Source organism: Protopterus annectens, chromosome 13.part0, assembly GCF_019279795.1.
Source record: "Protopterus annectens isolate FY-2018-M chromosome 13.part0, PAN1.0, whole genome shotgun sequence".
Lineage (NCBI taxonomy): Eukaryota > Metazoa > Chordata > Ceratodontiformes > Protopteridae > Protopterus > Protopterus annectens.
This window is the reverse complement of record NC_056747.1, coordinates 285,822,587-285,894,675: the sequence shown is the minus strand read 5'-3', so window position 1 is coordinate 285,894,675 and position 72,089 is coordinate 285,822,587.

Genomic DNA, 72,089 nt, shown 5'->3' with positions numbered 1-72,089 from the left:
TGGAATAACAATCCCGGGACTAAATCATAACAAGCATGCTGTACCAAAACATATGAAGTCTCTTTCTCTGCCCAATCAGAAACCTTTTAGAGAATTGTGGAGGCGATATACCCATTCTTTGCCACCTCCCCTATCAGCTGGTTGGGTATTTAGCATGTCAGATTAACTTGTATTTTGTTTTTGCAGTATAGATATTTTTATTGATTTTTTTTTAATTTCTCTGCTGCAAAAACAGGACCAATGACACACCCCTTGCACCTCCCATAACCCCACCCATTTACTCCCATCTCCTGCCCTCTTTTTCTATTCCTGATGTCTTCATTCTGCCGATTTACTATACTTTTCTGTTAAAAAAAAAAAAAAAAAAAGCATAGTAAATCAGTCAATTTAACAAACTCCAATAGTCTGTTTCTTTTTTGAAAATGAATACCAGAGTTTACACAGTGTTTTCTAGACTACCGGAGAATAGGTTTGATTTCTGGATAGTCCAGAAAAAACAGTGTAGGTTCTTGCAATTAGCAAGTGTTTTGGCTGACTTCTCACTACCCAGTCAAGGACAGCCAAAGGGACAGCTGTACAATGCCCAGGTCTGCTCTAAGTGATGCATATTGAATTAAGTGCTGTACAGATCAATTCCTTTTGGCATCCACTGTGATGGGCAGTATCCTCAGTCTAGATAGGAGAACATGGATCATAAACTGTATGCCATGTCATGGCTAGACACTCAATGGTATAAAAATTGTCTCTAGCTGATTTGGTCATGTTGATTACTGTTGCTTAAAAGGGACATACCTATCTTGCCATTGATAAGTGATTTGAGGACCTGACCTTTTCTGTCCTATGCCAGGGAGCTATGCTAATCATATGCGGGATCTGTGTCTCTGTTGGCCAGTGTGTGGTACCCTAAAGCCCAGCAGCCTGGGTCAGTAAGCTATTTGCCAACCAGTGTCCAGTTCCTCTGCTTGGGTTTCCAGGAATAGCTTTGTTGAGCAAATAATCAATGTACAACTAGTCAACATGTTAAGCATGAACTTAGGATTGCTGCACTCGGTAAAGATTCACTGATAGGAGGCAGCTTGGAAGTGGATGATATTATGGTAATGAGGAGATCGAACATCCTCTTTATCCATGAGAGAAGATAGAAGGGCAGTGTGACAAAGTCACTTGGTTTGGAGTCCAGGGTCTACTATTCAGGGGTAAGACAGACTAGAAATGGTGTGGGAATTGTAGTGAGAGGGGGTCTCCAGAAGATTGTAAGGAATGTCATCATAACTGGAGAAAAACTCAATGCATTCAGACTTCAGTGTAAAGATAGGGCAATATTAATAATCTCAGGGTTCTGATAATAAGGAACGGAGTGCATTCAAGAAGCAGTTGCAGGACCTACTAGATAAAGCAGTACAACATGAGCTGGCACTGATAATGGGTGACATAAATGTTATCAGGACAGACAGAACAGGATAGGAGAACTACCTGGGCCTAAAAAAAGTCAGAGAGGCCAGTCTAGACTTCTGTCTGACAATTGGTGTGATGGTGGCCAATACATGGTTAAGCGAGATAGACAGTCGCAAGATCACATACAAGAGTGTCAAACATGCAGATCAAGGTAGACTTCCTTCTAGTAAGGAATGGGCACTGGGGAAGAGACAAAAACTGCAAAATCATACGTGGTGAAATAGTTGTCACACAGCATAAACCACTGGTGACCACAACTAGCTGTAAGCAGTAGTCAGAGAAGGCTATAAGGTCAACAGAGACTAAGCTGAAGGCCTGGAAGTTGATTGGAGAGAGGACACGAGTGTTCAAAGAAACACTCTGGGCTCTAGCACCTCAGGAAGAACATAAAATAAATGGAGGTGAAGAAGGATGGCAGTATCTCAAAAACATGTGTCAGGACTATAGAAGAGATATATGGCTGAGCCAGGTGTGGACATAAGGTAAATAAGGAAAACTGGAGGTGGAAGGCAGACCTCTAGGAAGTTATCAAAAGAAAGGAGGAGTGCAGGAAAAACTGGGGGAGAGAAAAGATGGATCAGTCTAAAAAGGAATACTGATTGACTAACAAAGAGACTAAGAGAGCAGTCATAATAGCAAAGAACAAAGCATCAGAGGCACACCACCAGCCTCTGGTAAGTTACTCAGCAGATCGTCATGATCATCAACTCCCCCCACCTTTCCCCATTTCCTACATTGGGTCAAGGTGTTGGGTCAACTATCGCCATCTCTTTCAGTTCAATGCCACTCTCCAGTTGTCTTAGTCATGTCTGACTTTATGGATCTTCACACCATCCATCCATCTCTTTGCTGGATGCACTTATTTCCTCTTGTCTTCCTCCTGCCTGCCCCAAATCTTCTTCACCAGATTCTCTTCTGCATTCCTGCATGTGCCTGAACCACAGTATTCTGTTCTCTGTGACCTTCTCTGCAACTAAAACTACTTGGGCTTCTGCATGGATGTCCTTATTTCTTCATCTGTCACACAGTGTGAATTCTGCCACCTGTGTCAGGCACTTAATCTCCATCACCTCTAGCTTCCACAACTGCTCTGTCCTCACTGCCCACGTTTCTATATCATACAGTAAAGCATCTTGTGATACATGTGTCAGGACTAAAAATGTTGGTCAACAAAAAACTCATGTTTTAAAATATACAAGTCGAAACAAAGATGACACTTCTATGAATTTAATAAAAAGTAGCTAAGAAGCAAGATGAAAGAAATTCACAGGCAATACCTTGCTTTTCTGAACAATATATTGCAGTGAATGTACTGACAAAAGTTTTCCATGTGAGAGGAACAGAAACCTGTAAACAAGATGCTGCAGAAAGAACAGGTAATGATGCTAAGAAAGGTTAACCATAAGTGCTGCATACGGTCAAGTGTTCAGAAAACAAAAATAGTTAAGATACAGTGTGTGTGTCTGTCTGTCTGTCTGTGTGTGCAGAATTCTATTAGAAAGAAAAAACACTTGTACAATTAGTAAAAAAAATAGCTGCTTTTATGCACCTATATGCATTATGGCTAAAATAAGAAAATTTATTATAGGAAAGATATTGGTTTTAGTCAAAGCAGCAACTGAAGGTGTCCACAAGCAGAAATGCCTTTCATTTTTGTAAATTACCACGCAAGGCTCTCCAGTTCAGGGAGGTAGTGTAGTTCCAGTGTGTCAAGCTGAATGTGATTGAAGTCCACAGACAGGGGTGGATAACAACAATGCAAGAAGCAGAGCATTTAAAGCTAGAAAGCAGATGTTGCCCCCCCCCCCCCAGCAGAAGTATTTGGCTGAATGGTAAGGGGCATTTGAAACACCAAAAGAAATGAATGCAATAAAATACAGACTTAGACTGTTATGACAAGTCCATCATCCCAAAGTTCTTAGCCCATGGAAGGAGGCACAAATCTCTGCAGTGAGTGTAGCTGGACAGATTGGTAAGCCTGGTAGCAAAGATAATTGTTACAGTCATAATTTATGTAGAGAGCAGACTATCTAAGCCACTGAAACAAAAAGGGAAGTTTCTGTTATGGAGCAGGAAAGTGTTTGCAGAACTAACTTACGTGACAAATCTAAGTCTGTTCCAAGATCAAAGGTTATGTCAATACTTTACAGAATCCCAGAGCCCTGCAGAAAAAAGTGGAGCAGTGGCTTAAGTCTGTATATAATAGGGGTCATAAATGAACCTAGCAACCCCTTACTGGCAAACCTGAAACATATGAAAACAAATGGGGGGAGGGTTACAGTAGTGATGATAGGAAGTAACACTGCTGTTAATGTGAGCAGCAGCCCAGATAATCAGTGAAAGGAACTAATCAAAGTTGGAGAAGGCAAGTGTTTACATTTCACCAAAGAGGATTCAGGCATCTGAAGAGGCAGAACGTCATTTGGCCTGACTAAACCCAGCACAGAGGAGGACTGTCTTGTGCATATCGGCCATCCAATGCCATGAAATCAATGGTTTCTGGGTGGGGTGGTGGGGGTCACAGTTGTAATATATCATGGGTGTGCTCACCTGTGAGATGTATAGAAGTGACCCAAAACTATGGTCATGTGTGCATAGCAGTTTTGCAAATGGTAGATTTAGATCTTGCTTCAGTTTACATATTTCATATTTCATTTGTGTATATCTTCTTATGTTGTGCATAATGAATGTATCTTGATGTTCTCACTGTGCATCTAGTCTCCTGTGCTGAACCTGCAAAGGGTCTGCTATGAGCACTGTTCTATTCTTGTTCAGAAATCTAAATAAGTAAACAAATGCTCCTAGATACCCCACTATATGAGTATGTATCCCCCACAGCCATTGCTTGCAGTTCCAAAGTTCTAAGGATTACAGTTGCAGTCCTAGGAATTTCAACATGCACCATCTGTAAAGGTGCATTTCTGCAACCATGAGGCCAACTTCCACTATATGTCAAAGAAGTGTTCTGGAGCTGCAAAAGGGCTCTCCCCTTTCCACTGGGCACTGTCAACTGATTGCTACCATCTTACAAGACATTACATAGAACTCAAAGTTTTGCTTTGTGCATTTCTGAGTGGCCAGGCTGAAACAATGGTACTTATTGTGACGCCCGTGCCCTGGCCCAGCAATCAAGGAGCCTCAATCCTCACCATTAACACCAGTGAGGGGCATCTCATATAGGAGGAAAGGATAATAAATACACACAGTAAAGTACAATTTCCCTTAAGAGCACACAGAGATCACAGTCAGTCTGGGGCTGGTCGCTCCCTTGCTCTCCAGGTCCCCAATAAGACTCCCCACTGGCACAGCTATAGGATCCAGATCTCAGCCTAGTGGGCAAGCTAAAACCTCCAGCACCCTCTCTGTCCAACCAGTGCTTAGTGTCCCTGCCCAAGTAACACACACACACACACACACACACACACACACACACACTGAAAAGAGTTTATACAACCACACAGACACTCCTGGGGAATGCTGGCACAGGTCCTCTAGCTGTGCCCCTTTCTCCCCAGATTATACTGTAGTACCAGCTGCCACCACCCACTAATATTTATCAGCTACTCAAAGGCCCTTAAAAGGGTGTCCAATTATTACTGTGTAATATTATTATCCAATTGGTAGTATAGTCCAGGGCTAAAGCTATTAGAGTGGCTTTGTACAATTTTACCAAAGGCATGCAAGTACTCTAAAGAGCTTAAATTATCTCTACAAAAACAGCCACAGTTGAAAGGGTTTTAAAATAATTTAATAACAAATAGTCAAAACACAAGACAATACTTTTTACTACACCGTGCTAGTCAAGAGTTCAGAGATCACAGAGAAATACTTAAAATAATTCAGTAGTCCAGTTCTAACATCACAGAAAAACACTTAGTCTAATCTTTCTAGTTTCTAGCTATTTCTAAGAGAAAACACAAGTCTAAGATAAACTTACATATAGAGCAAGACAGTGCTGATGAGTTGGATGGCCAAGACAAAAATGTTTAATGCTCTCTGATTATATCTGTTTTTACAATCACATTCCTAGTTCACATTACATCATTCTTCACACTTCCCTCGGTTCCCAGGCTAACAGAAACTACATTTACATTCTTCACCTCTGGGCAGAAACCAGAGCAATAAAGTACATTTATGCATGCAAATTCTGGCCATTAACTCTGGCCTTAAAACATTAGCAAGAATTCCTTCACCTAGACAGGCCAGAGCCGACTTTAGATCAAAGGGTCACAACATGCTTTACTTGGTCAGCAGAGTGCACTGTTGCTACATTTTTGTAACAGCATTTTTTCCATTTAAGACAACAAGCCTGTGGCTTACATTAATATTTACAAATGACAGAATTATCTATAAAATTCTTTCTAGCTAGGCTGCAGCCTTCACCTATCTTCACCCAATCTTCACACTAGGGTGTACTTTACATCATATTACCCTCCCAAACAGTAAAGACAGTGCAAGTTTTGGCTTGTAGCAGCTGTCAGGTTAAAGATCTGAACTGTGTGAGCACCAGAAAAGAACTAGCAGGAATGAAGGATTAGGCAAACATTCCTAGTGTGGTGCATGATCTTACAACGTATGCTGGAAGAAAGCATGCATGCCCAAAGCATTGGAGGCTCAGAGGAAATTCGCCTAACTGAAGAGGAAATGGAGGGATAACCCAGTGGTTAACCCTCCAAGGAAATCCCCCAAAATGTATCTCCCTTTTCTTGAAACCATTGCAGAAAGCTTTATGAATTTCTTCCATATATTTTGATTTTGTTTGCAAATGCACATAATTTTATTTTAATACCAGCAGCCATTTTGATTTTCTTAGGTAGATGTCCTTACCCTTAAACAGCTGTAAAGGTTAAGAAACTGACTTTTCTTAATTTTCTGCATAAAGTCTTTTACATTGTTTCTACTGCTCACCAGTGATTACTGCTAAAGATATCTACACTTAAAAGGATATCTTGTGAAGATATGCAGTCTATACCAGCAGCAGAAAGTATAAAAAACAAATAAACAAAAAATAGCTGTTGAAGGCACAAACCCCAAATGATGTTCTGTTGTTTAAGAATGTCTTTATTAAGCGCTTTTCATCCAGATAGTGCTTGAACTTCATCAGATATATGTATGTATATAAGTACCTGTAATACATTTCTGACAAACATTCCTATATAATTCCACTTTGCTATGCTGAAGATTGGGTATTTAGCTAATATGTCATTTGGCCCGGATGAATAAAAGTAAAGCTTTACATGTCTGAGCACCTGCTGTTTAGCAGCCATGTGAGATAACACTGCCAGCACAGACAGTAACATTCTGTCAGGTTGCTTGAGTTTAGCTGCCCTAGACCTATTTTCCTTTAATTCATACCTGTCCTGATTTAGTTTTAAATCCACTTCAGTTTATGTTTATTGTATGTCTGCTGAATGCATTCCAAATTCTACAACTCTTTTTATTTAAAAAAAAAAAGGGGGGGGTCCTATTTTTACACATTAAACAAAGCCCTCGACACACTGCACATCATAGTATGATTTCAATCGCTATAATTCTAATCCTACTTTTTACTTAAGAGACATATTCAGTTTATTGTACGTTTGGTATAAAATGAGTGGGTATACATTATATGGCATAGTGGTTAATGCTCCTGCTTCACAGCTTTAGGGATTTGAGTTTGATCCTGTCCTCTGACTGATGCCTCTGTGGAGTTTGCATGTTCTACCCACATCCAGATGTATTTCTTCTGGTAGTCTGGTTTCCTCCCAGATGCATGCTACTTAGACTGATTGACTATTCTAAACAGTTTTAACATAAATCAATTGTCCTCAAGGCACATATCATGGCTGTAAAAGGTACAGAAGGATCGGTACATTTACTGGTTAGGAAGTAATCAAAGAAATAAAATTATGATAATTTCAGACACCAGTTGGAATAATGGTTAAGGTCTTCACCTTCCATGCACAAGGTACAAGATTCAATCCTGACTTCAAGCCAATGTCTATTTGGAGTTTGCATGTTCTCCTTGTGTCTCGATGAGGTTCTTCTAACCTCCGAAAAACATGCTGAGTGTTTCCATCACAAACTCACCAATGAATGGAGCTGTGGGCAGCAGCACAGATTCTACATGGTGCCCTATAGGGGCATCTACCATGGTGCGCAGCATCCTCAAGATAGGAAAATGTGGATCATAGATTGCATGCCATGGCAGGGCTATCCACTTGACGGTGTAAAACATGGTTCAAGGTGATTCGGTCATGTTGACTTTGCCCAGCCTGAATTACCTCTAGAGGAAAACAGTTTTTAGTATGTAATAAATAAGCACCTATCCAGGTATGTCTAAGGGTCTGCTCCTGGTGTTTTCTCCTGTCTACCTGATGAATCTGGGCATCTTGGGGCAATGCAGCAAATGCCTCATGTACACAGACAAATCTCTCCTCCTACCACCCAACACTACAACCTGTGAGAGATGCACTTATATAGCCAAACTGGAAGCAAAACTCTCTTCACCCAAGACTGGACTAGACAGTCAAGAGGAGAAGGTACTTGAAGGAACTTGCTCCACACCACACTCATCACATCATCCTTCAAAACCTACACCACCAAAACACACACATAGCAACACAAAACACACACCTACATTCAAGGAGGCTCTCAATAAAAATCTACTCAAGCAACAGAGACCTCCAAAGCAGAAACGCAAGCAACCTCCACCCCCTAACACAACCCAAATGACACATAGCCCACAAACTCATTGTGCCACTCAACCACAGCCCATAAGGTATAACAATGTACCCAACAATCTAGTCATAGATGACTCTGTAGTCAGGCACACTGATGTTCTACTCACCAGGCTAAACAAGGAGAAAGTTACTGTCAGTTGCCTGTCGGGTGCCAGGATCCACCACATAATGCACGCACTCAGGTCACTCCACAACAAGTACAAATATGACTCTGTCATTGTCCATGTTAGTGTGAATGACCTGAGATGTACCTCCCTGGACTACATGAAAAGAGACATGGAGGAGCTCTCCGATCTGGTAGTCCAGGCAGGTATGACCCTAACCCTGAGTAGCATCCTGCCATCACACAGAATGATACCACAGTACAAGGACAAAATGATTGACTTCAACAATTGGCTAAGCATCTGGTGTCATTCTAAGGGGATCCAGTATCTGTCTGCCTGGGATGACATGATCGACAGACCACAATGCTTTGCCAGAGATGGCCTGCACCTGTCACCCTTGGGATTTTGGATACTGGCTAAGGCTCTTGCCACCCCTATAGTGCCTTTTTTAGGCAAGATTCAAATGACAAATTCACCACCATAACAGGTACAAGCAAGCAAAATCTGAGGGTAATGCTACTCAATGCTAGAAGTCTAAACCTCAAAATGCATTCACTCGAGGCACTCCTTAAAATGGAGAACATAGATATCTGTGCAGTGACAGAGACCTGGTTCAAAGCTCCAGAGAGCACCCCTGCATTACCAGGCTATAATTCATACCACACCTTTTGGCCACCTAACCTGGACCAAAATACTAAAGGCAGAAGCGTGTCCATATTCATTAAGGATAGCCACACCTCCAGGCTAGTTGCTCAGCATGATGCATCTGAAATTATCCAAGTGCAACTAACTCTGGGCAAGACTGCAATCCAAATTATAACTTGCTACAGATCCTCCAACATTCCCTGGATTCCCACTCCTCATTTCTTGATACACTGGAAAATATTAGGGTACAACCCAACACCCTAATAATGGGCCATTTCAACTACCCCACCATTAACAGAGAAAACTACTTGTGTACCAACTCTTTTGCTCAACATTTTCTGGAATTCATAAATTCCAATGCCTTGGACCAACTTATCCACACCCCAACAAGGAGCAGCAATATCCTAGACCTGGTCATTACCAACATGGGCGACTAGTGTTCCATTCCTCGTTGGTAAGATCTGACCACAAGCTAATCAGCCGAGACATCCTGCCCTCATTCCCCATTAGAGAAACCACCATAAAAAATGTTTCCAAAGCCAACTTCACGCTTCTTAAGACAGAAGTGGCAAACATCACGACACCCATGCAGATGGACAATAGAGATATGACTGCTGAATCCTACACAAATGCACTTTATAAGCACTTACACAAGTGCATGGATCATACTATCCCTAACAGAACCAAGATGCTATCCTCCAAAAAAAGGAAGCCAATTTGGTGGTCCCCTGCCATAAACAAACTCTACAACAGAAGAAAGAAACTGTTGCAAAAAAGAGTAAAATCCCATGATTAGAGGAACTCCCTGGTCAGCCTCAGTAGGAAGCTGAGATCCCTCATAAAATCCTCCAATGCTAGTTACGAAAACAAAATCACCACTCATTCTAAAGACAACCATAAAGCATTCTATAGCTATGTCAAGAATCTCAGTGGCAACACTCAGATCTACTCTGAGTTACAGCACAATGGCACTAAATATACAGAACCAACTGATATTGCCAACATCCTGGCAGATAGGTTCAGTGCTAACTTTACCCCCCTCTCATCCCCTAAAGGGCCCATCTCTATATCGGAAGAATGCAAAGTTCCTGTAATCACGGCTGTACAGGTAAAAAACACACTCTCCAAAGCCAAGAACACGGCATCCATAGGACCTGACAACATCCCAGGCTGTGTTCTACATGAGCTACACAATGAACTGGCACCTCACCTAAGCACAATGTTCAATCATAGCCTCACCTCAGGCTTTGTGCCCACTGAATGGCGCACAGCGTTGGTGATCCCACTCCACAAAGGGGGAGCCACCATGGACCCCGGGAACTACTGCCCCATTAGCCTAATGAGCCTGGTCTGCAAGGCCATGGAACGTATCATCATGAAATTTATAAACAAAGACATTGGTAATCTCCAAACTCTGGACCCCACCCAGTTTGGGTTTGTAAAAGGCAGATAATGTCTCCTAAACCTGATACACTTCTTTGATGCGGTCACCAAAGCTGTAAACGAGGGTAAGGTGGTTCACACAGCCTATCTAGATCTCGCCAAGGTTTTTGACACCATCCCCCACTCTGGAATTATAGATAAACTCACTAAACTAGGTATAAATCCCTATGTCACAAGATGGGTTGCAAAGTGGCTCACTGACAGAACCCACACTGTAAAAGTAGCAGACTCCAAATCCGACTTCAGACCAGTGACAAGTGGAGTACCACAGGGTTCGGTCCTGGGTCCTCTCCTGTTTGGTCTACTTTTCTGAAGTACAGGCTAACACAGGTCTTTGGCTAATGAAGTTCGCAGATGACTGCAAACTAGGAGCTATAATTGAAGCCCCTAACAATGTGGACATCCTACAAAACGGCTTCACTGAGACAGATGCCTGGTGTCAAAGCCATGGCCTCAAGCTCAATGCCGAAAAGTGCATTGTCATCCCCTTTGGTACAAACTCTGTACCCATGAGCTACCACATAGGTGGTAGTCTACTTAACACCAAAAGTGTGATAAGAGACCTTGGGACACAGGTGGACAGTAGTCTCTCCTTTGATAATCACATCACCGCAGTAGTCAGGAAATCCTTCTACATGGCACATCTCATCACAAAAGGTTTCTCATCCAGGAAAAAAGAGGTCATTGTTCCCCTCTACTTGTCATTCATTAGACCCATTATAGAGTACAGCGCCCCTTTTGGTATGTACCTCACAAGACATCTACAACAACTGGAAAAGCCACAGAAATACCTCACAAAGAGGATTACCAGCCTCAAAGAGATGCCCTACGCAGACCATCTAAAAAAAACTCCAGCTTTACTCCATCTCATATCACCAACTCAGAGGTGATCTCTGCCTAACATACAAAGCTATGTCAAACCCAGAGCTGTTGGGCATGCTCCACTTAAAGAAATCCCAATCCCTCCAAGCTACACGTTCTAGGGACCTAAACCTTGTCACCACAATAAACAGAACATGTTGGAGGGATAGTTTCCTGTCGCAGAGACTTCCCATACTCTGGAACAAACTACCTATCTATATCAAACAAAGCTCCAAATTAGCACTCTTGAAGAAAAATCTTGATGATTGGATGGGAAATAGGAAATTCACCCCGGGGATCACCTCTATGGCTCACCTGTGGGGCACAGGAAAATTATTTTCTTGGGTGGCAAAAGTCAGGGTACCTTTTTGTCTAGGCTTGTATAGGCCTTAGGGCTGATAGCCTAGTACCTACCTATGAAACTGGGTGAGCTCTGCTGACTGAAAACTGGACATAAAACCAATCAACCTGCCAAATATGAACTAAGAATTGCTACTCTCATTGTAGGTTCACAGACAGGACACATCTTGGAAGTGAATGACATGATGGTACAGAAGAGGCTGGACATCCTGTGTATCGAAGAGACAAGATGGAAGGGTGGTGCCACAAAGACACTTGGCTTGGAATCCAGAGTCTACTACTCAGGCTAGAAATGGTGTGGGAATTGTGGTAAGAGAGAGAGTTCAGAAGGCAGTGAGGCATATCATCAGAACTAGTGACAGACATCAGCCAAATGATAGGGCAGTATTCATAACCTCAGCCTATGCCCTACAGCGATAGTGAGCAAAAGTGTGTATTCATGCAGCAGTTGCAGGACCTTCTAGATAAGCGGGGCAACATGAATTGGTGTTGATAATGGGCAACCTAAATGCACATATAGGGATAGGCAGAACAGTATATGAGGACTGCCTTGGTCCACATGGGTGGAGAGAGGCCATTGTAGACTTCTGTCTGGCAAATGGCTTGAGAGTAGCCAACATATAGCTCAGAAAGAGAGATGGTCACAAGATCACATACAAGAGTAGCCAAAAGTGGTCAACTCAGGTAGACTTCCTACTAATAAGGAAAGGGCACTGTCGTAGAATCTGTGATTGCAAAGTCATCCCCAGTGAAACTGTTGTCCCAAAGCATAAACCACTGGTAATCACATGGGTCTATATTATATTAGTGAACGGTGTAGAATCGACCCAAATACGTCAGAAAAACAAAAGGACGAACACACGGAACAGCGATTTTTTTTCCCAGGGAGAAAAATTGCTGCTCAGTAAAAAAAAAAAAACAAACACAAAATAAAGTGGGGGGGAGGCTTTGCACACACACACCTACTTAAATATACCAACTCCAAGATTGCACCACAGTGGAGGAAATGTCAAAGTCCCGAAAACGGCCCAGTGATTTTTTTTCCCCTGGGAAAAAAATCGCTGTTCCATGCTTTTGGGATTTTACCATTTCAAATAAAAATGGCCGATTAAAGAGCATTCAATTAACCAACTACTCCACCCAGGACAATCCACTACTCCAAATCCTGTAAATTCAGAACACAAAACACCAGTAATCATAGCCAATGACTTTAACAACTTTTTTACAGATGCTATACAAACATTAGCCAGTCAACTATCTCCTAACAACTTCACTCTACCTTCCAAACAACCAACCTTACCCCCTACTTTTCATTTACAACCTGTCCCAACATCATATATTCTAACCCTTCTACAGAAACTAAAACCCTGCCCCCCCTCAGCAGACCAAATACCTGCTGAATTCTTACAACAATCAGCCAAAGCTATTGCCTATCCAATTTCTATCCTAATCAATAGGACTATTACTGAAAGTTTTATTCCCAGTTTATGGAAAATATCCCATATAAACCCTCTCCACAAAGGAGGACAATCCACAGACCTCTCCAACTACCGCCCCTTTTCCCTTCTCTCACCTCTGGCAAAGATCATGGAAAAATGCATCCACAAACAATTACTTGATCATCTAATGCTTAATAACCTACTAGCCAATTGTCAACATGGTTTTAGACCCTCACATAGCACTACAACTGCCCTTCTTTCCTTCACAGACTGTATTAACAATAACCGCAACCATAACAAACTCTCTTCTGCCCTTTTCATTGACCTGTCTAAAGCATTTGACATGGTAAAGCACCAAATTCTCATCACAATACTAAAATCCCTGTCACTAGATACATTCTCTATTAAGTGGTTCCAGTCCTACCTGGATAAAAGACAACAGGCCGTATTATGGCACAAGTCTCTATCTATTCATCTCCCTGTCAACCTCTGGGTCCACCAGGGTTCCATCCTTGGACCTCTACTTTTTTCCATATTCATCAACGATCTTCACCTTGCCATCCCCCAAGCTACATCCATACAATATGCAGATGACTCTACACTGATTTGCTCAGCCCCCTCCTCTTGTGAACTACTCTATCTGACCCAACAAGTATTCAATACAGTTGAGCAATGGTTCACACATAGATGCCTTCTCCTAAACCCCAAAAAGACTAAACTCCTCCTCTTCTCTCCTACCAAGAAATCCCCTCCATTGGATTTTTCAATAAACTCTATCAATAATACCATTATATCTCCAGACCCATCCACAAAACTATTAGGAGTCACCATTGACAATAATCTGAACTTTGACATCCATATTAACAATACTATAAAAACAGTCAATAAAAAGCTAGGCTCTCTCTATAGGATAAAATCCTTTCAGCTCAAACCACAATAGCACACACTCATCTAATCTCTTCTCTACTCTATGCGTCACCCACTTTTACTACCCTTTCAAAAAATAATCTCAACAAATTGGAAATGTCCTACAATAATATAGCTAGATTTGCAACTGGTAATCCTTTTAGAACCCATCACTGCCTTAATTTAAAACAGCTAGGTTGGCTTGAAATTCAAAATCTAATTAAATTCCATCAGCTAACTATAGCCCATAACACTCTTTACAAACCTTCTAAAACACCTATTCTCTCGACACTAATCACCCCCTATAAAAACCTAGCATCCTTAAGGTCTTCTCAGAAACTTCTAGTACATACCACTAAAACATACAACAAAGCTGGCGACTCCCTTTTCTCTAATATAGTTGGGAAAGCCTGGAACCTCCTTCCAAACGAACTCTCCATACTTTCCTCATTATCTTCTTTCAAAAACAAATTGAACGTATTCCTGAAAACACACTGGTTATGTCAATGCTCTAAACCTGACTAGTCAAAAACAAATTGAACGTATTCCTGAAAACACACTGGTTATGTCAATGCTCTAAACCTGACTAGTCAAAGTGTCTCTACATATTCTACTCTGCCTAACCCATCTACTCATTAAGCAACTCTATTTTCCTTTTTAAACTATGTTGCATATTTCTCTTGACTACTCTGATTGTATTTACATCCCTTTATTATTCTTGTATCATGCATTGTACATTTTACTGTGATAACCTGTTTATGCATACTATTAATACTTTATATTTGCTCATGTATCCTTATACTTTATTGTATTAATTTTATTGTCCTAACTTGGAGCTTAACTCCTCGGGCCTCTACTGAAAATGGACATGTATCCAGTTAGACTAGCCCGGTTAACAAATGTAAAATAAAATAAAATAAAATAAAATTCACTAAGTTAAGCATTCATTGATTTAATAGGAACCCTAATCATATAAAGGGAATGGTCAAGCAATGGTCTGAGAAGGCTGTAAGGTCAACAGAGGGAAGTTGATTTAGGAGAAAGCACAACAGTGGAGATGAAGAAGAATGGCAGCACCTCAAAACACCATGTGTGAGAACTAGAGAACAGATATGTGGCCTAGACAAGTATGGAAATAAGGTGCATAAGGAAAGCTGGTGGTGGAATGCAGAAGTCCAGGAACCCATCAAAAGAAAGGAGGAGTGCAGGAAAAAGTGGGAGATAGAAATGAAGGACTATTCTAGGAAGGAATACTGATTGGCTAACAAGGAAGTTAAGAAAGGAGTTGCAGTAGCAAAGAACAGGGCATCTGAAGCACTCTAGCAGCTTCTGAAAAATGACTTAGTAGGTGGCAGAAAGAAAATATATCAGGTTATAAGACAATGACAGCTAGATAAAGAAGATGGTCAGACACCCTTCATAAGGGATGTCAGCAACAAACGGCTCACCAGTCCATAGGCCATCAAAGGCAGATGGAAGGATTACTTCCAGCAGCTTCTAAATGAAGAAAACCGCATAGAAGCTGTACTACCCCAGACACAGCCTTTGATGGGAGAAGAAGAGGAGACCATCCTAGAAGAAGTAAGAATAGCACTAAGGAAAATGAAGACAGAGAAAGCAGCAGGCTCAGATGACGTTGCAGTAGATGTGATAAAGATGCTGGGTGAGATAGGGGAGAAATAGTTTCTGAGGGTACTCATGGCAGTGTGGATAGAAAGGCATATCTCAGATAACTGTAGAATTAGCATACTCGTGCCAGTGTACAAGAACAAAGGGGACATCTACAAGTGTGAGCATTACAGAGGTATCAGGGTCCTGTCACATTTCATCAAAGTTCTGGAGATGGTGATTGATAAACAGATATGCAGAGTAGTAAAAGTACGATGGGAAATGAGCAGTTCAGATTCAGATCAGGATGCAGCACAACTGACCCAATGTTTGCAGTGAGACAGATAGTTGAGAAGAAGCTACAGATGAGGAAAGAGTCTAATTGGGCATTCCTAGACTTGGAGCAAGTGTATGACAAGGTTCCAGTAAAGCTAATTTGGGCAGTACTGTGGTAGTGTGAAGTCCCAGAAACACTGGCAGAATTAGTGCAGGCTATGTACAAGGACCGAATGACTCAAGTTCAGACAGTTTTCAGTCTCACAGGAGGGTTCCCAGTGGGAGTGGGTGTGCACCAGGGTTTAACTCTGTGCTCACTGCTGTTCATACTGGTGATGGACTACATTAGCAAACAGGTTGGAGGGAGAAGATCAACAAAGTTGCTGTATGTAGACTCTCAGCAAGAACTTCAGCAAAGGGTAGGTGAATGGAATGCAAAACTGAAGGCACATGGGATGAAACTAAGCACAGATAAGACAGTGGTAAAGTATGAAAATTGGGGAAATCAGAAAAAGCTGAGAACTGAGATAAAAGGGAAGATAGTGAAACAGGTAAATAGCTTCATAGGTTCATAGGTAGGTACTAGGCTATCTGCCCGAAGGCATTTATAAGCCTAGCCAGAGTGTGCCGGCTTTCACCACCCCATTGATTAACTGATCCTCTGTCAAGCAGAGCCAATGAAGTGATCCCAAGGGATCAAGTATCTGGAAGGGGTAGTTGAGGAGAAGGAAATTCTGAATGACGAGGTCAAAGCTAAAATCAGAGGTGCTGCAGCCAACTGGCTTTGAGTGTCAGGTGCAGTATATGACAGAAGATTGCCAAAGAAATTAACAAGTAAGATGTATGCAACAGTGGTGCGACCAGTACTACTGTATGGTACAGAAACCTGGGCAGTACAAGCAGAGGAGACGAGAAAGCTAGAGGTGATGGAAATGAAGCCTGAGAAGGGTGGTAGGATGCACATTGTGGGACAGATGAAGAAATGAGGATATAAGAGCAGAAGCCAAAGTAACTCCAACTGCAGTAAAGATCAAAGAGAACAGATTACGGTGGTATGAGCATATGTGCAGAAAAGCAGAAGACAATCTGGTGAAGATTTTGGACAGACAGGAAGAAAGTACGAGGAAACGAGGATGTCCAGCAAAGAGGTGTATGGATTGTGTGAGAGAATATCTGTGACAGTCAGGCATGAGTGTCAAAGAAGGCAGGAGTGTGGCACTGAATCGAGAGAGATGGTGACAATTAACATGACACGCCAACCCCATATGGGAAGAAGGGGCTTGAGGATGACACTGACAGTGATGATGATTTCAGTCACCTTTCTCTGAACCTTCCCTTCCATACCAGTCTTTTAAAGTGCATATGGTCCCTAAAACTACACACAGTATTTGAAATGAGATATAAACAACAGAATATAAAAAGGTGACATCACTTCCCTATCCCTAAACACTATCACCACAATCTTAGCTATGTTAAATGTAGCACTATTTCTACTTCTTGGCTGGGTGCTCAATCGAAAGTTTTACTTGTGTTTGTAGTGTCAGTTGCCTAGTACAGTATACAGCCTACAATTCTAAACATGTTACAGTCATGTCTCTATCTGTATTATTCAATGTCAGACATAGGAAAAGCAAAAGTAATTTCCCTGTACCCTTTCAGAAATATCCTTCCCCCTCAAAAATGCCCTTAACTGCATTCCAACATATAATTATCCAAGAGACAGTAATGCAGTGGAAACAGCAACCCTTTATTTACCACATTGAGGAAAGCACCTTAGAGTTAATTATTAGATTCCTCATCGCTCAGTAATTCCATCTCTGATGTACAGACTGCATGTGCATTAGTGTATTCTCAGTCAGTCTATTTTTTTTTCTTTGTAATAACATTTCTATGTGCCCTTGGTAGTGGCTCTGTTCCCATTTTCCAACCAGAAACTGTCTGCTTCTCATAAGCGTCCATGCTTCTATGGCAAAGTGAAGAGATGATACAGACTATTTATTGTTTTAATATCACAGACCACATGACATTCCTTTCCATTATTCTGAAGCCCTGCCTGAGCTATGGGACAGATGCTCTACATTGCAAATGATAATTAAGGTGCAGAGCTGCTTTTAATCTGTTTTGCATTTATGTTGCTAGTAAGACAGTGCATGCTTTCTAAAAGACTGCAGTCAGCCTGCAAATTCCCAGACAGTTTCCCAAATAGTCTCCTGCCTTTCCCTGAATCTGGCTGATGGTTCGACACTGACATCACTTGTGACCCTGGTGCCTGAGCCTCTCACATTGAGGAGTTAGATAATAAGTTTGCCTTTACTGCATTAGGTAACCATGGCTATAATAGACGTAAGAGCTTTGTTACTAGTGAATGATTAGCTGTGATGAGATTTAAATTAACATCATTTCCCCTCACTCATTTTTTTTAACAGCATTGTACTTTCTCACAACAGTTCTTCTGTAGATGCTCTGCACATCTTAAAAATGCACACACTGTTCAGTTAAACCATCATTTTGTATTCTTACTTCTGCATTCACGTGTGAAACTAAATTTAATGATGCATCTGCTACGGGGATTTCTTGAGCCTAATATATCCTGGTAAATTCAGTCATTTCTGAGACCGTGTTATGTGTTTATGATTCTGCACTTAACTAGCACATTTACATTTTTTCTTCTGTTTACGGAAATTTTAGCCATTGGGTCTGCATGGCTTATAGAAACATTTTGCCTCATAGGTTGCTAATTTTTGTGATACAGATGTCACTATTACAGCGTTTATCATGCATGACAATATTTCACAATATTTCTTCATTTAAATTTTTTGTGGGGGGGGTAAGTCCTTTAAGTTTCAGTTCATTTTGGAATAACAGATGTCAGTTTTTCTTTTAGATACAGTGCGAATAATTAGATATTTTTAAAGCCAATACCAATGATCATCATTTTCTATTTTCAACGCACACATGGAACTTCTTACCTTGTCTTCGTAACCATCCTTTTTTTCTGTTTTTCATCCTTCTGACTTAGGAGACTACCTAAATTATCCTTCTACCAGAATTAATAAAGAACCTAGCTTCTCTAACGATGGTCAGGCTTCTTTCTATGCAAGTCTTAATGGCTAGTAACTGCTTGCCTACTGAGTTATTCACACACACACACACACACACAACGGTATCTTGATGACCTCCCTGGCACTGTTGGCAGATGCTGTTATTTATGTGTAAATGTAAACCATGTAAGCTTTTAAACTAAGTCACTGCCACCATGGGGTCTACATTACTTCACTGAAGTTTTATTTCTGCGAATACCTAATCAGTGACCCCTTTACATCAAACATCCATTCATTGAATGATAAAATCAGCAAATGATTTTCATAGGGAAGGGAATTACTTGTCTACTACAGCGATTGTCATACACACTACATTATTTCAAACCCACAAAGGTTTGGGGACTGTGCCACCCACAGCCCCTACTTATATATAAGCTCCAAGATCACAATACAGTGGGGAAAAGGGCAAATTTCTAATGAGGGCCAACTAACTCTCTTCCCTATGAAAACTGATGTGAACATTCGATTAGTGGATGTTCAATGTAAAGGGGTCGATAATTAGGTATTCGCGGAAAAAAACTTCAATGAAGTAATATAGACCCGCCACCATGACCTTGTAAATTTTTACATTCCTGTTGATTTGTCTCTAGAGAGGTTTTTGCCTTTAAATGTAACTTGGAGTGCTAGCAGAGTAACTGCAACCATTATCATTGTGACATGAAGTCAGAACAATGCTAGGAAATTAAGACCTGTGCATTGTTGGAGGTGGAATGCTGAAGTCACCATGGTCTTTCGAACTGAGGTATGCAAGCAGCATTTACAAGTAAAGTAACATCATCACATCTGCTATGTCTAAAACCCCTTTCAGGAATGAAGCTGGGTCACCAGGGGTCAGATACTTGTAGATGAACCCCCCCCCCCAGTAGGTTCTGTTCTGTCCTCACATTGTAAACTTTCCATGATTTCTTACTCTACGTTTTTAGTCATATTGTAGTTTTGCCCCAACTCTTGGTTGAAAGTCCTCAGACCAGACCCTTTATGTGATTAACTCACACAAATACATACGCAAAAATTCAGCTTGCCTTATTTGTGAGGTAAATGCATTTCTTTTTCAGTTTCCCTCCCAGACTGACCATATTACCAGAGAAATGGAACTGTAAAAGACTGGGGTTTGTGATAGGTCTGGGTACTGATGGTATACTGCATATTCTGCATGTTCTCATAAGCCTGCAGTTCCAAAAGATTGACCACCTAAGAGACACAGGCAGCAATGAACTGTGGCTAGATGAGGTGTGTATTTTGCAATATTTACTCACAAATCAAAGAATTAGACTGCAAATGTGAAGTCCTTGCAGTCTTAACAAAAGCAGCATTGAGTAAGCATGTCACAGTCTGCTCCTTCAGTGATGAATATTTAGTTCCTTATCCAGAATTTTTTTTTAGTTTTAATTTGTTTTCTGTGTCCCATTCTGTGGTTTGCACATGAATGTTTTTTTTAAAATATTTCCTTGTAGTCTAAGTGTTATAAAAGTGTTGTGATCAAGGCTTGGGAGCAGCCTCTTAACAAGCAGATTTCTTCTACTTTTATATCATTTTCACTGTCTTTATTAAATACTTCTGCTGCACCAAACGCTTATCTACTATCACTGACTTGGATACCCGCAGCACTACATCCTGTGGCTTTCAACAGCACGATTAAATTGTCTGACTAATGCAGCTCCTAGCAATGCTTTTTTGATGTCAACATTACGTGGCTGAACAAGTAGATCAGTAACTGTAACTGAAATAGTCTTTTGTAAGAGTCAATTAACTGATGCATCCTCATGATAATTTTAAATAGCAATTATCTATCAAGTTCTGCTAGACACTGGTTCACAGTGAAATGTGGAGTATAAAAAATGTGCATGCTTGCAAATACTGTACTGGCTTTGGCATACCTCTCAACCTCATAGTGCAAGAAATCTGGACAAAGGCTCAAAAACAGGGACAATTTTTAAATATTGCTGTTACAAACTTAGAAACTTGATAGAATGACAGGTTTTGCATTAGCATGTATTTTCTGAAGGGTATGAAGTCTGAAACTTGAATATCTGTCATTTTCAAACTTCAATCTTTAATTATTTGCCACTAATTTGTCAGGAAAGCCACAATTTTATGAAAAATGGGCCAAAAATACAAGGCAAAAATCTGGACATTCTGTGAAAATCTGTACAGTTGAGAAGTATATGGGTTGCATTAGCAAAAGCTTTTGCCTAAGATGTACTCTGTACCATTCAAACTTATTTTAAAACTGAGAAGGAAAGGGACTTCTGTATGTGTTTTGCATAAAATGAAACCTGGTATCAGAGATCTGAATGAGGCTTATGACGGAGCATTTCAGATTATTATATTAAACTACTGTCAGGGTGCTGGGGTTGATTCAGTGATTGCAAAGTCAACCCCAGTGAAACAATCGGGCAACAGCATAAACCACTGGTTGCCACAATCAGTTGCAAGCAGTGGTCAGAGAAGGCTCTAATGTTAGCAGAGACCAGGGTGAAGACCTGAAAGTAGAGTGGAGAAAAAGCCCTAGAGTACAAGGAATTACTCAGGACTCTAGCACCTTAAGAGGGAAATAGGTGGAGTTGATGAAGGATGGCAGTACCTCTGAATAGCATGTCTGAGGACTACAGAACAGATATGTGTCTAAGCCAGGTATGGAAATAAGGTATGTAAGGAAAGCTGGTGGTGGAATGCAGAAGTCCAGGAATGGACCGGGCTATGAAGGAAGGAATACTGGCTGTCTAACAAAGAGGTTAAGAAAGGAGTTGCAATTGGAAAGAGCAAGGCACCAGAGGCACTCTAACAGCTTCTGGAAAGTGACTCAGTAGATGGCACAAAGAAACTGTAGCAGGTTGCAAGGCAAAGACAAAAGATATACAAGATGAAGACAGTCAGACACCTTTCATAAGGGATGCCAGCAACAATCTGCTCACTAGTCCGCAGCATATCAAAGGCAGATGGAAGGAGTACTTCCAGCACCTTATGAATGAAGAAAACCTCATAGAAGCAGTATTGCTCCAGACAAAGCCTACGATGAGCGACAAGGAGGAGCCCACCAACAAAGAAGTAGGAACACCACTAAGGAAAATGAAGTAAGGGAAAGCAGCAGGCTCAGGTGAGGTCATATCAGTCTTGTTAATGTTGCTGGGTAAGGTAGGAGAGAAATGTCAGCAGTGTGTAGAGAAAGTCATGTCCCAGATGACTGCAGAATAAGAATACTAGTGCCAGTGTTCAAGAACAAAGGGCACATTCACAATTGTGGGCAGTACGAGGTACTAGTGCCAGTGTTCAAGAACAAAGGGCACATTCACAATTGTGGGCAGTACGAGGTACTAGTGCCAGTGTTCAAGAACAAAGGGTACATTCACAATTGTGGGCAGTACGAGGTATCAAACGCCTGTCACATTGCATGAAAGTTTTGGAGAGGGAGATGGATAAGCCAATATGCAGAGTAGTAGAACGTAAGATGGGAAATGAGCAGTTCGGGTTCAGGCCAGGATGCAGTACAACTGACCAGATGCTTGCAGTGAGACAGATGTTTGAGAAGAAGCTAGAGATGAGGAAAGAGTCCAACTGGGCACTCCTAGACTTGGAGAAAGCATATGATAGGGTTCCAAGAAAGCTGATTTGAGCAGTCCTGTTGTGGTTCAAAGTCCTGGAAACATTGCTGGAATTAGTGCAAGCTATGTCCAAGGACCCAATGACTCAAATACAAACAATGTTTGGTCTCACAGAGGGGTCCCCAGTGGGAATAAGTGTGCATCAGGGTTCAGTTCTGAGCCCACTGCTGTTCATATGGGTGATGGACTACATTAGCGAATGAGTCAGAAGGGACGGATCAACAAAGTCACTATATGCAAATAATGTGGCATTACAGGCAGACTCTGAGCAAGGACCTCAGCAAAGGATAGAGGAGTGCAATGGAAAAGTGAAGGCACATGGAATGAAACTGAGTACAGCTAAGACAGTGGTAATGGCAGCAAATAAGGGAAATCAGAAGAGGCTTAGAAATGAGATAGCAGGGAAAATAGTGCAACAGGTTAACAGCTTCAGGTACCTGGGAGGGATGGTTGAAGATATGGGAAGTCCGAATGATGACATGAATGCTAGAATCAGAGGGGCTGCAGCCAACTGGCACAAAGTGTGAGGTGTAGTAGATGACAGAAAAATGAAAAAGAAGCTAAGAAGTGAGGTGTACAAAACAGTGGTGTGAGCGGTACTACTATATGGTACAGAAACCTGGGCAGTAAAGGCAGAGCAGTTGAAGAAGTTAGAGGTGATGGAGATGACGTGCCTGAGACAGGTGGCAGGCTGCACATTGTGGGACAGATGAAGAAATTAATATATAAGAGCAGAAGCCAAAGTAGCTCCAAAGGTCAAAGAGAACAGATTACAGTTGCTCAGGTACACGTGCGGAAAAATAGAATGCAATCTGATGAAGAAGATTTGGGACAGACAGAAAGAAGGTAAGAGGAACCAAGGGTGCCCAGCAAAGAAGAGGATGGATTGTGAGAGAGAAGATCTGCAAAGTCTGGCATGAGTGTTAGAGAAGGCAAGAGAGTGGCACTGAACATTGATAGATGGCGAGAGTTGGCATGACACCTGACTGCTTGTAAAAATGTTGGATGATGATGATGATGATGATGATATTAAACTGCTTTCACTTGTGATTTCCCTGTAACCAGACTTTTCTCTAATCTATTACTTTGGCAGGGCTGCACTTAAGTCACCCATCCCACTCATTTGTCCTTTGGGTCATTACCTCTTTCCATTCTTTTTAAGGCACAGACTTGGTGAAGATGAAGTTTGGACATGAAGTGCAGGTTGATTGGCGCTGAAGGTCCATCAATCAGGTAACAGTATAGTTTACAAAGACTGCTTTGTGGAATTACTGCCCCCCCCTTCCCCACGCACACCCATAAACATTCTGCTCAACTATGCACATGCAGACTTCTAGTACTAAAGCATTTTGCCTGTTGCCATTCACTCAGTGTCCATCAAATCTCTTAACTATCAACATTTTTGCAAAATGTCCATATTTTTAAGTCATATTTTTGGTCTGTCCCTCTTAAAATGTTTTTTCCGGCAAATCAGTGAGGATTACACTCACTAAATAATGACAGCTATTTGAGTTTCAGACTTCATATCCTTCAGAACGTGCATGTTAATGCAAAACCTGTAAACCTAGCAACCTTATAACTTTTTAAGAGCAATATTTAAAACTCTTTCCCTGTTTTTGAGTCTTTGTCCCTCCATTATTTTGGCTTTGTCCAGAATTCTTGTGTCTGATCACCACATTGTCACTGTCATCAGGAGGTCCTTCTATGTGTCACATCTCATTACTAAGGGTTTTGCATCCAGGAAGAAAGAGGTAATTGTCTCCCTCTACTCTTCCCTCATTAGGCCAATCATCGAGTACAAGGCCCTATTTGGCATGTACCTCACTAGACACCTGCAGCAAGTGGAGAGGCCGCAAATGTACCTCACAAAGAGGATCCTAGGCCTTAAACACTTGTCCTATATGGACAGACTCAAAAAACTCCAATTATTCTCCGTCTCATATCACCTACTTAGAGGCGATTTCTGCTTGACTTACAAAGCCATGTCTGACCCAGCTCTGTTAGAAATGCTACATCTAAAGAAATCCCAATCCCTCCGCACCACACGCTCCAGAGACCTCAACCTCATTACCACAATTAACAGAACATGCTGGAGGGACAGGTTCATAACCCAAAGACTGGCCATGCTATTAAACGGACTTCCCATACATGTCAAGCAGACACCTTGCTGACCCTCTTCAAGAGAAATCTTGATGAGTGGATGGGAAATAGAAAGTTCACCCCAGGGATCACTCGAGTGGCTCTGGTTGATAGATACACTGGGAACTAACAGCGGGCGGCATGATGCCAGGGCACTTCTATGGGCTAGGCTTGTAAAGGCCTCAATGCCATTAGCCTAGTACACATCTATGAACCTATAAGAGGTCAAGAGTTATGATCACCATGTATCTGAATCTTTACAACACAAAACTCCTCTGACAAGCAGGTCATGCACAGACAGTGCACGGTTTTACATGTTTTACTTTTCTTGGGCAAGAAAGAAATTACCAAGAGCAGGAATTTTCATGTTTTCAATCCTATTCCTGTTAATTTCTTCTCCAAATCCCAATTTGAAGACTTACAAGAGATGCACGTTTACTGTTTTTTAACATTTACTGTTTTAGTATCATGGGTATCTGCAAAAAATGAAATTAGCAAGGACAGTGAAGTGCATATTCTTTGTTACTCATGACAGTGTTTAAAAGGGAAAAAAATCTAACTATACCCGTGTTTCTCCTTCCAAAAAGCACTTGGGGCATTCACCAGGATACAAGACTATTACTATATTTTAAGTAGTATTACAAAGGCACTGCGGGCAGGGAGTTAAGCAAGTGTGACTGTATCTGTCTAATATCTAACCTATTTTATACACATTTTACTACAAAAATATTTTCAAGAGATGTTCTTTGACTGCAGCCCTCAATCCTAAAAATTACTTTGTGTTGATTTGTATTTTTGTATACAATCTTGCTTTTGTCTTTAACTAACCTATGTTTTATGTACAGAGTTCTCCCTTCTTTTGAAGTTCCAGTGTTTACATTTGTTGTCCTAGTTCAAAATCTACCAACATTGATAAATGCATTTTCCTGGTCACTGAATGGATCATTTGTCACTGACAAACGCCAGAAGTCATAGCACATGTGCTTCATTGTCATTGTTAGTGGATTACAAGGAATGAGAAATGTTAATAAATGTAGATGGTGGATTTTGAATCTCAACAAGGTGCCCGTATAGCTAAGCTCACCTAGGTCATTCTTTGTTGGCATCAGCAAACTAATCCAAACACTAATCAAGAACCAAAAGCTCAGAAAACCAATATAGAGACAAAAATCTTCAAAAGAAAGGGCATATGCTATTATTTTTTTCTTTCTGTTTTCTGTCCTTTACTAGCCTGATCATCAAAAGCAACCCACTGGCCCGTTTGTTCCCTATTTCATCAAGCAGTAGTATGTTGATCGCTCTCTCTCTTTTTTTTTCCATCTGTCTCCAGGTCTTTACCAACCCAACCATCTAAGTTTTGCAACATCAGGTTGGTCCATTTTCTCCCTGTTCCACCTGGAGTTAACATACCACATCAGTTGTCAGGAACAAGTGCCATATAGTGAGGTGGCAGGGAGAGTCAAGTATGACTATCTGTCCATACACAGCTCATCCCCAGTTTTGTCCTCTAGTAACAAAGTGCACATACTGGAAATACAGTCCAAAACAGAGCAGTATATAGCCAGCGGCAGGATTAGTAAAATAGTAAAATGGACTTTATTACCCCAAGCCAGCAGTGAGATTAGTAAAAGTTAAAATGGAATGTATTACCCCAAAGCAAGTACAAATGAAGTCTGGATTAATAAAGTTAATTTTTCTGTTTTGCTGATCTTAGATTAATAAAGTTAATTTTTTCTGTTTTGCTGATCTTAATGTCTGCTGTGTGTTGCTCTATTCTGAATTGTGTATGTTGACATATATGATTAATCAGATTTCAATTGTATAAAAATGTTTTTCATCCTCCCAGTGGTCCCATCTTTTCTAATTGTGGCATTGTCTTAATGTTGGACATTATATTAATAGCTATTTATTTAAACATGTGACCTTTTTTTATATTAGGGATTCTACTGCCTTAATACTGAAACTGCATGATGTCAGTAACATAAAAGACATAACTTTGTGCATACTTTAACACATTTCTACATAGTATATGCAAATATGGTAGAAAAGTAGGAATGAACTTCGAACCCAATTTTAAAATAAAAAAGACCGCTTCTAGTAAAGTACAACCAGAAATATTAATTACTTGAGACTCAGTGAAATCATCCAAACTAATCTGTTAAAACTCTCTCTTCCTCTGCTGGTAGAAAAATAATTATTTATGGGTACAGACTCAGCATTCTTGTGCTGTTTAGGACACCATAATAACCAATGCATAAGATGCTTCTGTTCAAGAGCGTAATGAACTATCTGATACACACAAGCCAGGAGGACGTATGTCAGGAGCATTCTCCAACATTTGGTGCAAATACGTTTCTTAACATGTTTCCAGAAAAATGCTTCACTTTGTTTATAGTCATTAATATCCTGCTGGATTTTAACTTAAAGAAGAAGTTGAAGACTGTCATGAAGTTGGTATAGTGACAGGAATAGCATCTGTCAAAAACCACTGAAGGAGTGGTGTTGGAAGAAGGCAAAAGGCTGAGTACTGGAACAAATGTTTGTTTTTATATTAATCATGAAAGGAGTAAGATTCTGCTCTTTTTAAGAGGTAGGGGAAGTTACTAAATAACTTCTTCTCAGTGAGCAGGACAAAAGACCTTCACCTTCGTGGCCAATAAGGGTGGAGAGCTGAGCAAGTCAGATTTCTCCATACAATACATAATAAGATAGGTCTTAAATAAACACTCCCAAGAGCAATACAGTATTGAGCAGATGCCTAGGCTGTCAATTTGTTTGGTGCTGACATAGGTCAGCATAGGTAAGGTGACATAGGTGACATAGGTAAGTGGCAACAGCCTGCTTCATTACTCCTTTAAAAAGACTAACTTCCTATCTCTCTTACTATCCAGCATTTCCAGCAGACAAAATAAGAGGATTAAAAAATGCAAAATGAATTACACTGCTTTGCTGCTAAGTCTGACACATTTATGTTGTGACATAAAACCTTGCTCCCACCCCCAAGCTTATGGACATCATTACACCTAATATTCACCTGCTGATATACAGACATACAGTGAGCAAGCCCTTAATTAGTGCTAAGGGTTGCCTGACATCTCATTCTGCCAGTGCACATGCAGGATTCAGGTTCAGAGTAATTGTCTGACTAACTTCACATGACAAGCATCATAGAATGATAAAATTGTTTAGCAGCAATATAACTGGTGAAGTGCACCGAGTGCAATGAAGTTGCATTTGACATCAGAAAACAGTCATTGCTTTTCGTACTGTATCCTGCTGAGGATAGCCAAACATCCAGCCAGCATACCAAAGCCTTTACACCTTCTAGGTGCCATACATCACATGTATGTCTTATGTACAAGCCATAAGGTACATATGTGACTTATGATTGCTTAATCCTTACATCACATGTATGTCTTATGTACAAGCCATAAGGTACATATGTGACTTATGACTGCTTAATCCTTAGAACTACTTTTCTAACTGTCTGAATGCAGCCTTTGAATTTGGTCTGCAAGTCATTTACAGAGATAGTTCAACTACCAAGCATTCTAAAGATAAGTGCCCTGTTGGGGTCTCTTCCTTCCTTGCTTTCTTTTTCCTTTTACTTTTGTTTATATTTCACCCAGGAAGGGAAAATGTAAGTGTGAGAGGCAGATTCCCCATATAGACCCAAAAAGTGCCTTTTTTGTTTGGGTGTCACACACAACCATACACTGTGTGAAATTTGTCAGGTATTTGTCCAAAGACACTTTGCTGTCTGTTGTCTCTTTCCATTTATTTGAAGGTTGAAGCTTTTGGCCCTGGGTACCATGGCCAATTCTGCCCAACCAAATGTTCCACCACTGCTTAAGACGAAAGCCAAAAAGGTGCGTACTGTTCCTGCTGCCGTTCAGCCTTCACTGGATATCTCTGTCAGGTTGGATGAAGAGCCCAAAGACCATCCGATGCCAACATTAGCTCCCTCTGAAACATCCTAGTTGGAGGCCAACACAGAGCTGTCTACCCACGCATCCACTGAAGCTGTGCCTTTATCTGGTGCAGATATGGAGGGGGGAAGCATGGATATCTCAGAGGGGCCTAGGTGGATTTCCAAAACACTTGTTAGGGAAGAGGTGCCTGATACCCTCATTGAATCTAAGCAGAGGTCAAAACCTCCTAGATTTGTTAAAGTTGACGTTCCTTTAAAAAAGAAGCAGAAGGCTAGGCATGTGACCCCTGTGGCTAAGGATCCCCACAAAGAATGGCAGGATTTTACTCAGGGGATTTTCAATCCTCATGTGGCTCTTAAGCCCCCTCAAGGATTATCTGATGTTCTAGCACATTACTGTTGCAGTATTCATAACGTGAAATCTCCTGCTAAGGATAGCCCAACATCTGGCCACTATACCAAAGCCTTTACATTCTGCTAGCATTGTTCTTTAATATGTTAGTATTAATAAAGTTCTTTAATACACTAAAGGAATTTTCTCTCACTCTCTGTCCTGTGGTTTTGCTGGTTCTCCTAGCATTGTACATCAGACGTATGCTCCCTGTGTAGGCATAAGGCATAAAGGTGATGTACAAATGCTCCACAGTCAGAACAACTTTGCTGTCAGTCCAAATGCCACAGTTGAAAGTCTGTCTGAACACCCTTTACTAAGCTGGTTTCTACTGAATTGCACTGGTGGATTCAGCAGATCTCTGTCAATCCAGGACTGCCTTTTCAGACTCCTAGACCTACTCAGGGGCTATTCACAGACACTTCCAGTCTAAAGTGGGGAGCCCATTCCAACAATCTGAGGGTTCAGGGTTTATGACCCTTCATAACAGATCAGACTACATCGACATAAAAGAAATGAGGTTGTTCATTCTTGCTCTTCAGGGCTTCCATTCACTTTGGTCTCCAGACCTTTCAAGGTCTTTATAGACAACACCACTGTCATGTGGTACATCAACAAACATGGAAGCACAAAGCCTTATCTTCTTTGCAGATTAGCCCTTCAGTCCTGGGATTTGGCTATCCACCATCAGATAACCCTTTAGGTGGTCTATATCCCTTCAGAAAACAATTTAGTGGCAGAAATCCTGAGCAGATCTAGAACACAACCTCATGAATGGATGCTTTACATAGAGGTGTTTCTGGACAAAGTGGATCTTTTTGCCTTCCCTCTGAACAGGCAACTTTCTTACTTCCAGAGTCCCAACTCTTCTGAGTTGGAAGGTGGACACCATGCTCTTTTCTTGGAAGGGGATATTCCTGTCTGCTTATCCTCCTCTCTCTCTCTCTCTTCTTCCCAGGGTCTTGCACAAGGTCATGAAGGACTCCCCAAGAATCTTGCTGGTTACTGCCTTTTGGCCCAGATAGCATTGCTTCCCCACCCCTTCATTTGACCGGGGGCAATCATCACAAGTTACCTCATCAGATGGATCTTCTTACACAAGACAAGGGGTCTCTCATTCACCCTCACTTGTCCACACTTCAACTGACATTTTGGGTAATAGGATTGTAATCACATTTAGACATCACATTTCTGAGGACATGCTTATGGATTCTGCAGGAGACTAGGAAACCCACTGCTAGAAAAATCATATATGGTTAAATGGAAAATATTTTCTGTTTGGTGTCCCAGTCATCACCAGGATCCCTTCCCAGTGGGGTGTCCCTTTGGTTCTTTCTTAACTGAGTGACCTGCTCCATGCTGGCTTAGTATATTCTTCTGTTAAAGCACACTTGTCACAATCTTTGCTTGTCTGCTCTTGACTTGAATTCACCTTTAGCTTCTTGTTTTGAGGCCTTAAATGCATCCTTCATATCAGGTCTCCAAGAAAACCTATTCCTACCTCTTGGGACCTTAATTTTGTCCTTGAAAAACTGATTCTGCCTCTTTTTTACCCCAGCTTTTCTTCTTCTTTGCAACACTGCCCCCTGCAAGGCTGTTTTGTTTGTTGCCCTTACTTCAATGAAGAGTTTCTGAACTTCAGGCTTTAATGGTTGTTCCTCCCTTTTTACTTTTTCACAGGAGCAGGGTGTCTCTGTGTACCTAATCCTTCATTTATCTCCCCGTTTGACGATACGTTGCATCTTAGTCAGTCTATTTAACTTCCTTCACCCTTTTTTCTTTCTCCACAATCTGCTAGTGAGATTCTTCACACCTTGGATCTTCGTAGATAGCTGAGGTATAATGTGGATAAAAAAAAGTTTATCTACATATCTGATCAGCTTTTTTGTTTCCTTTCATACCAGGACATTTGGGTTGATAGTTTCTAAGCAAACCATCTCCTCTTGGATTTCTAAGGCCATTTCTTTTTTTATTCATTTCATGGAAAACAGCTATCTGCTTCAGTTGGGGCTCGTTCTATAAGTGCAGTGGTCTCTTTTTTAGCTTTATTCAAGTGTTTGGATACTAGATCCAGCCTTGACGTTGCCACTTGGTCCTCTGTCCACACTTTTACTAAACATTACAAGTCGTATATTTATTTTCTTAGCCAGGGCTATCCTGCAGGACTTTGTGGAAGGCTCCTCTGTGCCTTCCTTCTTCCATCCTTTTCAGTAGCTTTGGTAAACTCTCACTGCAACAGTGACATGGAAAGACTAAGAACAGTTGTGGAAAATCTTACCATAACAGCCGAGGTCCTTATTTTCACTGTTGCAGTATTCAGTGTCTCACTCCTACCCCCTTTGTTCTCTGTCTTCTGTAGGGAACTCTGCTGGCTGTGGGATCTTTGACTGTCTTCTCTTTCTTTTACCCCCCTGGATGTGCTTGTTCTCCTTTCTCTTGGGGTGGTTCTATTTCTCCTGGGGCACTTCAGTTCTGAGAATGAAGATTTCATACATCACCTTTATGCCCTGCATGGGGAGTATACACCTGATGTACGATGCTAGGAGGATGTAAAGGCTTTGATATATTGGCCGGATGTCGGGCTATCCTTGGCAGGAGAACCCACATATTATGAATACTGTAAGAGTGGAAAAAAGGGTATCTACTGTTATAAGATTTTACACAGCTGTACCTCTGCTTCTGTTCTCTAGCCTTCAACTCCTTCCAAACATTCTAGGGACTCATTGGCTTAATCTTCTTAGATACAGTCCCCTACGGAAGAGTTGTCCTTTTTGGATAGGGTGGCTTGTATGATGGAACATTTTAACTAGGGCTGTTACCACGTTTCTGATGTTCAAAAAAGGTACTATGAATTCTTACAAATAGATTCTCCATGGCCTTCTACATTCCTTCCAGTGCTGGATGCCCTTTTGGATATTTTCACGGCAGCCTCTGAGTCTATTTATTCTCGACCCCCTTCCCTAAGAAACCAAACAGTTTTTATAATGTTCCTGAAGCTCAAACATTTTTGTATAAAAAGCCCTTCCTCTGATCCTACTGTAGCCACTGATAAACCATCCAATTTGCTGTCCTCTTCTAAACGTTTACCTTTTGGTAAGGACAGCTGTGTCATAGACAGGTGTAAAAAATAAGTATATTCTTCTGTTACCTTAGCTTTCAGGGCTATTAATTACCAAACCCATATGACTATGTACATCCTGACTCTTCTCTCCAAACTTGGAGGTATTCTTGCTGAGGTGCCTGATTTGGAAGGTAAGACTTCTGCAGTTTCTCTTTTGAGATCTGCTTTTCAGGTGACTTGCCATTCTATTAAATGCAGTGATGATGCAGTTGATGCCTCCTCTATGGCAACTGTATCTGGATCTGTAATGATGAGTTATTCTTGGTTGCACTTCCAAATTCTGCCTGAAGACATCAAGGCCAAATTATTAGACTCCCCCTTAGACAACCAGAATCTCTTTGGCACTGCTGTTAATGATAATGAATTAAGACCCTTTGGGATAAGGGTAAAGTTATGAGGATTTGAAAGAAATCTTTGTATCACATGTTGCTAAGTTTCAGAGACAGTATCCGTCTAAGCCTTCCCTTGCTTGTAGGTAGTCTAAACAGCCTTCTAGGGGCAAGAGGTCTTCCATAAGAGTTTTTCTGATCAAGCGTTTTCAGGATTCTAAGGTTCAGAAGCCTCATTTTGCTGCAAAATATGCTTCTATTTGACATTCATTCACTCCCAGCCTTCTGCCAGATTTGTCTGCCCTCAGGTTGACACTTTTTTTTCCTGTTTGGCAACAGATAACCACAGACTATTTGGTGATTTCCATTATCTAAAATGATTGTTTTATGGTCTGGAAGTCCCTTCCTCCATTCTCTGGCCTTCTTTAGCCTCCTCCTTGTCAGCTCCCACATTTTCCTTTGGCTCTTTGGGATCTGGTGGTACAGGGAAACATCTAGCCTGACCTTTTTGTCTTGGCAGGGAACAGGTTTTTATTCCAAGAGTTTCTGATTCCTAGGAAAAAGGAGTCATGGAGGCCCAATCTGTATCTGTCCTTTCTCAACACCTTTCTCAAGGCTTCCTCTTTCAGGATGTTGTCTCTTCAGGCACTTTTTTTCCTCTTTTGTTTCCTCAAGCTTTTGTGGAATCCCAGGATTTGAAGGACACTTACCTTCACATTTCTATTCACCCTGTCTTCATGAAGTTTTTTTTACATTTCTCTCTTTCTTCCTCTCATCAGTTCTCTGCTTTGCCTTTTGGACTTTCCACAGCTCTGAAAGATTTTTCCAAATATCTGGCCCCTGTGGTAGACTTCTGCAGACCTCAGGGAATTCAAATATCCCCTTACTTGGATGACCTTTAGATTCAAGCTCCCTCTCAACAGCTCCTGACTCGGGATCTTTCCTTTACTGTGCTTGTTTGCAGTGTGGGGTTCACCTACAATCTCAAAAAGTCTGTGTTGACTACCTTTCAGGACCAAGTCATCCTAGGTTGCAGGATTCAGACCATTCCAATGATGGCTTGCCAGCCAAGGTTCTCTCTTTGACTGCTTATTTCCAGTCTCTTCTAACTCTTCCAGTCCTTTATGCATGGGAATTTTCTGAGCTCTGGGTACATGGCATCCACCATTCCCATGGTTCCCTTTGACAAACTCTATTCGAGGAAATTTCAGTGGTATCTCAAGACTGTTTGACTCCAGCACTGCCACCCTCTGGAGTATCTGGTTCCTCTCTTGTCTCGTCTCAAGCTTGAGTTTCGCTGGTGGATTCACCAGATTTCCTGAATCCAGGTCTGCTTTTTCAGGTTCCAGTCCCTACTCAGGAACTGTACACAGATGGGGCCAATCAAAGTTGGGGAGCTTCCTCCAAGTCCAGGATCTTTGGTTTTATCAAAAACTGGCAGACATTATCAACATCAAGAGATATGGTCCTATCAGCAATTGGCAAATGTTAACAACATCAAGAGATGAAGGCTCTAATTCTAGCTCTTCAGACCTTTCAATCCCTTTAGGTTTTGGTCCTGTAAAGGTTTTTACAGACAATACTATAGTAATGTGGGTATATCAACAAACAAGGAGGCACAAAATCTTACCTTCTTTGCAGGCTGGCTCTATTGTCTTAAGATTTTGCACTCTGCAATCACTTGGTTCTTCAGGCAGTTTACATTCCTTCAGAACACAATCTTGTGGCAGATTCTTTGAACAAGTCCAGGAAAAATTCCCACAAATGGATGCTTCACAGGGAGGTGTTTTTAGACAATGTATATTGGTGAGGTATTCCTGAAGTAGATTATTTTGCATCCACACTGAACAGACAACTTCTCTAGTTCTGTTAGAGTGACAAGTCCCCTGGCTTGGAACGTGGACGCCATGTCTTTTTCTTGGAAGGGGATATTTCTGTATGACTATCCCCTTCTTCCTCTGCTATGAAAGGTCCTACATAAGATCATGTAGGACAGAGCCAAAATGTTGCTGATGACTCCCTTTTGACCCAAACAGCACTGGTTCAGTCTCATGTTTCATCTGGTCAGGGGCAGCTATCACAAGTTACCTCACTGGATCGATCTTCTCACACAAGACAAAGGATTTCTTATTCAGCCTCACTTGCCCACCCTTCACTTGACACTGGATGATAGGGTTTTGATTCCTTTTAGACAGCAATTTTCTGAGGATGAGCTTCGAGTTTTTCAGGAGGCCAGAAAACCCACTAGTAGAAAATCCTATGTGATTAAATGGAAGAGATTTTCTTTTTTTTTTTTTGGTGTTTCAAACATGACCTGGGCCCATATTTGTGGGTATTCCTTTGGTCTTTCCTATTTGTGAATTGCTCAATTCTGGCTTGGCATATTCATCTGTTAAAGTTCATTTGTCAGTCATGTCCTCTTGTCTGCCTCTGAATCCTCTTCTGGCTTCTAGTTTTGAAGTCAAACAATTTCTGAAAGGTGTACTTCATATTCAGTCTCTAAGAAAGGCCTACCCCTCCTTCTTGGGACCTTAACTTTCTTGTTGAGAAATTGATGCAGTCCCCTTTTGAATCTGCAGCTTCTTCTTCCCTGCAACATTGTACTTAGAAGACTATTATTGGTGGTTCTTCCTTCTGCCAAGAGGGTCTCTGAACTTCAAGCACTCATGTCAATTCCACCTTTATGTTTTGTTTGTTCACAAGGACAGAGTTTCTCTTTATACCATTCATTTCCCTTCTTTTTCCCTTCTCCACAGATTCCTAGTGAGAGGGTTCCTCACATCTTGGATTTACATAGACCGCTCAGATATAATCTAGAGAAGACAAAACATATCAGGAAATATGAGCAGCTTTTTGTTTTCTTTCATGCCAAGAAATTGAGTCTGGCAGTGGCTATGTAAACCATCTCCTCCTAGATTTTTAGGGCTGTTTCTTTTTGCTATTCTTTTAATGGCAAGCAGCTTTCTTCTTCTTCTTCTTTTCATGCTCATTCAACCAGGGCAGTAGCCTCTTCTGGTGCTTTTTTCAAGGGTCTGAATGCTAGAGCCATCTTGGAAGCTGCTATTTGATCTTCTGTTCACATTTTACCAAACATTACGAGTTAGATGTCACTTCTAGGGCCAGTGTGGGTTTTGCCAGGGTCATCCTTCATGAGTTTTTGCAGGACTCTTCTGTGACTTCTTCCTCCCATATTTTCCAGTAGTTTTTGTATTTTCTCAAGAGAGAAGGCTATTGCAACAGTGATAAGGAAGGACACAGTACAGTTGTGTAAGATCTTACCATAACAGTAAATGTCCTATTTCTTACTGTTGCAGTATTCTGTCCCTCCCTCCTATCCTCTGTTATCTTCTGTTGCCTTCTTTCTGGCCAAGTAGTCTTTCTCATATCCTTTTGTCCTCCTTCCCTTCCTGGATGTACATAGGTTCACAGATTAGTACTAGGCTAGCTGCTCTTCTGGATCATTTTAAGCCTAGCCAATTACCCCATGTGAGAATCAAACCCTCACTTTGTGCCTGTAAGGTATGCACCTTAACCATTATACCAACCTCCCATAAATGTTCTCTGTAATGTCAAGCAACAGCTCCCACACAGTTGACTGCAGTGAGAACAGAGCCCCTACCTATCTCAGTACACAGACTACAGAACCCAGTAATTTATACAAGTGCCACAGCTCAAGTTATGATACTGTTTTCCTCTGGGGTTGCTCTAGTTCTTCTGGAGCACTTCATTTCTGAGGATTAGGTGCTCATATGTCACCTACGTACCTTATATCTTGCACATAGGACATACATCTGACATACAGTGCTTGGAAGGTGTAAAGGTTTTGGTTTACTGACTGGATGTTCGTCCATCCTTGGCAGGATATCCCAAGAGTGAAGAATACTGAAACAATGAGAAGTAGAGCATTGTTGTTATGGTAAGATCTTATAAAACTATACTTTCTTAGACATAAGAAAAGCATATGTTTTTTTAAACACAGTTCAACAGATAATCCAAACCGTATCTATTCTGAATCAGAAATTATTACCCAACATGAAATTAACTATATAACTGACTTCATTTGCTTTGGTAACACAAAACATCACATGAAACACATTTGAAGTGTTGTACTGAAACCTATAAAGTTTCAGCTTTAAGTCAAAATCTATGGTATTTCATGGCCTAGCAATATAGTCAAAAAGGTAACCAGAAAACATAACATCACGTGTGCATCTTTCCTTCTTATTTCGATCCCTTACAGTGTTTGCTTCAGAGTCTTCAATTACTTTGAAATAATTAGGTTATGGAAACTGGGTGTGATAAGTAGATAAAATAGCAAAGAAACCTTAGTACACATGCAGTGAAGTAAGGGTTTAACTCCCCAAAGTAGTGGTTGCACAACTACATTTTAGAGATCAGCATAACTGTATCAACTCTACCATGGCAAGATGATGTCATCTGCTTGCCTAACCCTCTTGTTCCATTTCTATTTATCTTGTTTCTTTTGCATTGCTTTTGCCAATTCCCTATTGTATTTTTTTCTGCTATATTTTATTGTTCACTTCTCACTGGTCATGTGCCTGCTGAGTCTAAATTGATAATACGTTTTCCATTTTTTCTTTGTCGTATTTTTTTTTTTGTATTCTCCCTCTCCAAAGAACCTGGCCTAATAGCTCCCCTACCTTACTCAATTGTCCAATTCATTATATGGTAGAGGGAATGAGGTATCCCTGAGCTAGTGGGGAGCCCTACAGTCCCATTCATTCCTGTCAGCAATCTCAAATCACCTCATCTGATCCACAGCGTGAGCTGGGTGGTAGGGAGATGACCAATCTGTTGGTCCTGTATACTGATCTATACTGTCTCCTAGTAGAATATCCTCTCCAACCTTGTGGAGTCTCTTCCATGCTCTGCTATGTGCTGTCATCTGAGGGTCCTCCACATGCTGAATTCCATTTGGCTTGCTGTGCAATTGCACTTGACAGTACCAGCTTGCTAAGTCTGAGCTCCATGGGGTGCAGTATTTATGTTTTCTCTGTTCTTGTACTCCACATACATTCTGCAGTCACTGTGGCCATCTGGGTGCCACAGCTGTGGTAATATCTTTCAACTGTCCCTGAACTTGTTTCACATTTTAGCTGTATCCTGTTAATACCTCCTAAAATGGATGACTTTTGGGGAAAAGGTTGTGAATTACTCTTAATAACCAATGACAATAATTAGAGGTATAGACTTCATTTACTTCAGAAAATGTATATTAATTCATATTCTCTTGCTCTGTTAATGACTCAAATTAATAGTATTAATACTTTAAAAGTGTCCTTGACTGTCCTTCATTATTTCTAGATTTGTCCCTGATTTGTTGAGAGCTATGGCTGTCTCACTTTTGGATACATTTGTCCTTGGATGACCTACAATAAAAAGGAACAAAAAGAAATAATTGTACTCCGAGTTCCTTGGCCAACTATGTAATTTGCTTTGGCAGGATGCCTTCAGTGTGCTTCCAAATCCATGTCATTTCTTGGCTCTGTTGGGTACAGTTGACAAATCATTTTTTTCCATCCTGTGTGGTAAACCATGGGTCACAGTGCTTGGTTGCCTTGTAAATCTGCAAGGCACATGCCTGTTTGCCTTTGAAACTGTGACTTGCTTATTTGCCTAGTCTGTTGTGACTTTGGAATTTTTTAAATCTGTTAATTCATCTTCACCCCAGGCTATGTTGTTTTGGCCCTGATGTAGCATTTTGTGGCAGCCACCTGCAACGGTGGAATAGGTTAAGGTCTCTGTGTATTGAAACAGATCAAGCCCATTCGCATGGTACATTTTATTCATGAATATTACAAACAGAAAGGGTCCTTGTATAGATTCCTGTGGCACACCTAAATCTAGGTTGTAGTGTGAGAAGACTTAAGTTTGGATATGCAGCTGTTTGAGTGCAACAAAAGTAAAAGCAAATAATCCAGGTTAGCACATGCTGCCTAAACCCCAAATATAGATGTGCACCAGGGAGTGCATATTCAACCATACTAAATGTTTTTAAAAAAGTACAGAAATGAAAGCAGTATGCAGGCCTTTATCCCAGCATGTGATAATGTAATACACAAGTTTAGTAACTGCTGTACTAGTGCTGTGTCCATGCTGAATCCATCCTGGCTCTGTTAGAATAATACAAGCATCTAAAAAAATACTGACATTTGCTGAAGTGACACTGTTAACCAATTTTCTGCTTCATGGATCTTGATATCCTGTTTAAGCTGTTTGTTCATAGGTTCATAGGTTGGTACTAGGCTATCAGCCCTAGGGCCTATACAAGCCTAGCCATAACAATTCCCTGGCTATTTCTTCCCACACTATTTACTTCCCTGGACCCCTGTCTAGCAGGGAGACTGACGTGATCCCCGGGGTGAATTTCCTTTCTCCCATCCAATCGTCAAGGTTCCTTTTGAAGAGGACCAAAGAGGCACTCTGCTTGACATGTATGGGCAATGTATTCCAGAGTCTGGGGAGTCTCTGGGTCAGGAACCTATCCCTCCAGCATGTTTTGTTTATTGTGATGACAAGGTTTAGATCCCTGGAGCGTGTGGCTCTGAGGGATTGGGATTTCTTTAAGTGTAGCATGTCCAAGAGCCTCTGGGTTTGACATGGCCTTGTATGTAAAGCAAAGATCGCCTCTGAGTAGACGATATGCGACATAGTATAGCTGGAGTTTTTTAAGGCGGTCAGTGTAGGGCATCTGCTTTAGGCCTGTGATTTTTTAGTGAGGTATTTCTGTGGCCTTTCCAGTTGTTGCAGATGTCTTGAGAGGTACATACCAAATGGGGCATTGTATTCTATAATGGGCCTAATGAGAGATGAGTACAGTGGGACAATGACCTCCATTTTTCTGGATGAAAAGCCCTTAGTGATGAGGTGTGCAAGTTCAAAAGGCTTAATTTACTTATGATGTCCAGACAATCTAAAAGACATCAAATGACTTAATGTGGTGTTGGCTCGCTGTTGGCTGGACTGGTCTCTTTAGCTGGAGTGCACTGAATATATTTTATATACTGCACTTATAAAAATGGGTGTTAATAAGGTAGAGGGCTAAATATTTATTTATTTCAGCCATGAAATATTTTATTAATAAACACTTCATAAATAAACTTTTAACATACTCTGCCGTCCTCATGCATGCATAGTTTAGATAAGTAAAATCTCCAGAGGCTGATCATTCTATTAATTATAACAATAAAACGAACATCCTAATATCACAAATGATCCTTCTCCATCTTGGGGGTTACAAAATAACATGACAAGATTGACAACGCTCCTTAAATGTATATAAAAAAAAATTCATTTTCCCTCTGTCAGTAGCACCATTGAAAGATTGAACATAATATATTTTCTAATAACATGCCAATTGGAATTTAAATACTCTTACAACAAAGAGTAGTAGTAGCTCATGCAAATGTTGGCAATAGGTAACCAAAGCGCAAAATCATGAACAAACTACGCCAACAATGTCAGAAGGACAAACAAGAACACTTTAATCTCTAGGTCTAAATCACAGAGAGTTCAGGTTATCTCAAGCCTTCCTCAATGTGTAATAGAACAACCCTTTCAATACAAATTTAAATCTCATTCAAAAGACACAGCCAGCCAATCAAAACCACTTTCCAATTAATCCATTACATAAATGTTCAGATTTAAAGAACAAATAAAACATGTACATAACATAGATAATTCAAGTAACACAACCAATTCCATATTTCTTCAATTATGTTATACATATATAAATAAAAAGTCATTCATAAAACAAAATAAAAACAAAAGATCTAACAGTTAGATATGGCTGAATATAGATGGATACTTAAAATGAATGCTGATAAACCACCGGGTCTGAATGCAGCTAAAAGTTTTGCACTATGTGCACAACTTCATCATTTTTTAAGATAAGTTTTAAACTAATAGCTCCATTCAGACCTGGTGGTTCATCCTCGGAGGATGAATCTCTTACCTAATCCTCTTAGATTGCATCTCCTCTGGGGTATGTTTCCACTGAGGAGGAGTCCAATGGAGCACACTCCCCTGGGGAAGATATTACTTTTGGGGAGACCATCACTCAAATGAAAGACCATTTCATATGGGATTGCAGTCAGGTATCTGAGACACAAAAGAGGTATTATGACCTTCTGCAGATGGAGCCTCCTAACTCTTCTGCAATCCTCCCTGTCCAGCATGACTTTTTGTATGCCTTTTTGGTTGCCTCTAAATCCCCAGACTCCCACCCGCTTGCACCTAAATGCCCTGACAGATTCTACAGTGCCTGAGGATGCTAAGTTCCTGTTTAAGGCCCCATCAGCTGACCCAGCTATCATTTCTATGGCTGCTGAAAAAAATTCCAAATTGCTACTCCCACTTCCTTGCTCCCCTCTGATAAGGAAAGTAAGATTATGGAGAGGTTGGGCAAAAATATTTATACTTCTGCCACCTTGGCTGTTAGGGTCATCAACTATCAGACCCATATGGCAAAATATGCATTGGCTGTGTTGACAGATGCCATCAAGCAATTTAGAGAATTAACAGACTGCCCCAACAAGTCCAAAATAGCTAAACTTCTAAAATCTTGCAGCCAAGTTACCAGACACTCCATAAAATGTAGTTATGATGCAGTGGAGGCCTCTGCTAGGGCAGCTGCATCAGGGTCAGTCCTAAGAATGTATTCTTGGCTCAGGCTGCAGTCTTTGCTGGATGATATCAAAGCAAAACTTATGGATGCACCCTTGGATAACAAAGCAGCTGCTGAGCTCTTCAAGGCCTTTCAGGAAAAGGGCAAATCACTTCAAGACCTTAGGAACATCTTTGTGTCCCCTGTTTCCCACTTCCAGAGGAACTACCCTGCCAAGATTTACTTTGTTAGGAAGCCCTCTAAACACCTCTCTTCCAAAGGGAGAAAGGACTCCAAAAAGCAGACCCTTTCCAGATCCTCTCCTTCTGCACTTGCACAAAAGCAGCCCTTTTAGGCAAAACCTGGTAGTCTGTGACTACCAGGCCCAAAACCCATCTACTCCTCTCTCTCTTTATCTATCTCTGTCCCTCCCAGCTTGGAAACAGATTACCCAGGACTCTTGGGTCCTTACCATTATCAAACAAGATTGCTTTATGACCTGGGAATCCAGAACATCCTTTTGAGGTATTCCCCAACCACCACTTTCCTATAGTCCTGCATTCCCTATTATCCCAGGGCACCATTCATTAGGTGCCTTCAGACCTAAGGGGAAAAGGATTCTATTCCAGAATGTTTATAGTCTCCAGGAAAGAAGGTCCTTGGAGGCCTGTCTTAGACCTATCTCATCTAAACACCTTTCTCAAGGTGCCTTTCTTTCGCATGCTGACTCTTCCTACACTCCTCCCCCTGATTCTCCCTCAGGCTTACATGGTGTCCTTGGACATAAAAGATGCTTACTTGCACATAGCATTCCACCCACTCTTCAGGAAATTCCTTTGATTCTCTGTGGGTTATTGGCATTTTCAGTTCTGTGCTTTGCCATTTGGTCTCTCTATGGCCCCCAGAGTATTCACAAAATGCTTTGCCACAGTCAGAGCCTTCTGCAGAATGCAAAGCATTCAGATCTTTCCTTTCTTGGACGACCTCCTCATTCAGGCTTTATCCACAGGGTTGGTAAAATATCATCTAGACTACACCATAACCCTGCTAAAGGGTTTGGGATTCACCATAAATCAACAGAAATCTTCCCTGACCTCATCCCAGGAACATGTGTTCCTCAGTTGCAGGATATTCACAGACCAAATGATGGCCTGCCTATCCACAGACAAAATTCTGACCCTCACTACTTACTTTCAGGGACTAATTCCACTACAATCTCTGTCTGACAGGGGGCTCATGTGACTCCTGGGATTCATGGCTTCCACCATCCCCATGGTTCCCGTGGCAAGGCTACACATGAGAAAATTTCAGTGGTTTCTGAGAACAGTTTGGAAACATCATCCATATCCTCTAGAGTTTGTGGTCCCCCTCATTCCCTGCTTAACAAAAGAACAAACGTGGTGGATTTCTCAGATTTCAAAAAACCCAGGCCTTCCTCTCCAACCCCTTCCTCCAACCAGGATCTATACACAGATGTGTCAGACATGGGCTGGGGGGCAATCCTAGGGAACTGGAGAGTGAGAGATGTATGGTCCCCTTCCAGTCAAGGAAGCATATCAACATCATGATAATGAAATGAGTGCCTTGATTTTTGCCCTACAAATATTCAAGCCCCAACTGTTACCAGGAGTGCTAAGGTGGTACACAGACAATACCACGGTCCTCTGGTACATCAGTAAGCAGGGGGGACATGATCCTACATCCTTTGCAGATTGGCTCTCTATGTGTGGGAGATTGCTCAGCACAGCCAGGTTTCTCTCCTGGCAGTCTACATCCCCTCAGCTTAAAATGTGATGGCAGACTCACAAGCAGGTCTATGCCTCAATCCCATGAATGGATGTTACACAGAGATGTGCTCTTGGAGTTTGTCCATCGATGGGGTATTCCTCAGGTAGACATGTTTTCCTCCCCCATGAACAGACAGCTTCCCACATACTGCACCAGGATACACACCCCTGGGATGTGGAAGCCGGATGCTCTTTCCTTAACTTGGAAGGGGATGTTTGCATATGCATTTCCCCCTTCCATCTTCTTCTGAAAGTTCTATTGAAAATTCAGAGAGAACAACCAAAAATTTTGTTGGTGACCCCCTTTTGGCCAAGACAGCACTGGTTCCTCCTTCTGTATCATCTAGCCAAGGGCAATCACCACAAATTACCCCTTATGATTGACCTAATCACACAGGAAAAGGGAACACTCATACACCCTCAGATATCCAACCTGAACTTAACCCTGTGGGTGATATGACTTTGATTCCCTTTAGACACCTTTACACTGAAGACATGCTACAAGTACTGCTGGAGGCCAGAAAACCCACTACCAGGAAATCCTATTTATCCAAATAGAAGAAATTTTCTGTTTGGTGTCTAAACCATAGCTTACAACCACTGTCTGCCAGTGGTCATGTCTTACCTGTGTAAATTGATGAAAAGTGTCTTGTCGTACTCTTCCATCAAGGCACATTTATCTGCCATCTCAGCATGTTTACCTTTGACTCCTCCCCTGGTATCCAGGTTGGAAGTCAAGCTTTTCCTGAGAGGGTTCCTACACATTAGTCCCCCTTGGAAACCTATACCTACCCCTTGTGATCTTAATTTTGTGATAGAAAAGCTTACTCTAGTCCCCTTTGAGCCAGCTAAGGAGTCTTCCCTACAATACTGCACATGGAAAACTGTCCTCCTGGTTGCTATCACCTCAGCCATTGGGGTCTCTGAACTTCAGGCCCTAATGGCATTTCTCCCTTAATAGTTTTCCATAGGGACAGGGTTTACCTTCATACCAACCCAACCTTTATGCCAAAGGTAATGAATGAGCTGTCCTTGAATCAGTCCATCAGTCTCCCTACCTTCTCTTTCCTTCACCACTATCTCCTAGTGGAAGGATTCTCCATTCCTTGGATGTGCATAGGCAGCTCAGATATTATTTTTCTAAGACTAAGCCCATCTGTAAGTCAGACAGGGTATTCATTTCCTATCACCCAAGAGCCTTGGGCCATCCTGTTTCCAAGCAAACTGTTTCCTCCTGGATTTCTAGAGCCATTTCCTTCTGCTCCATAGCCATTGAGAAAAATCTTCCCTTTCCAGTCAAGGCACACTCCACTATGGCAGTGTCTTTGTTAAAGTTATACTACACATCTGGGGCTTTCTTTAAAGTTTGCATACAGCTTCCATTTTGGAGGCAGCTACATGGTCCTCTGTTCACACCTTCACCAAACATTACAAAGTGGATACTGTTTCCAGGCCCAGAGCAGGATTTGCCAGGGCTACTCTGTATGGCTTTGTGGAAAATGTCTCTACTCCTCCTTCCAATCTCTCTGTTGCATGAGATATGGCATTCTCCCTCATGTTATGGATACTGCAGCATATGAATAGAAGGACATAGAATAGTTGTGTAAAATCTTACCATAAACATAGATGTCCTTCTCTTCTATATGCTGAAATATGGTTTCCCACCCTGCCTTCCCCCTGATGCTTGCCTAACTTCTGGAGACTCACTTCCTTCAGACTGGTGCTTGACGGCATTCATTTCTGATGTGGGTGCGTGCAGACATCTGCTTTATACCCGACATCCGTTTATGGCTGATGTATGCTGAGTGATGCAAGCCAATGCACATACCTACCTAGTAGCAGTTTAACTTTGGTAAAATGGCCGGACGTACGGGTCAACTAGAGGCAGACTCTCTCATGTTATGTATACTGCAGCATATAGAAGAGGACATCTCTGGTTATGGTAAGATTTTACACAACTGTTCTTTCTATTGCTTTGAGTTCCTCAATGAATGCTACAACACATTTGATATCTTCTAGTAATTCAAAAAATCAACACTGCCACGGCTGGAAATCACACTTCGAAGATCTTTATTAACAATTACAGACGATTGAGCGCTTTCTTCCCTACATACAGGGATTTCATCAGAATCTACATTCATTCCCATTTTCCCCAATAAATACTTTAATCAAACCATGATGTCACTCATTACAAAATTTGATAGGATGAATTTAAAGTGCAAGGTTCATATTAAAACCATGTTAAAAAATATGTTTAATATACAAGTAAAACCATGTAAATATAAAACATACTATTATCTGTTCCATTTAATTCCATAAAAAACATACCATTTCATTTTGTAAAATCCACTTTTTTATTTAATATAGGCTTTATGGAAATAATTTCATTTAAGCCTGGGGTTAGACTTGCTTGTAATTTGATTTGCCATTTTGTTTCCCTTTCTTCTATGTATGTTCTATAGTCCCCACCCCTTGGGTTTCTTAATACTTTCTCTAAAATAGTAAATCTGAACTCTTTACACTCCTGGGAGCTACTAATATGTCTGTATAGGGCATTATTAGTTTTCTTAGTACTTATCTGGTATGTGTGTTCATATATCCTGTCCTTCAGTTTTCTCTCTGTTTTGCCTATATAAAAACTGGGACAGGATTCACACAAAGCCAGATAAATGACTCCAGTAGTTTGACAATTCCCTTTTTCCGGTTTCACTACATTTTTCAAATAGTTGTTAATTTTTATTTTTTCCTCTGTACAAATATATCTACACTGTGAACAATTCCCACACTTTGTGGTCCCATATCTATTATTCATCTTAATGGGCATTTCAAAATTCTTTTTCAAGTTTGGACCTACTTTATATACAAAGTTAGGTTTACTTCCTCCTATGTTCCAAAGTTTATGATTGTTCCTCAGGATGGCCCAGTTTTTGTTAATAATTTTTTCTACCTCCCTTGCATAACCACCATATGGAACAATCATAGCTCTTTCATAATTTTTATTTTCTGTGTTATTTATTCCCTTTCCTTCACTCAAAGCATTGTTATTCCCTAATAGTGGCTTGTATTTCTTACCCCATTCATTCTTAATATACTCCACATATTCATTTATCATTTTAACCGGGTACCCCCTTTCTTGAAACATAAAGGCTACTTGCCTTAATTCCTCTTGTAGGTCTTCCTGTTTTGAAGTCATCCTTGCTACCCTAATCAACTGTCCTTTGACTATACTATGCTTTTGTCTAACTGGATGATCACTAGAATATTGCAAGTAAGAATTACTGAAGGAAGGTTTCCTGTATATCTTAGATTTAAAGCAGTTCATGTCCTTTTCTATGTATGTGTCCAAATAATTTATTCCCTTTGTATTATACACATACGTGAACTTTAAAAATCCTGTGCTTTCATTAAGGTGTTGTACCAAATCTTTAATCATATTTTCAGGGCCTTTCCACAAAATAAATATGTCGTACAAAAACCTAACATAAAGTCTCATATGTTGGAAAAAAATCACTACTAAACACATTTATTTGCTCCCACTGTAAAAGCACAAGGTTAGCAAAAATAGGAGCACAAGAAGCGCCCACTGCAACACCCCTATGCTGCCTATAATGTTCTCCATCAAACATAATGTAATTATAATCTAAGACAATTTCTATAAATTCCACTATTAAGTTTTGTTTGTCCTTATCTAATGTTGTGTTCTTATATAGACAGTCTCTAAAGATGTCTAATCCTTCCTGTTTGGGAATAGATGTAAATAATTCCACTACGTCGATGGTTATGAATATTACATCTTCGTCCCACATCTCATGCTTAATTATTCCCAGAAAATCCCACGAGTCTTTTATTATATGATCACTGTTCACGACCTGTTGTTTCAACCACTTATCTATAGAAACTCCAAAGGGATACGTTTTTGACCCTCGTCCATCCACTATTGGTCTAAAACTTAAATTTTCCAAATCTTTGTGGGTCTTTGGTATCCCAAAAATTGTAGCTACTTTTGGATTTAAAACTTTTAGGTATTTATATGTTTCTCCTGTAATTCTTTCTTCTAAAAGATAATCTTCCAAATAATAGTCTATTCTTTTATTACTAATGTTTATCTCATTAAGTGAAGCTGGTTGGTATGTTTCTAGGTCATTCGGCATTTCAAAGATTTTTTGGGAATATTCCAATGTGTCAAAGAAAACCATCCCACCCCCTTTGTCTGGTCGCATAACTCTTATAGTTCTATCATTCTTAAGCTTTTGCATGACTTCATTTTCTTTGTAAGTCAGATTTTTATTTTTAAGAGTATGCTGCTCCTTACTTTTCAATTTATAAATATCTTCCATTATGGCTTTTTCCAGGACGTTTAAAGTAGGGTCTAAAGGTGGATTATATACACTTTTATTTCTAGGTTCCATATTATTGTTTTTTCTCCTTTCAGCTTTAGTTTTATCTTGAAACATGTAGGCCAAATTTAACTTTCTCAGGAACATTTTTAATTCTATAATGGTGTAAGTGTAGTCAAATTGCTTTGCAGGAACAAATTTTAACCCTTTCATACACAATTCAAAATGTTCAGGTGTTAAATCTACCCCTGCATAGTTATAAATATGGTATCCTTTCATGGTGTTTACTACTACGTTTTCTAATATTTGTTCGTTCTTCCCTATTTCCTGTTCTTGTTCTTGTTCCTTCTGTTCCATCCTGTTACCCATTGCTCTCTTTCTTGTTCCAGCCCTACATCCCATTCTTGTTGGTACTGAAAAGATTGAAATTCATGTGTGTCTTTGTTAAGTTGTTCATTATTATAATAATTTCCCTTAGTTTCTAATCTTTGCATTTTTCTTTGCCCATTAATGTTCTTGTTCATAATGTTTCTATTATTTTTCAGTGTTCTATCTCTCTTAACCACATATGCCCTGTTCTCCTTATATTCGTCTAAATCTCTCTTCATTTTCTTACATTTTGTTTCAAATATTTTATTACATTTAAAATCTATATTGTCTAATTTTCTGTAATACACCCCTTCATATTCAGAGAATAGAAGGTCATTTTTAATTTTCCCATCTAAAATTTCTGCTTCTCCTATCAATATACTTAACTTCTTGTCATTGTTTTTTATTATTTTCCCAATTAACTCCATGCCATACCTATCAAACATTTCTGTAAATTCTGCTATCAAATTATCGTCATAATCCAACCCAAAAGGAAATTTATAAATTCTGAGACCCTTGGGTATTATTTTTTTCAACAAACATTCAGACAAATAACCATTTTCAACCTGCAATTTCTTAATATGAAACATTTTTGTTTCAAACTTAAAAATCATGTCCTTCACTGTACCATCATACACATTCTGTTCATCATTCGTATTCTTATATGTTTTATCTGCCAGTACATTATCTGAAAAAACATATTGTTTTGTTAACAAATAGTCAAAACCTTTTAATTGTCCTCTGGTTTGTTTTTGGACCATATGGTTTGAACTATTACTCACATGTCTCTGGCTTGTGGTTACATTTGATATCTTGTTTCCTGCTGTGTGTTGCATCACCTTATAATCACATTTTTAAATGATAACAATATTATATTAAGGTAGCCAAAACCTGAAAATATTGTGATTTTTTTTATGGGTCAAAGAGTCAGCTAAGAACCATCTTGCTCTGTAACTCCTGACCCAAAGTAGCTGTTAACATTTGTTGTAACTCCCATTAAAAGTCATTAAACTCCATACCTCAAATATGTGCTTCCAAGTGCCCAGTTCTTTTGCTGTGCATCTCCTGCATATGGATGAAACCTGGGGGAGCATTTTATTAAGTCTACTACAGGTGTAAAAATATCTGTGGAGATACTTCCATGCAATGATTCTGAATTTCTTTGATGTAGTTGTATATTCTGGAGATAAGCAAATCACTGTCCATGGATGTGCTCTTATCTGCTTATTCAGGGACCTGACCCATTCTTTCCTTAATAAATCCACCCTATTTTCCATACATTGTAATAAAGCCTTATAAGTGCTTCTCAATATGCTCCTTCTTGCAGTTTTCTCTGTTCTAACTTTTATTAATACATTTGTTTACCTCAGGCCTTACGTTCTGTCCTTTTCATCTATCTTTGCTATACGTTCTAAATTTTACCTTAAGCCCATGTGTAGCAGCCTTACTTGTTCTGTCAAATTAAATCTTCATTTGGAATCTTCCCAGGTCAGCAGCTTATCCTGTCTTAATATCTGTTCCTAAAACTTAGGTTCAGTTTGTAATTTTTCCATATCATTGCTGCTGTGTCTGTTGATTTACTTGCTACTGAATACTTATCCATTCCTGTTGGTGTTATATTTTCTACTCTCTCTCACATATTTCAACTATAATAATAATAATAATAATAATTTGCAGGCTTGAGAAATATAGTGTCCCAGATATTTCTTATTTTTCTTCCTATAGTTGTAACCAGAATTACTGTCTCTCTTGTTGTTTACCATGTCCATTTTATACCTGCATAAGCTGGTTCCATTTGGGAGAATAGTCTTTGTACTGTGTAAAATAAATTAGCTTTATCTGGGTTGCTATAAAATACAGCTTCAAGTCTGGGAGACCTAATCCTTCCCAGTCTGTCGGTAATGTCCTTACCTCTCAGTCGACTGTAGTGTCTTACCTCCCCATAAAAAGTTTAACTTCTTATTATCCTTGTTCAAATTATTTCCTTTGGATAATAGAAGAAAGTCTGGCTGTTATAGAAAATTAAGGGTACTAACAACATTTTTGCTGCCTATATCATTGTGCCCTTATGTATATTGAATACTTTCCTCTGCTAGGTTTTCCCTTATTTTGGTATCCTTTGTTTCATCCCATGTATCTGCACCCCCTTTTATCCATATTCTCAGATATGTTATCTTCTCATGACCCCAAAAGAATGTGGAGTTCTATAGTAAATTATGGGTTGAGATGTAGTTCAGAACAGTTGTTTTATTTTTATTTTTGTTGATTTCGTAAACAGCAATCTGTTGACATTTTCATAATAATTTGAATCAAATGGGTAGGTCTTTCATAGGATTTGATGGATAATATATAATACCTTCAGCAAATGCAGCTATCTTCTCTTCTCTGACATGCCAATTATAACTTTCTATTTGTGATTCTCTAATTTTAGCTGCTAAAGGTTCTAAATGCATTGCAAATAGAACGGGGAATAATGGACACCCCTGCTTCATCTCCTATTAAGCATGAGATAGCTGAAAAGTGTTCCCCCAGGCTTCTTACTTTTGAATCTGTATACATTTGAAAATCTATCCACATTTTCAGAAACCCAAATCTTTTTAGCATCTTACTCAGAAACTCAGCATACTCAGGCAAAGGCTTTTTCTGCATCCATCCCTATTAACGTTAGATGATCTTTATTTATTTCTGTTCCTCCTGCAACATCAAAGTCTTATTAATATTGTCAAAGGTCTGCATCTGACCAGTAAGACCACATTGATCAAGACTAATAATATTTAGGACGACTGGTGATGACCTCTTGGCTAGTATGGTCATAAAAATCTTGTAGTTGTGGTTTAATGCTGAAATTGGCCTAATGGAACCCAGGTCTATTGGATTATTACCTTCTTTAGATATTAACATTGTAACTACTTATTTCCACAGAGATTGAATGGCCCCTCCTGTCGCATGTCTTGTGTATTCGAATGAGACACTGAGGCATGAGGTGGGTTCAGTTCATTTATTGTACATAAACACATCAGGAGCTGTAACTGGAACATGTACTTTGAACTTTGTATGTTTACTGACTCGCTCATTACTTCTAACACACTCACATGTGCATCTCCATTCAAGTTTGCACTCATACTGAATGACTGTACAAAATGACACTGATCTCGCACGTGCTCAGTAACTTATATGCATGTCCTCTCGGACTACAGTGGCTGACTAGGTACAATATGCACACTGATCTACACCTCCTTTTATATTACTAATGAATAGTTTCTGAAGCAGTGCTGCCATCCTGTTTCTATTCAGTCTCCAAACCTCCAGTGGTATCCCATCTGATCCAGGGGACTTCCCCAAAGGTTGATAACTCATTGCTAGATTAACATCCTCATTTATCATTTGTTCCAAATTTGCTCTATCTCCTCTTGACATCTGAGGTAGAAGTACATTCTTCCAAACCCCTCAGTTGCCTTCTCCATATCTTTCATGCTGTCACTATAAAGTATGTCTCATAATATTTTTAACACTTCCAAATGTTTACAGTCTCCATCTCCATTTTATCCAATTCTTCATTCTGTAGTTTAGTAATAACCCTGTCCATATTTTGATATCTCAACTTTTGTGTCAGAAATTGTATTTATATGGTTACTTTCAAAATATAGCATGTTAAAGGCTATTTTCTGATATTCATTTTGTGTGATAAGATGTTCCAAAATAATTGTCTTTGATTTTCCCATTGTCCTTCTTCAAACCCATTTGTTTCTCTTGTAATTTTTTGACAATTGTCCCTATATGCATCATTTGATTTTTTTCCTTTTCTCCTTTTTCTTTAATATTGACTAGTTTTGTAATTTTAAATTTCAAGTTCTCCTATTTCTCAGCAAGGTCTTTATTTGTTGTTTCATTTGGTAAAATCTTTTGTAGCAGTAAATCTACCCACGAGCACCAGAAATGCTTCTATTCGGTAAGCACATTAGAAACCTCCACTGCTTTTATTTGTCTACTGGTAAATCCCATTTTAATTGTAATTGGATAATGGTGTGGTTTGACAACAAAAGGGTGAGTCTTTTGACCTGCAACCAGGTTTTTAAGTTCCCATGTGATATAAAATCTATCTAATCTATCCCAAGTATTGTACTGCTGTGAAAACTATGTATATTCTATTTTTGTTCCCTCGGTCCGTATTATGTTTAGTGAACAAAAGGTTTTAAAATACTTTCCCAGGAATCTGCCCTTCTGAGATATTTTATATTTCCTTGGACCACCTGGCACGTCCTCTCTCACTATACAGTCACCAACTATTACCAAAAATTCTTTGGTGGAAATCTAAAAAAATTACCCAATATTTCCTTTAATTCATATTTTTTTTGTTTTTGGTGGAATACACAGAGCTGCATTTGCCAGCCCCTCATAACCCTCTGAATGTATACTCCCCTCCATTTATCCATTTTGCCCTCTTCAGTTTCGATATCAATGCTTTCTCCAACTGGTATTACAACCCCCTCTTTCTACCTTCACCTGCAGTTATGTTGTATCAAACATTTATGTTCACCATTGTAAAGATGTGTTCCTTTGTAACAGAAAAAATTTGGGCCATAGTCATTAATGTTCATCAGCACACTCTGTCAATTGTCAAGATGTGTTAAGCCATTTTATTTTATTTATTCTGAGTTTGTTAACCTGGGTAGAGCACTGATCCCACTGACCCATTCCAGTCTCAGCCTGTGGAAAACACAATAGATACATGATATAGATCAGGGTTGAAGTTCTTTTTGGATCTGATATTCCTGATAGTGGTAGGAATGGGAGAACAGGATTTATGCCTGATGATATAGGTAAGTGAGTGGTCACTTATATCATCAGGAAGGGTTCAAGATTCATATATTTGGGGATGGTTGTTTATTAGAATCCAGTCTAATGTGCTTTCCTTCTTGTTGTGTTTGTTTATCCTGGTGAGGGGGGTGATGGTTTGGGAGAAACCATGAGGGTTAATGTGGATGGTAGGGTGGCTGCTACTACAGCAATTCCAATCAATGTTTATATCACCAAGGATCAGAGTGAATGACAAAATGTAATATAGACATGTATACAAAGTAAATATCAGTTGGTTTGAGGGTATAAAGGCAATAGATAAGTGACATTATATATAGAGTGACTGAAAAATGCAATATATGCATTGTTTTTATTTTAGAGGCGCTTAGTAGTAATTGCTTATCATCAGGGTATGAAAATTGGCCTGATGTTCAAGTTCAAGAGAAGTGACAAATGGTTAGAGTAGAATATGACCATGTCAGTGGCTGGAGCAGAATAGGACATTTAATGTTCGAGGCTGCCCTCATTTGTAAAGAGCTGCTCATCTTTCTATTGATTTCCTACAGCTTAGCTATACTTTTGAGGGCTAAGTAATTAGTTGTTCAAGTAGTTCAGCTTCTGATATGTGCAAGCAAGAATTTGAAAGCATCTTGTGGTAAATCACAGTACTAGATGTAACCAACATCAGTAAAATAAGAACAGTTAAAATACTAGTTATGGGGATATCTTAACTGTTGCAACAGCTTATATAATGATTTTTGACAATTTTGAGTTGGCTAAAACAGGGAAGTACCAAATCTATAATAATTATTTGGCTACGTCTTGTTGTGTTATTCTGTATGTGTAACAGTGATAAACAGGAAAGCAGAGCGCCTGATGTAAGCTAGTTTTTCTGGTGAGTAAGGTAACATAGATGCAGAAGGAATCAGATATCACCACCATTAATAGAATATGCTGATAGCTCAGCAGTGGTTTGCTCTACCCCAAATTTTCCCACGTTAGAAACCATCGCACAGGAAGCTTTTACCTCTATAGAAAACTGGCTAAATAAATCTTAGTTGCTGTTAAACTTAAAAAAAAAAACTAATCATATTCCTTCTCCAAAACATAAATCAAAACAGCACTGATCTTAATATTATCTCCTCAAACAACTCAAAAATGTAAAACATCACCAGCTCAAGATTACTAGGAGTTGCCATTGATAACAAATTAAAATTCGATCTGCACGTTAAAAAACACACTGGAAACTAGGCTCTCTTTATAGAATAAAGCACCTGCTAAGTGATCGTAGTAAAAAAAAAATAGCTGCCACCTCCCTTCCCCTTCCTAACCTCTTATATGCCTCAACAATATTCACAAATCTCAACTCTTCCACCAAACACAAACTAGAAAGCACCTACTACAAAATTAACAAATTTGTTTGCAGCCACCCAAACCACTCCCACCACTGCACAATGTTCAATACCCTCTAATGTCTTGAACTTCCTCAACACATTGCCATGTCTCTGCTACTCACAGCACACCCAAAACGTCACCATCCACTTAAACACCCTCCCTGTCAAATCACATCCAATGCCATGCACCAACTAGAACCCTAAGATCCTCAGAACTTAAACTGTTGCTAATAAATAAAATAATTATTACAGTTACTTGCTATTTTCTGCCACAATCTCCAAAGAATGGAACCAACTTCCAAAACATCAGGCTTTTAAATAACCTGAAGCAATTCAAATCCACCCAGTAATATTACCTGGCAACTAATAAACTATGCAACTGTACCACATCTACAGTTTGAAGTATGTAGTCCTATCTCTGTCTGCTATTATTATTTATTATTTTATTATTTGGCATTTGTTTACCAAGGAAGTCCGAGTGGGTATGAGACCATTTTCAGTGGAGGCCCAGGGAGAAAAGCTCCACAGTACATGTTAAACAGAATTTAAAAAAATCGAACAATGGTTACAAATATTAAGACACGAACAAAGTAGTACAATTTGTGAATACAATAAAAGAAAATAAGCAAAATATAAGGCAAGCAATAAAGTTGAACATACATTATATGCAAGATAGAAGAGATTTCCTAATATGCATGCTACATAATGATGCATGAAAAATATATAACAGAATAAGTAATAGGTCATAAAAGCCATATACTCTTTCTGGCAGGAGAGCTAGGTAGTACATTTCAGTGATAAATTCTGGGATAGATAAAGGTTAGTGTAAGAATATAAAGAAAGGACATTAGAATGTCAAGGAATTAAAGAGAGGTGAGGCTAGAAAGTATGTAATGCAGGAAGGGAAGTAGGATCTATCAAGAGAAAGTCCATTAAGAGTGGGGAAGAAGGGAATAGAAAAGAGTGCTAAGATGGCGGGGAGCACGGGCAGATCCAATTATTGTTAGATGTTCTTTCAGCCTAGACTTGAAGGAATAGTAGTGGGGTATAAGTGTGATTAATTCTGGAATTTGGTTCCAGGATTTGGCAACACAGTGAGAGTAAAGACTAACCCCATTAGATTTTTGAGGTTTGTAAATAGATAGTAGATACTTGTGAGAGGAGTGTAGGTCATGAGATGGAATATAGTGTTGAAGTAGTGATGATGCAGTTTGCGAAAATCAGGAATTGTACAGTATTTTGTGAGTTAATCTTAGTTGATTAAATGTGAGAAGGTGGGGTAGTTCGAGACAATTTAGGGGCTTGAGAGCACAGCAATGGTGAGAGTAGTAATTTAGCTATTTTATTATAACATTGACTAAGTTTTGCTTTGAGTGAAGAGTGAAGAATGGTTAGAACAGATGAAGCATATAAAAGGGAAGGTACGAAACAGGTGGTGGCAAGGGTTACTCTTGTGGAGTTACAGATGAATTTCTTAGCCCTATACATCATGCCCAATTTTTGATTATTTTTTTTATGTTGTTGCTGATAAGTAGGTCAAAGTTAAGATTGGTGTCAATAGTTACACCTAACAGTTTTGTATGTGAAACCACATTGATTGAAGTATTGTTCAGAGAAGTAATAGCAAAGTTAGAGGTATCTGGAGAAAATAGTTTTGGTAAAAATAGTAGGTGTACTTTTTGTGGTTAAGTTGTAAATGGTTGTTGGTGAGCAAAGACTCAATAGAATTGAATGCTTCTTGAGTTAAACTCTGTAGATGAGAGAGAGTCCTGGCAGAACAGATTGACGTAGAGTCATCAGCATATTGAATTAGTGTGGCTTGTTTACTGTCAATATTAAGATGATTAATAAAAATGTTGAAGAGAAGTGGACTTAGTACTGAGCTTTGGGGTACCTCAGTGCTAATAGGTAAGTAAGGAGAGAAATTAGAGTTCCATTTGCCAGATTGATATCTGTTAGAGAAATAGCTAGTGAACCATTGTAATGGTTAAACTCAGAAGAGATAGTTGGGATAAGAGTTGGGGGCAGGTAAAGACTTTGGATACATGTAAGAACAGAGAAGAGACAAAGTTTCCTGAGTCATAAGCTTTGTTGACAGTGTCAGTAAAGGACAGTAGAGCAGTGATAGTGCTGTGTTCTGGTCTGAATCCATGTTGAGTGGGAGAGAGAAGATTATTGTGAAGTAGGTATTGAAGAAGTTGTTTATGGATACATTTTTCTAGAATTTTTGATAGTGGTGAAAGAATAGCAATTGGCCTATACTTAGAGATTTCTGTGGAGGTGCCACCTTTGTGGAGAGGGAGGATGAAGGATTTTTTACATAGGGAAGGGACATATGCCTCCTTGATGGATCTATTAATGATTATTGAGACTGGATAGGCAATTGAGTCAGCAGCCATTTTTAGGAATTTTTAGGACGATTATCATCAGAGGGAGAACATGGCTTGAGCTTGCACAGGAGGGATTTGATGAAGGAAGTAGGAACTAGTTGAAAAGAAAATGTGGAGTGACACGTAATAGAAGGCTGACAGAGGGAGATGGAGGGAATTTGTTAGTGATTGAGGCTATGCTATCCATGATGTAAGAGTTAAATTGAGTTGCTATGTCAGGGGAGGTACTATCACAGGATGGTTGGGGGGACTACTGACTTCCTGGGTTTAGGATTTTTTTTGATAGTGTGCCATGAGATTTTTGGACCAAATTTGTGCTGATTTTGTGGCTTTGCATAGAAGTATTTTTTGTCTAAATTAACCTGTTTCTTTACAAGGTTGCACAGTGCATTGAAATGTTATAAATTATTGTGAGTCTTATGTTTTAGGTAAGTTATCCAAGCCTTGTCTCTTTTTTGCATGAGTGATCTGGTATAGACAGAAAGCCAATGAGTATAGCTGGTTTTGACTCTTTTCCTTCTGGTCGAAGCTAAATGGTCTAAAGTGTTTAGGAATGTGGAATTAAATTGTTCAAATGCATCATCTAGTGGTAAGTATTTAAGGAAGGACCAATTGATGGTGTTTAGTAAATTTGTAAAGGCCTGCTGGTCAAAGTTGGATAGGTTTCATACTGTCTTGTAGGCGTGTTGTCTACATGAATGTGAAATAAGTCTAGTTATACATATGGGGGTGGTGATCACTAATAGAGACTGGAAATGTTTTGGAATGAGAGAAATTGTTAGGATGGGAGATGAAAATCCAATCAATTATTGAGCCGTTTTGGTTTACGGACCTGGTAAAGGTTGGGTGAGTAATTAGCTGAGAAAATCAAAATAGGTTTATTCTATATGTGGGAAATTATAAGTTAAGTTTCTGCCAGTCAATGTTGATATCACCTAATATTATTGTTTCCAGAGAGATATTTTTGATACCCTAGATAGGATACTTTCAAGAGTTGATAAGTTATTGCCAGGGGGTATGTATATAGCTATAATGCAGAGACTTTTATTATTGTTTAATTTTAAGGTAGGTGATCAATAGTTCGGCATTGTCAAAGAAGGGTATGACTTGGTTGTGAGAGGTTAAGGAAATAGAACCAGGCTATATTACTGCAACACCACCTCCATTTCTTTTATGTTGGCCAGCTCTGAACATATTAAAGCCTGGTGGAAGTACTTCGGTATCTTTTATGTATAGTTTAAGTCAGGTTTCAGTGATTACTGGTATGTCAGGAGATTGTGCAGTCATCCAAGCATGCAACACAGAATTTTTTGTTGCATGTGCTATGTGTGTTTACTGAGATAAAGTTAAGCATATTTTGCGTATGGGTTGAAGATGTGGATTGTGAGATGTTGGGAACAGGGTTAGGGTGGATGTCACTATAGAGCTGGAGGAATTTCAAGTTTGCATAGTAAAGATAAGATTTCATTTTGGTTAAATTGTCAGTATGTTATGTTAAACAGGTACAGCTGTGTCTGAAACAGTTTGGGTTCAAAGAACAATATATTGTCTGTGTGAAAGAGATGAGTTGTGATGGGTAGGGAGTAGTGATTTGTGTTACTGGTGTAAGAGGGTAGTGTCTGTAGGAGAGCTTAGAATAGGTTGGATGGGAACCAGATATGATGATAGTGAAAAGAAGCAGAAAAGCATTAGTGATAGGAGAGTAAGGAGAATCATTTTAGACGAGGGATTATTAGAGAGTTAATCAGACAAACTACTTAAGTGGATAATTTGAGGAGAATAATAAAGTTTGTAGAAATGAAGGAAGGGGAATAGTATGCAGCTAGGGTGCTAGTCTGATATTAATAGGAATATGCTGAGAAATGGAGTGTAAGGATGAGGAGGGTGGAGCTAACAGAGGAAGAGGTGTGGTGTGGATAGGTTTAAATGTAGAGGTATTTGGGGTGGGAGAGATTAGGGGGCAGCATAGGGGAATGAAGTGAGCCTGGAGGGCGAACAAGTGGGATGATACCTCAGAGAACAAGAACCAGAAATAAACTGTCAGTGAGGCTGCAGAAAATCTATTAAGATGCTGGTTATAAGGTCAGTTAAGTATTATGTGCAAAGTAGTAAGGTATATAAGGGTATGTTTAAAGCTTATAAAGAATATTAGCTTAAGAACATTTGGTACTCCTCTTTAAGCAAGTACAGTGGAATCAGAAACTGCTCCAAGTGCAATTCCTAATTAAAATAAGTTGGGAGGGGGAAGGGGGGTGAGCACTCTACACAGATTGCAAGTGTAACAAAAACATTATATTAAATACAGCTATTCAAGCCAAATAACATTGCATACTGAAAATCCAATTAAAGGGAAAGACCATTTATCATAGGTTCATAGGTAGGTACTAGGCTATCGGCTCAAGCGCCTATGTAAGCCTAGCCAACAAGGTTCCCTGGCTTACGCCACCCAAGAAAGTTATTTTCCTGTGCCATCCCCGGGGTGTATTTCCTATTTCCTATCCACTCATCAAGATTTTTCTTGAAGAGTGCTAATGAAGAACTTTGCTTGACATAGATGGGTAGCCTGTTCCAGAGTATGGGAAGTCTCTGGGATAGGAATCTATCCCTCCATCATGTCCTGTTTATTGTGGTGACAAGGTTTAGGTCCCTAGAGCGTGTAGCTCTGAGGGATTGGGATTTCTTTAGGTGTAGCATGTCCAACAGCTCTTGGTTTGACATAGCTTTATATGTTAGGCAGAGATCACCTCAGAGTAGGCGATATGCTATGGAGTAAAGTTGGAGTTTTTTGAGACGGTCAGTGTAGGGCATTTGTTTGAGGCCATTCATCCTCTTTGTGAGGTACTTCTGTGGCCTTTCCAGCTGCTGCAGATGTCTTGTGAGGTACATTCCAAAAGGGGCATTGTACTCTATAATGGGTCTAATGAGTGTCGAGTAGAGAGAAACAATGACCTCTTTTTTCCTGGATGAGAACCCTTTTATGATGAGATGTGCCACGTAGAAGGACTTCCTGACTACTGTGGCGATGTGACTATCAAAGGAGAGACTACTGTCCACCTGGGTCCCAAGGTCTCTTATCACACATTCGGTGTTAAGTAGATTGCTGCATCTGTGGTAGTTCATGGGTACAGAGTATTTACCAAAGGAGATGACACTGCACTTTTTGGCATTGAGCTTGAGGCCATGGCTCTGACGCCAGGCATCTGTCTCAGCGAGACCCTTCTGTAGGTTGTCCACATCATTTGGGGACTTGACTATGGCTCCTAGTTTGCAGTCATCTGCAAACTTCATTAGCCAGAGGCCTTCTGTGTTAGCCTGTACTTCAGAGAAGTAGATACCAAACAGGAGAGGTCCAAGGACGGAACCTTGTGGTACTCCACTTGTCACTGCTTTGAGGTCAGATTTGGAGTCTGCAACTTTTACAGTGTGGGTTCTCTCAGTGAGCCAGTTGACAACCCATCTTGTGATGCAGTGATTTATACCTAGTTTAGTGAGTTTAGCTATAATTCCAGAATGGGGGATGGTGTCGAAAGCCTTGGCAAGGTCAAGATAGGCTGTGTGAACCACCTTACCCTCATCTACAGCTTTGGTGACTGCCTCAAAGAAGTCGATCAGGTTCAGGAGGCATGATCTGCCTTTCACAAACCCGAACTGGGTGGGATCCAAAGTTTGGAGGTTACCAATGTCTTTGTTAATGAGTTCCATGGTGATACGTTCCATGGCCTTGCAGACCAGGCTCGTCAGGCTAATAGGTCGATAGTTCCCGGGATCAGTGGTGGCTCTCACTTTGTGGAGTGGGATAACTGTTGCTGTGCACCATTTAGTGGACACAAAGCCTAATGTGAGGCTATTATTAAACATGGTGCTTAAGTGGGGAGCCAGTTCGTTCTGAAGTTCGTGTAAAATGCAGCCTGGGATGTTGTCTGGTCCCATGGATGCTGTGTTTTTGGCTTTAGAGAGTGCAGCTTTTACCTGCATAGTTGTGATTACAGGGACTCTGCATTCTTCCTGTATAGATATGGACCCTTTAGGGGATGGGGGGGCAAAGTTAGCACTGAACCTATTTGCCAGGATGTTGGCAATATCAGTTGGTTCTGTAATTTTCGTGCCGTTGTGCTGTAACTCAGAGCAGATCTGGGTGTTGCCATTGAGATTCTTGACATAGCTATAGAATGCTTTGTGGTTGTCCTTAGAATTAGTGGCAATTTTGTTTTCATAGCTAGCTTTGGAGGATCTTATAAGAGATCTCAGCTTCTTACTGAGGCTAACCAGGGAGCTCCTCCACTCATGGGATTTTACTCTCTTTTGCAACAGTTTCTTCCTTTTGTTGTACAGTTTGATTATGGCAGGGGACCACCAGATTGGCTTCCTTTTTTTGGAGGATAGCATCTTGGTTCTGTTTGGGATAGCACGATCCATGCACTCGTGTAAGTGCTTATAGAGTGCATTTGTGTAGGATTCAGCAGTCGTAACTGTATTGTCCATCTGCATGGGTGTCATGAAGTTCACCACTTCTGTCTTAAGAAGCATGAAGTTGGCTTTGGAGAAATATTTTACTGTGGTTTCCTTAATGGGGGGTGGGGGCGGGATGTGGATATCAAGGGTGATTAGCTTATGGTCGGATCAGACCAACGAGGAGTTGACTTCAGATGTGGAACACTGGTCACTCATGTTGGCAATGACTAGGTCTAGGATATTGTTGCCCCTGGTGGGAGTGTGGATAAGTTGATCCAGGGCATTGGAGTTTATGAATTCCAGAAAGCATTGAGCTAAGGAGTTGGTACACGAGTAGTTTTCCCAGTTAATGGTGGGGTAGTTGAAGTCACCCATTATTAAGGTGTTTGGTTGAACCCTAATATTTTCCAGTACATCAAGAAAAGAGGAGTGGGAATCCTGGGGCATGGTGGGGGATCTGTAGCAAGCTACAATTTGTATTGCAGTTTTGCCCTGAGTTAGTTGCACTTGGATAACCTTGGATGCATTATGCTGAGCAACTAGCCTGGAGGTCTGGATATTCTTAATGAATATGGACACACCTCCACTTTTGGTGTTTCAGTCCAGGTTACATGGCCGAAAAGTGTGGTATGAGTTATAGCCTGGTAGTGCAGGGGTGCTCAATGGAGCCTTGAACCAGGTCTCAATCACTGCACAGATATCAATGTTCTCCATTTTAAGGAGTGCCTTGAGTGAGTACATTTTGAGATTTAGACTTCTAGCATTGAGTAGCATTACCCTCAGTTTTTGCTTGCCTGTTCCTGCTACAGTGGTGAATTTGTCATTTGAACCTTGCCTAAAAAAGGCACTATAGGGGCAGCAAGAGCCTTAGCCAGTATCTGGAATCCCAGGGGTGACAGGTGCAGGCCATCTGTGGCAAAACATCGTGGTCTGTCGACCATGTCATCCCAAGCAGACAAATACTGGATCCCCTTAGAATGACACCAGAAGCATAGCCAATTGTTGAAGTCAATCATTTTGTCCTTGTACTGCGGTATCATTCTGGGCAATGGCAGAATGCTACTCAGGGCTAGGGTCATACCTGCCTGGGCTACAAGATCGGAGAGCTCTTCCATGTCTCTTTTCATGTAGTCCGGGGAGGTATGTCTCAGGTCATTCACACCAACATGGACAATGACAGAGTCATATTTGTACTTGTTGTGGAGTGACCTGAGTGTGTGGGTTATGTGGCGGATCCTGGCACCTGACAGGCAGCTGACAGTAACCTTTCCCTTGTTTAGCCTGGTGAGTGGGACATCAGTGTGCCTGACTATAAAGCCACCTATGACTAGTGTGTTGGATATGTTGTTTTGCCTTATTGGCTGTGGTTGAGTGGCACACTGAGTCTGTGGCTATGTGTCATTTGTGTTGTGTTGGGGGATGGAGGTTGCTTGCGTTTCTGCTTTGGATGTCTCTGTTGCTTAGACAGATTATTATTGAGAGCCTCCACAAATGTTTTTGTGTTACTATGTGTGGATTTTGGTGGTGCAGATTTAGTGAGACTATGTGATGAGTGTGGTGTGGTGCAAATGTTTACCTTCTCCATATGACTGTCAAGTTCAGTCTTGGTTGGAGAAAGCTTTACCTCCAGTTTGGCTAGATACGTGCATCTCTCACAGGTTGTAATGTTGGGTGGTAGGAGGAGAGGGTTGTCTGTGTACATAAGGCAATTTCTACATTGCCTCAAGATGCCCAGATTCATCAGATAGACAGGAGAGAACACTGGGAGCTGACCCTTGGACATGTCTGAATAAAAAAAATATTTTCCTCTAGATAACTGAGTACAACAGCTGTTTTTCTCTAGGCAAGTGAGAAAAGTAAGTACAAAAACTGTTTTCCTCTAGGTAATGAGGAATGTTGAGTGCTATAGTAATTAATAGCTTATTTAGTGCTTACAAGTTCTGAATAAGTGCTGAGCACGAATAAACAAATTTAAGTGCTAAAACTAAGAATCTATATCTGCACTAGACGAGTTACAGGACAGAAACAAGTGCAAATGCAGGCTTTCAAATCAGAAAGTTGAGAGAGATGGAAGAGATTGCCCAAACGGCCAGTAACTACAATTTCTGGGCCAGAACCACTCCTTATGTGGTAGACAGGTTACCTAGTGCTTGCCACTTCCACTGATAAGCTAGAAGGCTTCCCTCCAACACAGAAAGGCTTTGGGGGCTCAGAAGCTTACATACAGTCCTGGATACAGCAAATCTATATCTGGAACACTAGTTACAGGAAAGGTAGGAAACAGGCTTACAGTTTTTTTTTTTTTTTTTTTTTTTTTTACAGAAAAGTAGCTAAAACAGTAGTAAAAACAATTCACCTGCAGTGCAAGCTAGCACACTTGAGTATGTAGCAATAGTAGACCAAACACTGTTTAAAAATGCAATTAAATTAAAAAGGACTAAAAGCAAGTGCAGAAAGAGTTTATTAAGTAGAATGTGGTAAAGAGATGGGACTGGGGGAGTGTCCCAGATCAAATCTACAGTGGGACGAGCAACTGCAAAAGCCACCAAATTTAAACTACAAGCCAGAAATAGGGAGGGTGGGTGGGACAAAAGAGTATCAACAGAGATCTAAGCAACAATTAACAGTACAAACTCTAAAACCAAAAAAATATACTCAGCTATGTATATTTGCAGATAAATTGGAAAGCAGTCTATCAGAACAGGGAGACAGCAGTTTCAACAGAGATCTAAGCAACAATTAACAGTACAAACTTTAAAATCAAAAAAAGATACCTAGTTCAGTATATTTGCAAATAGATTGGAATGCAGTCTCTCTGAACAGGGAGACAACAGTTTCAACAGAGATCTAAGCAACAATTAACAGTGCAAACTCTAAAACCAAAAAATATACTCAGCTCTGTATATTTGCAGATAGATTGGAAAGCAGTCTCTCAGAACAGTGAGACAACAGTTTCAACACAGATCTAAGCAACAATTAAGAGTACAAACTCTAAAACCAAAAAATATACTCAGCTCTGTATATTTGCAGATAGATTGGAAAGCAGTCTCTCAGAACAGGGAGACAACAGTTTCAACAGAGATCTAAGCAACAATTAACAGTACAAACTCTAAAACCAAAAAATATACTCAGCTCTGTATATTTGCAGATAGATTGGAAATCAGTTTCTCAGAACAGGGAAACAACAGTTTCAACAGAGATCTAAGCAACAACTTACAGTACAAACTCTAAATCCAAAAAATATACTCAGCTCTGTATATTTGCCGATAGATTGGAAAGGAGTCTCTCAGAACAGGGAGACAACAGTTTCAACAGACATCTAAGCAACAATTAACAGTACAAACTCTAAAACCAAAAAATATACTCAGTTCTGTATATTTGCAGATAGAATGGAAAGCAGTCTCTCAGAACAGGGAGACAACAGTTTCAACAGGGATCTAAGCAACAATTAACAGTACAAACTCTAAAACCAAAAAAGATACTCAGCTCTGTATATTTGCAGATAGATTGGAAAGCGGTTTCTCAGAACAGGGGGACAGTTTCAACATAGATCTCGGCAACAATTAACAGTACAAACTCTAAAACCAAAAAATATACTCAGCTCTGTATATTTGCAGATAGATTGGAAAGCAGTCTCTCAGAACAGGGAGACAACAGTTTCAATAGAGATCTAAGAAGCAATTAACAGTACAAACTCTAAAACCAAGAAAATACACTCAGCTATGTATATTTGCAGATAGATCGGAAAGCAGTCTCTCAGAACAGGGAGACAACAGTTTCAACAGAGAACTAAGCAACAATTAACAGTACAAACTCTGAAACTAAAAAATATATACTCAGCTCTGTATATTTGCAGATAGATTGGAAACCAGACACTCAGAACAGGGAGACAACAGTTTCAACAGAGATCTAAGCAACAATTAAGAGTACAAACTCTAAAACCAAAAAAGATACTCAGCTCTGTATATTTGCAAATAGATTGGAAAGCAGTTTCTCAGAACAGGGAGACAGTTTCAGCAGAGATCTCGGCAACAATTAACAGTACAAACTCTAAAACCAAAAAAATATATATCAGCTCTGTATATTTGCAGATAGATTGGAAAGCAGTCTCTCAGAACAGGGAGACAACAGTTTCAACAGAGATCTAAGCAGCAATTAACAGTACAAACTCTAAAACCAAAAAAATACACTCAGCTCTGTATATTTGCAGATAGATTGGAAAGCAGTCTCTCAGAACAGGGAGACAACAGTTTCAACAGAGATCTAAGCAACAATTAACAGTACAAACTCTAAAACCAAAAACTATACTCAGCTCCTTATATTTGCAGATAGATTGGAAAGCAGTCTCTCAGAACAGGGAGACAGTTTCAACAGATATCTAAATAACAATTAACAGTACAAACTCTAAAACCAAAATAATATACTCAGCTCTGTATATTTGTAGATAGATTGGAAAGCAGTCTATCAGAACAGGGAGACAGCAGTTTCAACAGAGATCTAAGCAACAATTAACAGTACAAACTTTAAAATCAAAAAAAGATACCTAGTTCAGTATATTTGCAAATAGATTGGAATGCAGTCTCTCTGAACAGGGAGACAACAGTTTCAACAGAGATCTAAGCAACAATTAACAGTACAAACTCTAAAACCAAAAAATATACTCAGCTTTGTATATTTGCAGATAGATTGGAAAGCAGTCTCTCAGAACACAGGTTCCAGCAATTAAATGCTTTATACACACTTTCTTATTTATAAAGCATTTTGGCAGGTTTGCAGAGAGCTTGCAAGTGATTTTTGTTGTTTGAGTCCCAAGTGTTTAAAATCATCCAGGAGGGACCTTGTAGTTTACAGATGAGGAGGGGGGGTCATAGGTGCCGGAAGCTGTTGAAGACTGGGGGTGCAGAGGGTAAGAGGGGCACACACACACACACACACACACACACACACACACACACACACACACACACACACACACACACACACACACACCACGGAGAACTGACTTTGCACAATGTGCAAATGCAAGTCTTATCACAGCAGGATAAAAGACTTTTACACAGTTAATTCCTCGGGCCAATCAGGTAAAAGCACAATAAGGCTTCTACCAGAAGTTTTCAACTTGGATGGATTGAATTCCTTGGACATAAGTTCACTCACCCTGAAATGTTCAAGAAAATACAGACAAAAGTGCACAACACAGAAAAAATTTGCATAACTACTAACATATAATACACTACTCTCTTCTCACACTGCATTCTTACAGAAAGGCCCCCAAACCAAGAATTGGCAAGCTGCAATTAATATCCAAACAAAGTTATAGGATCAGGGGTTTACAGATTTATAGGAGGTTACTATGCCAAAGGCCATAGAACATTTACCAGGCTAGCCATGTTATACCCATGTTCCCACAGGTTTTTGCCTACACTTCTGAGAAATAGACTCCAAATAGTAAAGGGTCCAGCATAAATCTATAAACCCATGTAGTAGTATCATAAACACTCAAGAAATAACTATTAAATGAAAACTATAATGTGCTGTGGGGTTAAATCCCCCAAAGACTGCTTCAGTAGTTTCCCATGTATGCACAACCACCAAAAAGAAACAGTTCCCCTAAAGACCAAAAGCAGATGACATCAAAATGAATAATTTCCCAAGGCTTCCTTAAGCAGTTTGTCAATGTATGCAAAAACACCAAAATGAAACATTTTCCCGAATGACATGTTCAATAGCCTGTCCATGTATGCACGTAAGGAGCAAATGACATAAAAATGAATCATTTCCCTAAGGTTCCCTTAATTACATTTCCACGTATGCACAAGCACAAAAATTAAAGAATTTTCCCAACAACCCCTTCAGTACTTTGTCCATGTATGCACAAACACTAAAATGAAACATTTTCTCCAATGACCCCTTCAGTCAGGTTTATCCATGTATGCACAAGCACCACCAAATTACATCAAAATGAATAATTTCCCCCAAGGTTCCCTTAATTACTTTTCTGTGTATCTACAAGCACAAAAATAAAGCATTTTCCCCAACGACTTCTTCAGTAGTGTGTTTGTATGCATAGTAAGCACAAAATTACATCAAAATGAATAATTTCCCCCAAGGATCCCTTGTGTACTTTGTGCATGTATGCACAAGCACAAAAATTAAACATTTTTTCCAATGACCCCTTCAGTACTTTGTCTATGTATCCACAAGAACTAAAGTGAAAAACTTTCCCCAACGACCTCTTCATTGCCTTAGACCCAACGCATACCTCTCAACTGTACAGATTTTTGCAGAATGTCCAGATTTTGCCCTCATATTATTGGTCCGTTTTTCATAAAGTTGTGGTTTTCTGACAAATTAGTGGTAAATTATTAAAGATTGAAGTTCAAAAATTATGACAGCCATTTGAGTTTTCAGAGTTCATTTCCTTCAGAAAATTCACGCTAATGCAAAACCTGTTATTCTATCAACATTCAAAGTTTGTAAGAGCAATATTTATAAATTGTCCCTATTTTTGGGACTTTGTTCCACTTTTATTTATTCATAGATTCATACTAGGCTAATTGTCCTCAGGGGTTTAAGCCTAGCCAGTTACCCCATGTGAGAATCAAACCCTGCACCTTGTGTTTCTAAGGTAAGCACCTTAACCATTATGCCAACCTCCCACCGCTATGGCTTTGTCCAGATTTCTTGCTCTACGAAGTTGACAGGTATGGACTCAAGACCCTCACCTAGTGCCTTTTCCATTCCTGTCACGTTACCAAACAAAATAGATAAAACAAATACCAAGGTAACTAAAAACATCTTTTGCAAAAAAAGACTGGCAAAGAAAGACAGTGAGAGGAAGTGAGAGAGACACAGTGTGAGTTTGGAATAGAGGCAATATTCTGATTAATTATTAATAATTATTATTATTAATCCCTTTTCCCATTTTACTTTTAAAATCTGTAACATTTGTGACTAGACTACCAATCATTGATGCCTAGGCACTGTATCTCAGGGATCAGTTTGGGATTAGTGCTTGTTTTGCTTAATGGTTGGAGAGGAGGGGGTGGCATTATTTCCTAGGTGATCTAGTTATTGACAGTCACAGAAAAGCCTGAAAATTGCTAATTAGGATCTGACTTGGGATTAGTGCTACTGCTTTGTTTCTGGTGAGAGAAGGGGTAGAGGGACACTGATTTCCTGATGGTCTCTGATTGACCAATGTTTATGAGACTTCACTGAGTGGTCTGGTTGCAGTTTTTGTGAGAACCTTTTCAGGCCTTTTGTGCAGCTTGGCTTTCTATTGCTTCCAGCTGATATAGGTTATATCCAGGGTATGTACAAGAGAAGACTATAGCAGGTGTACTTGACCCATCAACATCCGGGTTAATAACTATTACTCAGGAGGAGAGAGAAGGTGCAAAGGATCATTGTTTCCTAGCTGTGTGCAGCACTGTTGAAATCAGCACTGTCTCCACTACTATACAGATAACACCTCCAGTAATCAACTCCAAACCTCACAGGTGCTACTCTCTCTTCAGCCCACATTAGTAAGCACCTGAAACCATAGATCTACACTTTCCAATGGTCTCTGTAGCCAGCATGGTTGAAATGTGCATCCTGAGACAATATAGGAAGTCTCACGCCAACTACTTAAACAAACTGACATGATGTGTGTGAGAGATGTAGTTATATAATGTTACTGCAGGCAAAACTCTCACATAAACCCATTACAGATAGCAAACAGGCTGTCAGTAACACACAATACTACACTATACCTATCACACACATTACAGATCAAATGCATAGACCTACATATGCTGAGACTTAAAAGTAACCTACATAAACTGCAATGGCATCCTAAATACAACCCAAGAAACAAGTACCCTCAGTAACCTCACAAACACTCAGCTCCAGCTGCACCCAGTATGAAGCATGAATTTAAGATTATCAGTGTCTTAACTTAAAAACCCCATAAGGCAAACCTCCATACAATCAACATTCTAGTTATAGATGATTCCATAATGATATGTAGTGATGGATCCCTCATTAGACTGAGTAAGGAGAAGCTCACAGTCAGTTGACTGTTGGGTGCTAGGTTTTGTGGGTCTATGCTCAGTCATCAAACAGAAAAATTGCCGAACAACATTACATCGAAAATAACGTTCAGCAAAACTCCTCATGTGGGGGGCTGTGCCCCCTCCCACTAGTTATATATACCAACTCTAAGATTGCACTACAGTGGAGAATGGGCAAATTTCCTGATCACTACTGTAATACAATCTTACTCGAATGGCTCAATGAGCAGCATGTTCGATGAAACATGCCATATGATGCTTTTTCTTTTGGATGACTGAACATAGACCCAGGTTTTGCCACATCATGTATCCACTCAAGTCCTTTCGTCCCAAGTACACATACACAGTCTCAGTACCTATGGGAATAAATGACTTGGAACTTGCCTCCCAATACTATATGAAGAAAGATACAATGGCGCTCTAAGAATAGGCGACCAAGGCAGGTATGAAACTATCCTTTGGGCAGCATTTTACAATCACCACGAATGATGCTGAATGCGAACAAAAATTATTGACTTCAATAATTGACTTAGCTGCTGGTATCATTGAAGAGTGGTACAATACATATCAGCCTGAGAGGAGATGGTAAAAGGTCATAACTGCTTTGCCAGGGATGGGTTGCACTTACCTCTCCAAAGTATTCATATATTGGCTAAAGTAGTGCCTTTTTCAGGAAATGTCAGTCTTCAACAAAAGCATCTGACTTAAAAAAATATCCAAATAACATGAACGTATTTTCAATGCTAGGAGCCTCAAGAAAAAACTTTACTCCCTACAGGAGCTGCTTACCTTGGAATGCATCGATTTGCATGCATACGTTAAATAATGTGCACGTGTGTGTGTGTGTGTGTGTGTGTGTGTGTGTGTGTGTGTGTGTGTGTGTGTGTGTGTGTGTGTACAGATAGATAGATAGATAGAGATATCTTTTGTGTGTGTATATATTTAGACATATGGTTGCCATTCGTTTTATGTAATACACTTTTCATCAACTCACTAATGATTGAAAAAGCTAATTTAATTGAATCACATTTCAAAGACAACAGTTGTAAGGTGTAGTAAATCACTGGTGATGTGGTTTAAGATCTTAGGATAGTAGGAGTTAGAAGGCAATTTAGTCTAGAACATCATTGATACCTTGCCAGTGCCCAACATCATGTTGTATCCACATCTTTAGGAGTTTTTACGCCAGCACTGATTTACTGTATGTGGTGTTTTCTCTTTTGTCTGCAGTTGTGTGATAGTGGATTTGAAGGCTGACAGCCTAGCCAGATAGAATTTTATAGATAATTCTATCATTTGTAAATAGTAATGTAAGGCACAGGCTTGTTGTCTTAAATGGAAATAAAACTGCTGTTAGATGTGGAACTGCAAAAAATGTCAGAACAGTGTTCTCTACTGACCAGGTAACAGCATGTTGTGACCGTTTGATCTAAAGTTGGCTCCAGCCCGTCTAGATGAAGACATTCTTTCTATTGTTTTAACCAAGAGTTAAATTGCTAGATTTAAACATGTAAATGTATTTTTATTGCTCTGTTGCCTAAACAGCTGCAAGATAACACAAGGACATGTTAAGAATATAAATTCAGTTTCTTTTGGCTTGGGAACCTAGGGAAATGTGAAGAATGATGTAATGTGTAGCCTGGGAACCCTGGGAAAGTGTGAAAAATGATGTAATGTGTATCAGAACTGCAATTTCAATTTAAACAGAGAGAACCAGAGAGGATTAAGCATTTTTTGTCTTGACCATCCAACTCACAGCACTGTCTTGCTCATATGTAAGTTATCCTAGACTTGTGTTTTCTTTTAGAAATAGCTAGAAACTAGAAAGATTAGACTAAGTGTTTTTCTGTGATGTCAGAACTGTACTACTGAATTATTTTAAGTATTTCTCTGTGATCTCTGAACTCTTGACTAGCACTGTGTAGTAAGAAGTATTGTCTTGTGTTTTTATTATTTATTATTAAATATTTTAAAACCTTTCAACTTTGGCTGTTTTGTGTAGAGATAATTTAAGCTCTAGAGTACATTACATACTTATAGTGATTACTGTACCACGTCACTCTAATAAGCCTTGACTGTTTAGTTATACTACCAATTGGATAATAATATTGCACAGTAATAATTGGACACCCTTTTAAAGGCCTTTGATTAGCTGATAAATATTAGCTGGGTGGTGGCAAGCGGTACTACCGTATAGTCTGGGTAATAGGGGCACAACTGGAGAACCTGTGCCAGCCTTTCCCAGAAGTGTCTGTGTGGTTGTATAAACTCTTATCTCAAAGTGTGTGTGTGTCAGCTACTTGGGCAGGGACACGAAGCACTGGTTGGACAGAGAGGGTGCTGGAGGTTTTAGCTTGCCCAGCTAGGCTGAGATCTGGACCCTATAGCTGTTCCAGTGGGGACCTGGAGAGCAAGGGAGTGACCAGCCTCAGATTGACTGTAATCATTGTGTGCTCTTAAGGGAAATTGTACTTTACTGTGTGTATTTGTTACTCTTTCCTTTATATATGCGATGCCCTCTCTGGTGTTAGTGGTGAGGATTGAGGCTACTTGATTGCTGGGCCACGGCACAGGCATCACATATTAATTCTTTGGCAGTGGTGGGATATCCACATCACATATTAATTGGTGGCAAATACTAATTGGCTTGTAGTGGTGTGGGTAGAGTGAATCCCTGTAGCTTGTGTACAGTGAACTTTGAAGGTGTTTTGTACTGTAAATCAGCCATGCAGTGAATACTCAGAGTTCAGATCACAATCGTTTTATTTCTTTTGTTAGCTTAGTTAGTCAGGGTGAGCAGGGCAGCGTGTCAGCAGAGCAGTATGGAAAGATGACAAGGAGCCAGCTGGCAGAGATGTGCCAGACTAGGGGACTGGTGCATGGAAACCCGACTAAGGCAGACCTGATTGCAGCCTTGGTTACAGCTACATCAGAAAACAGCAACCAGAAGGACAATCAGACTGGCAGTGGAGATATAATACCCTCTGAGAATGGACAGCTCAGCCTTTCTGCAGAGGACTTAAAAATCAATCTGGAGCTAAAGAGTCTTGAGTTGGAGGCCAGGCATTTGGAGATAGAAGCCGAGGAAAAGGAGAGGCAGAGGAAGCATGAGAGAGAAATGCTGACTCTTCACCAGAGTCATGGAGGTAATGGGAAAGGGAGAAACTGGACCCCAGAAGCACAACAGATCAGTAAATTTCTTCCACAGTTTAAAGAAGGGGAAAATTTTGATAGTTTCATTCATATGTTTGAGAGGGTATGCAAACAGTATAGTGTTGACCAAAAGCTCTGGGTATGGTTCCTGACCCCCTTACTCCATGGTAAAGCTGTAACTGTATTATCTAAAATGTCTGACTTTGCATATTTTGATTATATTACTGTAAAAAATTGTCTATTAGAGTTTTTTACGATAACACCTAAAACGTATAGGAAATTGTTTTGTGAGCA